General features: G+C 40.6%; 1 protein-coding gene and 1 long non-coding RNA gene across 2 annotated transcripts, besides 1 other annotated feature; one reads left to right on the top strand and one right to left on the bottom strand.

The window, feature by feature from the left end:
* Positions 1-16,281: 16,281 nt before the first annotated feature.
* LOC105373397 (uncharacterized) lies at positions 16,282-34,614 on the top strand. Its single transcript, XM_047446544.1, has 7 exons — positions 16,282-16,422; positions 17,005-17,106; positions 18,385-18,486; positions 22,412-22,595; positions 28,208-29,233; positions 32,667-32,721; positions 33,072-34,614. The coding sequence occupies exons 1-5, from the start codon at positions 16,282-16,284 to the stop codon at positions 29,098-29,100; spliced, it is 1,422 nt and encodes a 473-aa protein (XP_047302500.1). The 3' UTR covers positions 29,101-29,233; positions 32,667-32,721; positions 33,072-34,614.
* A 21,275-nt stretch (positions 34,615-55,889) lies between these two features.
* LOC107985841 (uncharacterized) lies at positions 55,890-60,618 on the bottom strand. The gene is made up of 3 exons (XR_001739260.1): positions 60,521-60,618; positions 57,014-57,155; positions 55,890-56,897 (listed from the first exon to the last, which is right to left on the bottom strand). It is a non-coding gene; the product is annotated as an uncharacterized LOC107985841 (long non-coding RNA).
* Positions 56,075-56,244: an enhancer, noted in NCBI's record as "experimental_58486 CRE fragment used in MPRA reporter constructs". NCBI's record gives its function as "activates a minimal promoter by MPRAs in K562 erythroleukemia cells, with activity observed for both the introgressed and non-introgressed 2:4183857 variant alleles {active_cell/tissue: K562}" and the evidence as "EXISTENCE:reporter gene assay evidence [ECO:0000049][PMID:34662402]".
* Positions 60,619-72,089: the final 11,471 nt, after the last annotated feature.

Below are 72,089 nucleotides of genomic sequence, written 5' to 3' on the forward strand. Positions count from 1 at the left end.
TCTTGAATTAATTTTTGTATAAGGTGTAAGGAAGGGATCCATTTTCAGCTTTCTACATATGGCTAGCCAGTTTTCCCAGCACCGTTTATTAAATAGGGAATCCTTCCCCCATTTCTTGTTTTTGTCAGGTTTGTCAAAGGTCAGATGGTTGTAGATGTGTGGTATTAATTCTGAGGGCTCTGTTCTGTTCCATTGGCCTATATCTCTGTTTTGGTACCAGTACCATGCTGTTTTGGTTACTGTAGCCTTGTAGTATAGTTTGAAGTCAGGTAGTGTGATGCCTCCAGCTTTGTTCTTTTGGCTAGGATTTTCTTGGAAATGCAGGATTTTTTTGGTTCCGTATGAACTTTAAGGTAGTTTTTTCCAATTCTGTGAACAAAGTCATTGGTAGCTTGATGGGGATGGCATTGAATCTATAAATTACCTTGGGCAGTATGGCCATTTTCACGATATTGATTCTTCCTATCCATGAGCATGGAGTGTTCTTCCATTTGTTTGTGTCCTCTTTTATTTCGTTGAGAAGTGGTTTGTAGTTCTCCTTGAAGAGGTCCTTCACATCCCTTGTAAGTTGGATTCCTAGGTATTTTATTCTCTTTGAAGCAATCGTGAATGGGAGTTCACTCATGATTTGGCTCTCTGTTTGTCTGTTATTGGTGTATAGGAATGCTTGTGATTTTTGCACATTGATTTTGTATCCTGAGACTTTGCTGAAGTTGCTTATCAGTTTAAGGAGATTTGGGGCTAAGACAGTGGGGTTTTCTAAATATACAATCATGTCATCCGCAAACAGGGCCAATCTGACTTCCTCTTTTCCTAATTGAATACCCTTTATTTCTTTCTTCTGCCTGATTGCCCTGGCCAGAACTTCCAACACTGTGTCGAATAGGAGTGGTGAGAGAAGGCATCCCTGGTCTTGTGCCAGTTTTCAAAGAGAATGCTTCCAGTTTTTGCCCATTCAGTATGATATTGGCTGTGTGTTTGTCATAAATAGCTCTTATTATTTTGAGATACATCCCATCAGTACCTAGTTTATTGAGAATTTTTAGCATGAAGGGCTGTTGAATTTTGTGGAAGTCCTTTTCTACATCTGTTGAGATAATCATGTGGTTTTTGTCTTTGGTTCTGTTTATAAGATGGATTACGTTTATTGATTTGCGTATGTTGAACCAGCCTTGCATCCCAGGGATGAAGCCAACTAGATTGTGGTGGATAAGCTTTTTGATGTGCTGCTGGATTCAGTTTGCCAGTATTTTATTGAGGATTTTTGCATCGATGTTCATCAGGGATATTGGTCTAAAATTCTCTTTTTTGGTTGTGTCTCTGCCAGGCTTTGGTATCAGGATGATGCTGGCCTCATAAAATGAGTTAGGGAGGATTCCCTCTTTTTCTGTTGATTGGAATAGTTTCAGAAGGAATGGTACCAGCTCCTGCTTGTACCTCTGGTAGAATTTGGCTGTGAATCCGTCTGGTCCTGGACTTTTTTTGGTTGGTAGGCTATTGATTATTGCCTCAATTTCAGAGCCTGTTATTGGTCTATTCAGGGATTCAACTTCTTCCTGGTTCAGTCTTGGGAGGGTGTATGTGTCCAGGAATTTATCCATTTCTTCTAGATTTTCTAGTTTATTTGTGCAGAGGTGTTTATAGTATTCTCTTATGGTAGTTTGTATTTCTGTGGGATCGGTGGTGATATCCCTTTTACCATTTTTTATTGCATCTATTTTATTCTTCTCTCTTTTCTTCTTTATTAGTCTTGCTAGCAGTCTATCAATTTTGTTGATCTCTTCAAAAAAGCAGCTCCTGGATTCGTTGATTTTTTTGAAGGGTTTTTTATATCTCTATGTCCTTCAATTCTGCTCTGATCTTAATTATTTCTTGCCTTTTGCTAGCTTTTGAATGTGTTTGCTCTTGCTTCTCTAGTTCTTTTAATTATGATGTTAGGGTGTCGATTTTAGATCTTTCCTGCTTTCTTTTGTGGGCATTTAGTGCTATACATTTCCCTCTACACACTGCTTTAAATGTGTCCCGGAGATTCTGGTATGTTGTGTCTTTGTTCTCATTGGTTTCAAAGAAGAGTAATGATTCACAAATTACAAAATATTTTGTAATTTTTCTATAAATATATATTCTTGTTTATATTGACTGTGATTTATTTCAAAATAAGTCCATTGTAAAAGCTATCATGATATGCACTGAGTTTACCATCTTGAAATACAATGGTATAAATAAAAGTTCATTATAGGTCTATATTCTAAATATTTTTGCAGATGTCATGAAATCTGGCACAGAGAAAGGAGTTAGAGGAGACACATTTGTGCCCCTGGAAGTGACTGTTCACAGAGCTACAGGATTTGGCTGTCTTGTGAGACCGCCTGGGCATGCAGGATTCTCGCCTTAGCAAGGTTCGTTGCTGGTGACGGTGGGAAGTACCAGATGGAAGAGCCAGGAGGGAGTTAGTTTGGCAATCTAAAGTTTCCCGTGTCACTTGAGAGGAAGAGAGAGAGTGACTGTTAGTGACGCCCCCAACAATGAATTTTCAGCTCTATGTTTCCTGGGATTTTATATCTGTTTTTATCAAAAACTGTGGACTCTCACAGGGGCCCAGCCCACACCCCCATGTGCTTTCTGATGGGCATCTGCACATATTCTAAATGCATGATGACAAAATCACAACCTGGACGGTGTGGAAACAAGCCACCCTGCTGGAGGCTTCTGTCACTTTCTGCAGGGTCCCAACATGACACGCAGACTAGGATCTACAGTCCCCAAATTGAGCAAAGATAAACTCACTTTAGCAAATCTCAATCTCTATCCACAAGGGCAAAAGGGCCCTTTTAGATTACACATTGCTGTGTTATAAAATACAAAACGGGAGGAAATCAACAGCAAGAAGGAGCGCAAATGAGCAGACGAGAAGGGCAGCATCGATGTGATTGAGTTTCCAGCCCAAGATGGCCACTGGTTTTAGTTTAAGTGCTGTGTAGCAATAGAGGAGGAAAACCACGGTCGCGTTTGTTAATGCCAGGTGGCAGTGTCAGATGGTCTCGAAAGAGGGACACAGAGCCGACACATTGCGGTTTTATAGACTTGTCTTTGTTCTCTAAAACTGGGCACAAGTTGGTTCTGATGAGCATTTTGGATGACCTGGTTCTTCCCAGAAGTCAGCTCCAGTGAACTCATCCTTTCCTGTCTTTCTCTTGGTTTGGCTTTTAAGCAAACCTGTCTTCCAGCTGCATCATGTTTCCAATGCTTAGGGCATCCTTTTGCTGCCCCCGTTTAAGTCTGCAACTCTAAAGCCACCTCGCTCCCTGCACAGAGAGCCCTACTTAGGCAATGCCACGTCCCCAGTGCCAGGACAGGAGCTGCATGTCCTGCTTGGAAAGGCCGGACCCTTAAGCCGTGAGTGCTTTGTCCTCCTCGAGGCACCCACCTTTCTGATTTTGTTGGCTAGTATCTCATTCTCATGTGAACACAGTGTACAGTAATGGGTGGTATACATTGGACACATTCTATTTGCCAGGAGTCTTGCAAATCTGATCTCATTTAGACTAGATTCAAATCCCTTTTCTGCCATTGCTAATGGTATGCACCTAGGGAAGTTAATAAGCCTGTCCTTCAGTACGGGCTTGGATTAAGGTGGGCTAACAGGAGACTCAAAATATGTAATGGCTCAAACCCAACAGAAGTGTCTTTCTTGCTCACCCGTCTGTCAGTCATCCAGGAGCCTAAGCTGATGAAAGTTCTGCCCATGTCAGCATGTGGCTTTCCGGTTTTGCTCTGGGGTCCTTTTCCTTCCACATTTCTAGGAGGATGCTTGAGTGTGATGGAGGAGATTGCTTGAGTGTGATGGAGGAGGATGCTTGAGTGTGATGGAGGAGGATGCTTGAGTGTGATGGAGGAGGATGCTTGAGTGTGATGGAGGAGGATGCTTGAGTGTGATGGAGGAGGATGCTTGACTGTGATGGAGGAGGATGCTTGAGTGTGATGGAGGAGGTTGCTTGAGTGTGATGGAGGAGGATGCTTGAGTGTGATGGAGGAGGATGCTTGAGTGTGATGGAGGAGGATGCTTGAGTGTGATGGAGGAGGATGCTTGAGTGTGATGGAGGAGGTTGCTGGGCTATTCTTACAGGCCAGGTCTGCAAGATACACGCCACTGCCATTCACACTCTGCTGGCTCTCAATCAGTCACGTGGCTCTTCTGGCATACAGGGAGTCTGGGGATAGATTCTACCCATATACCCAGAATAAAAAGATAGTGCAGTCCTGTGGAACAACTAGACATCTCTAACCATGCTATGGATTTGTTATGGAGAATAAATGAACCAAATAGTGCAATGCTTACAAAACTGTCTGGTGAACAGTAAGCATTCTATGAGCATTAGCTACCTGTGTTTATTATTATTAGAAATAACTCAATGTGTGAAGATTACAAGTCTGTTTTAGAAGATGAGGAAACAGAGGCTCTGGCTAAGGTTGAGTAGTGGCTAGGAGCTGAATTTGGGATTGAACCCAAGTTTGCTAAAGCCCATGATTTTTTTTTCACTGTTTTGGGATCGATACTATGTTTGCTGTGAAATCCACTGTTTTCGAGTCCTAGACCATAAAGGCAAAAAAAAAAAAAAAAAATTAGCTAAATTCTTCACTGATGTTGTGAAGAGCAAATCTCCTCAAAGCATTTTTATTTACTTTCCTAACAAAAGGAGAAGATACTCACTTTTGTAAAAACTAAAGCAGTTTAAAAATCGATTGTCTCTTAGAAAGCTTAAAATCACTTGCCATGTTTTTAACGTGCTTAGCACAGTCCCTTGCATGTAGTGAGTTCTCAAAGCCATTTGTCTCTATTCTTGCCATTTTGTAATTTACGATGTACTGACATAAAGCGTATAAAAAATAAATGTTAGGAAATTTTTCCCAAAGGCAGTGAACACTTTCAATGAACCATAACATATACCTTTTCCTTCTGCACACCGCCAGTCAGTGTGTGAGCTCCATCTCCACGCCCCCTTGCTATTTGCCTTATCACCTTAGTGAGCGCACTCATCCCATTTCCGGGTGGAATGCAAACAGTAGATACAATGTATGGCATTGAGTGAGTTCCTCCCAGTCTGCCTACTAGGCTTTTCTCCATATTCGAGTTTTTACCTAAGCCTTCTAAAGGAACAACTGTCTTCATTGCATTTTACATATGTGTTATCACATCAAGTTCTTGGGAGATATTTTTGATGACGAGGAAACGTGTGTTGCTGTGACTGAGGTTGACAACTGTGTAAAAGCACATTTCCTTTGTCTTTTAGACGCATCATGTTTTAAAAGCTGTCTGTTTCACAGCAGTGTTTTTTTCTTGTCATGGGGAGCACAGGGAAATGCTGGCATTGATTTTTAAGACATTCCAGAGTTCCTGGAAGGTCTGTTGTGTCTGAGGGTCCCGGCTGCCCAGCGAGCAAGGAGAAGCTGCTGCCCACTCGTGGGGCCCCAGGCTCCACCAACACCACTCAGAAGCTCTGGTTGGCACCTTCATTTGTAGCACGTTACCCTGGAGTTGGAGGAGGGCCCAGTGTCTGGGATGCCACACTGTGGCTGGGATTACTGGGGGTCACAGATTGACATCAGCAACTGGGTTTATCTCAGTAAATTACATTTATACACAACTATTTCTATTAGGTGTGATCATAAATTATGGGCCTGCCTAGAAATCATCCGTTTATTTTCTAGAGTTAGTTTTAAGAAAATATGAGTCATTGCTGCTGAAGGTGAGAGTTAACTGGGTAATTATTTTGGTTTTAATTTCTGCCAAAGGAACAAAACAGATGCAGATGAAGTCCCTGGAGAGTTACAAATTCCCATAATCCATTTATTTTACTAAACCTTCAAAAACATAAAGGGTCATTACAGAAAAAGTGGCCCACCCTCTTCCACTTCAGATGGAAACAAACACACAAAACAATGCTTCCGTAAGAACATTTTGTGTAGATGATAACAGTGCCCACATGTTGGTCAAGTGTGTGCATGTTTTTATTCAACATTTACATGAATCTTCTGAGATAGGCAAGGCAGGTCTCCATTGGAGAGTTTGAGGCTAAAAGAAATAAAGTGAGGAGATTGTGTGTCTTAGTCTGTGTGGGCTACTGTAACAAACTACTGTAAACGGAGTGACTTATAAAGAACAGAAATTCATTTCTCACAGTTCTGGAGGTTGGAAATCCAAGATTGGGGTGCCAGCATGGTCGGCTTCTGCGGAGGGCCTCCTTCCAGGTTGCAGACGGCTCCGACTGCTTGTGTCCACACATGGTGGACGTGTGAATAAGCTTCCTTGGGCCCCTTTTTCAAGAGCACTAATCCCCTCATGAGGGCCCCACCCTCATGGCCTCATCGCCACCCCAAGGCCCCACCTCCTAACACCATCACCTGGGAGGTGAGGATTTTGACACATGGATTTGGGAACACACTCAGCCCATGGTGTGGAGGCGACTGCTGAGAAACGTGGTACTGCTGGCCTCACTGTCTTCACATCCAGAAGTCTAAACTGCACTATTGTGCAAAAGAGATTCCAATATTGTCTGCCCTGAAGAGCCCTGTGAATGACACAGGTATCACTGAAAGTAGTATTAAAGGCCAGGCGCAGTGGCTCACACCTGTAATCACAGCACTTTGGGAGGCCAAGGCGGGTGGATCACCTGAGGTCAGGAGTTCAAGACCGGCCTGGCCAACATGGTGAAACCCCATCTCTACTAAAAATACAAAAAATTAGCCAGTCGTGTTGGTGGGCACCTGTAATCCCAGCTACTCGAGAGGCTGAGGCAGGAGAATCGCTTGAACGTGGGAGGCGGAGGTTGCAGTGAGCTGAGATTGCACCAGCCTGGGCAAAGTGAGACTCTGTCTCAAAAAAAAAAAAAAAAAAAAAAAAAAAAGAAAAAGAAAAAGAAAGAAAGTGGTATTAAAAAAAAAAGAAAGAACTCCATGAACTTTCAAGGCATTTTCTAGTTCTTGATGAATCACTGGATGATGTAGTTATAAATCATGTTTTCTGATTATTCCCATAAACATAGCATAGGTTCATCATTAAGTTGCTAGTAAAATCATGACAAATACTACACAAATTTAATCAGAAAAGAAATTGGCCTCATGCTTGAAGATGTAAAAACAAATAGAAGAGTTGGAGTCACACACACAGACACACACACACACGAAAGGATTTCCTCTATAGGTGGGGTAACTAAGCTGCCTTGTAGGGAAAATTATACCCACTTTACAGATGGGTAAATTGAGGCTCAATAGAGTTAGGCAGTTTGACTAAGGTCACACAGTTAGTATAATAAAAGAAGCTGGGATCCAAATCCAAGCTTGTCTGAACTTAGCGTTGTTCTCACTGTGCCACACCATCCTTCCTGGCTCCTGAACCTGCGAAGATGCCCTGTTGCCTCTGCCTCTTACCTGCAGCTACACTCTGCCTTGGAGGTCTCACTCTTGGATGGTCTGGAGCTACATTAAACAGTCAGAGGCTGATGTAGCCAGTTGTTTCTTCAGAAATGCAGTGATTTTCATGACTAGGGGCTAGCCAGGAGCAGGGAAATAAACCATCTTAAGACTGCTCAGAGGTACAAATTTTTGACTGGTATATCTCATAAGAAACAGCTTTTCTCAGTAGGGTGCTGTATAATAGTAGGTGTACTCAGTAGGATAATACATAACACATAACATATGTGTAGGCAATCTTCTCATTTTAGTTTCACTTCAACATAGCACCAAAATTCCTGGTTTATTTATTTTATATCTATATCCAAATCTATGTATGTATGTAAGCATGTGTTCATTCATCCTTCCATCCATGCATCTACTCATATATCATCTACCTATCAATCGATCGATTGGTTGATTTATGTATATCATCTATCTGTCATTGCTACCTGATGGGCTATATGCAGAGCAAGGGCATGTGGGCAGCATTGTCAGGAGAGAGGGGATAAGCCCGTTGTCATTGCCAACTGCCCCTTCCCTGCAGGTGTGTGTTACACTCCTCTTCTCTTTGCCCTGGCATTGTATGACCTGAGTTCAGCCTTGACTGGACTGAAAGTGCTCAAAGACCTGGCTTTTCCACTCAACACTGAAGTGCTTGGGCCTTACTTCCATGTCCACATGAACCACAAGGGAATGGAAAATGTATTCTAAAACACTATTGAGCTTTAAAATTACTTATTCAAAGAGCTGCTACAGTAACTCTGGCCTCTGATGACTATGGAAGAAGCCCAAATAGATCCTCAGTTCCAAAGAAATCCAACCTAGCATGTCAAGGCCAGACTCCTCTTACTGGATTTCAAGGCCTTGAGTCTTATGGTCTCAGCCTTCCTGTCCAGCCTGATTTCCCAGCATTTCTGGACAATCTCGTTCATTCAATAAGCATGCGTTGTACCTACACAGTAGCCTCGGTAGGTACGTCCCTCCCTAGAAGTTTATGGACCAATGTAGTTTTCAGAGCTTCCCTCATTAGAAAGATCAGCCACACACAACATCTCGTACCCAACTGAAGGGTGAGTAGTGATACTCAGAAGCCTCCCCTTAGACTCTCAGAGGAAGAGAGAGAATGCCTGCTATGTACATGACAAGTGCCTCACTAGACAATATGAAAGTCCTAAAAGATCTCAGAAAATGGAGCAACTGGTGCTGCCATGGGGCCCAGCCCTCACCAGGAGAATTGCTTTTGAGTTGGGTTCTAAGAGATAGAAATGGGTATGCCAGAGAGCGGGAGAGGGGCTTGCAGATGAGGAAAGAGTGGGAGTCCAGGCGTGAACATGTGGTCATTCTCTGCTTGGCAGGGTCAGGTAGTCCCGGGGGCTGGAATGTGGGTGTTCATGGGAAGGGGTGTGAGGAGGTAAGACCCATGGGTCCCATTTCTGTGGGGCCTTTGTCTCCTTCAGGTCTAAGGGTGTGGGCTTTGTTCTGCATGTGTCAGGGAATCTAGACATTTCTAGTGTGGAGATGCGCCATGAAAAAGTGTGTTTTGAAAGACATTTTGGACATTGGTTTGAAGACAGATTAAGAGAATAAATTTTGTCAGCAATTAAAATGGGAAGAAAAGGGCTGAAGTCACAACATGTGATGCATGTAAAGTTGGGAGAACCGTGAGACATTTCTGAAGATACAGTGAATGGGGTTCTTGATGGCTTGGATGGATGAAGCAGCTGAGGAGTGACCGAGCACCATGAGATGTTTTAGGTTGAGGGACAGTGGAACACAAAGCCACTGGAGAGAGGGGGATGAAGAGGAGGCATTTGGGAATGTGTGGCCAGGTGGTTTTGTCCAGTATGGGTTGAGTTTAAGGTATATGTGGGATGTTCACATAGAGATGTCATTGGCAGTTGGATGTGCATGGAACAGAAGGAATAGACAGGAGACAGTTGTGGAGATCATCAAAGCAAGAGTGGAGTGGAAGCCCTAGGAATACAAACCTCCGTTTCCAAACGCCCTTTCCTGTGAATGTCTCACTGCTGCCCTCACCTCATGCAGGTACTCCCCTCCCCTTGGTGGACCCCTCACCCTCTAGGGTGCTAGTGCTTCCCCCAGAGCTGCCCCGGGGCTGTGAGGCTTGCTTCCAGCCTCCACCCACCCAGGCACCTCCCTGGGCTCCCATCTGTGGCCACGGCCCCCAATTTTACCCAATGTTAATGCTGATACGTGAGGCCATGGTGGCTCTGGGTGTCCCTCCCTACCCTCTTCCAAAGCATAACGACTCAGAGCCAGGCTTAAAGTCAGAGCCTGACTTCTCCTCTTGCATCCCGTTTTACAATTTACAAGTTGGCGGACTCTGGGCTGATTATGCAGTCTTTTCCACTGGCAGTTTCCTATTCGGCAAAATGGGCTGTGGTGTGAACTAAGTGAAACATTGCATCCAACGTGAGTAAATGGCAAGCCGTCTGTCCATATTAGCTTTTCTTTTTATTTTCTCCAACTTAGACATTAGCATCTCTAGGGTTAAAAAAGACATGTCTCAAAGTCTCATGGTGTCTTTTACATTCAAATGTTTTGCTATGCTGCTCTTAAAAACAGTGAACATGTTTACTGAGTGCTTTCTATGCACTGGAGTCTGAATCGGGGATCTGAGGATACCCAGGAAGTCACATGAGGCATTGTCTCCTCCTTGAGAAGCATTCACTGCCACTGGGGATCTAGGATATGTTGACCTAAAACTGCAACGACATAACAACTAACAGCTAAAATACCTGTACCAGACCTGGGGTAAAGTGGCTTGTCATCAGGGCTGTGTATGTGACTTGTTTTCCTCGGGGGAGGGGAAGGTGGTGTTATTCTACCCATTGTCTGTTGTGATGGGCGCAGCACAGGGCTGGCTGTGGCAATCTCTCATCTCCAGGTTACCACTTGTTGCCAGCTCTGGGACAGCTGGAGGGTGCATAAGGACTTGAGATTGATTTCAAGGATGTTAGAGGTGGTGTGCTGGGAGAAGTCTTCCTTTGCATTCTTAAACCCTTTCAAGTCTTAGTTACATGTAAATAAAACTTGTCGTTTTAGACCTGCCCTGAGAGCCGCAGGTGGTCTCCAGGGATTCTGTTGCTTGTTCAGGGTCCAGCAAGACCCAAGCAGGCCAGGCGCTGAAGGGTGGCGGGTCAGAGGAAATGATGGGAGCGCAGGGAGCCAGGATGCTTGGGATTTATGAGAGCATTTGCTGCTCTGTACCCAGGGGTTATTAAAGTTGTGAGTCTAGTCAGCATCAGTACATTTTATTTAGAGGAGTCTGTATTTTTTTTCCAGATACATTAGTGTAATTACATCTTCACAAAAGCGGAGCTCACTTAAGAGAAGTAGCAGCCCATGCTGTAAAGAAGGGAGTTATTCTGATACTCAAGCTCTGTGTTATCTTGAACTGAACAAAAAAGAAATCAATACAATTTGTGCTTAGGCTTGTCGGAGGGGGGGGGGGGGTTCTCCTGTTGCCATGGCGACACGTTAAGCTATCGATTCATCCAGAGCGATTCCAAACTTGGAAGGGGCCTTGGTAAAGGTAGGAATAGTTTGTTCAGCAGAAATTAAACAGACCCCAGGACGTGGCCGACTCTGAGCATGGAATACGTTCTCTGTGCACACAGCATCCCCAGGCTAATGTTATTTGAGCTGTCCCTCAGACAGTCCAGTGGACGACCTGGGGCAAGTGCTGTTTCTGCTGTCAGATCAAGGGGAGCCTGTGACAGCCTGGGTCCTGTCAAGTCAAGGTGCAGGATACAGCTTGGGGTTGGCTTCCAAAAAGAGTCAGTGAGAGATGAGAGGTAAATACAGGAGCATAGTCACAGTCACAATGAGTTAGGAAGATGACAAGCAGCTGCTGTATCTCATTCTCAGCTTGCAGCCATCAGCTCACAGCAGATCATTCAACAAAAGCAAAAGATTTTCACAGGGATTTTTTTCATTTTTTTCTTTTATTTTTAGTTTTCATGTACCAATTGTACATATCTATGGGGTACAGAGTGATATTTCAATACATGTACACAATGTATCATGATCAAATCGGTAATTAGCATATCTGTCACCTCAAATATTTATCATTTCTTCATATTGGGAACATTCAGAGTCTTCTCTCCTAGGTTTTTGAATATATACAATAAATCTTTGTTAACTATAGTCACACTACAGTATTATATAGAACACTAGGACTTATTCCTCCTATTTAGCTGTAATTTTGTATCCAGCAACCAACTTCTCCCTACCCTCCTCTCCCCTTCCCTTCCCCACATCTAATAACCATAATTTCACTCTTTATTTCTATCAGATCAACTTTTTTCCAGCTCCTTCATATGAGTGAGAACGTGCGGTGTTTATCTCTCTGAATCTGATTTATTTCATTTCACATAATGTCCTCCATGTTCATCCATGTTGCCAAGAATGACAGGATTTCATTCTTTTTTATGGCTGAATAGTATTCCATTGTGTGTATGTACCGTATTTTCTGTATCCATTCATCTGCTGATGGACATCTAGGTTGATTCCATATCTTGGCTATTGTGAATAGTGCTGCAGTAAACAGGAGGTTGCAGATATCTCTTCAACATACTGATTTTCTTTCCTTTGAGTAAATTTTCAATAGCAGGATTGCTGGATCATATGGTAGTTCTATTTTTAGTTTTTAGAGAAACCTTCATACTGTTTTCTATAATAACTGTACTAGTTTACATTCCCACCAATAGGGTATAAGCATTTTTTTCTGCACTCCCCCATAAGCATTTGTTATTTTTTGTCTTTTTGATAATAACTATTCTAATGGGGGTGAGATAACATTGCATTCTGTTATTGACTTGCATTTCCATGATTACTAGTGATGGTGAGCATTTTTTCATGTAATTGAAAAATGAGACATGAGCAAATATATAAAGCCCAGGATTTCTGACTGGTGCATAGAAAATCTGAGATGCGTTCTGCCGGTTATATCTGAGGTCTATGCTCTGAGCATGCCTTCCTGGCCTTAGGATATTCTCAAAAGTATTTTGTTCGGGCTTATCTTTGCTTTCTAGTTTTGTACAAGATGGAGTGTAATCTTTTCTTGCTTCCCTATTGATACCATTACATTATTTTTTATGATGATTTCCATTTTTAAACTCCAAGAATGCCGCACACAGACAAAACAAAATGGGCCCAACCCTTTATTAACTACAAAACAGTAGAAAAGAAAACAGATCTGGTCTTTGGTTTACAATCAAAAGGTAGACTCTAGTTTTCTTCTGGTTAGAGCTGGTCAATACACTTAGGAGAATGCATTTTAAAAATAGCAATTAAATGGCTATTTTTTGATGAATTATTTTGAAATAAGTACTTTATTTCCTTGTTTTGGACACTGTAAAAAGTAAGAGTGTCTGAAAAGCCCTCAATTGTTCATATTTTCAAAAATATTTGAAGGCACTTGAATTCAAAAAGATTTGAGCATGCACACGTTCATCTGAGTCTGCATCGTGTGTGTGTGTGTGTGTGTGTGTGTGTGTGTGTATGTTTGCGTGTCACAAAGAATGAGAATACAAGAGCCCAGAAGAAAGGAAAGCCAAGGGCTTGCTTCATAGTTATTTTTCTTAGAAGAGGATGGCGGTGCTGATTTCACTATTGGCAAGTAGTTGTCAAAATGGCATGGCTTCAGAAGTGGGGCCATTGCTCTCAAAAGTACCTTTCCTCAGGTTTTCTAACATCTGTAACTCTTATCTCAAGCATTTTAGACAGCCTTAAAGATACTTCTTTGAGTTCATGTAATATTAGAAGTCATAGAAAATTACATAGTTTGTATGGTGACTACGTGGCTGATATCAATTATTTTAAAAGGAGATATGCTGGTGCAGGAAAACACCCTTTTACAACTCAACATGCTCTGGGCTGGCTTCCCCGTGGGGCTCTCAGGGACGGGACAGGATGATGGAGACAGGACTCGTCTAATACCCTAGAATAAAACTCTGTGTACCTACCTGATGATCACAGTTTTGTAATTCTACCTTGCTCTTTTAAATTGGCTGCAATTCTGTGGATGTTTCAGACCTGAAACTTGTTGTAGGTGTTTGTTATCACTAAGTAATGAGAACCCAATCATAGATTATTCTGTAGCTAGCAACTTCTCTGTTCAGACCACCCGCTTCAGACATTTCTCCCCAGTCACTATTCCACTTGCAGCTTCCGGGAGGAAGTTTGAGCGGGGTCACCTTGAAGCCAGAAGATGTAGCTCTCCTCTTAGGCTTCAGGGCAGGTTACAAACTGGTGTCCAGGAGAGCTTCTGCTTTTGTGTTATTTTGCCTGCTCACTGGCCTCCAGTGTGTTGAATTTGAGTTCACATTATTTCACGATGATTGCACAAAATTCCTGCAGATATAAGGAACCACACAATTCTTAATTCAATACTGCATTCAATACTGTCCATTTCATGTCACCCCAGTAGACACATAAGCGGAAGTGAATAAGAGGCCGTGCGTACTTCTCTGTGGTCCAGGACAACAAGGCAAAATAATAAATGCAAATAAATTACCCTGTGGCTGAGGATCATCGGTGTTCACTGGCAGCTGCTGGCAAATGGAATTCCGGCAGTTGCAGAGCTTCCTGGAAATGGGCATCATTGGCATCACTGAGGCCGCATGCTCCACAGAGGAAAATGCAATACTTTAGTGCGTACTCCCTTTTAAATAAATGTAAATGGAGCCTGTAATATTAATGTAACTGTTGTGGCCAAGGAATTGCTAGTTGATGAGCAAAATGCAGACAGCTATTCTTTATTTTTATTCATGAGAATAAATAAAAATCACTCTTTGAAGCCAAGTGGCTAACACAGTCTGGTTGCTAAAAGTAGAATGTTTTCTACCGTAGATCCAACAGTCTACTTCCTGGAAGTAAATATTTTATATTTGGTTTCTGTTTTTTTTTTTTTTTAATTCTGCCCCCACACTTATGAGTAGCTACACACTTCTTTAAACTTCACATGGCAAGCAGACACATAAAATGTCCAGATCAGAATGTCTTGCCATGAACTGCACACAGCATGAACGGGGCAGATGCGCATTCTGTGCACCGGGAGTCACAGAGGGCGTAAGGAAAGGGTTTGAGGAGTATGTCGGAAGAAGCCTCGGAGAGAGGAATCTGAAGGTCCACGTGGGATGCAAAAAATAGATTCTCATTACCTGAAGAGGGTCTATTTCACATTGTTTTGTTTTCTTCTCTGCATGCATTTGATTGTGTCTGGGTTCCTGTGGGACGTTATGCTTCTTCTTATCGTAGCGAAACACTGGAAGGAGATTCATTCTCTCCAGGCAAAGTAATCATCGTTACTCTCATTTTCTCTTGGTAGCACTGGCTTTACAGTTTTCAAAGGCTTTTCCCAAACATGACGTCACTTGAATTTCACTATTTTAAGAGGTGATAGAATGAGTAAATTTATCATTGTTTTAGTGACCAAGGGGCTGGAGCTCAGAGAGTTTACACAGATTTGCCCACCGTAATGCAGGTTAATACGTGGCGGATCCAGAAGCAGAACCCCAGAGTTCTGCTTCCCAGCCCCTTCACATCTTTGCTGCTGTATTACGCTGCTCCAAATATAAATGAAAATAGCAAGTTTTGGTCTACTTTGTATTGGTGTCAGTAGAATTTTGCATGTCTTGTAGGCAGTATTTATATCAAGGAGTGTATTGCATCAGAGTGAGAAACATAGAATTTGGAGTTGGATAGACCAGGTTGAAATCCTAGTGCATTGTGGTTCTGTGATTCTATTTTGGAGAAATGTCCTACCTTCCTTGAGACCCATTTCATAATCTGTAAGATGTGACTACTTACACCTTCTTCCTAGGGTTGTGGTGGGTACTCAGCCCTGCGCTTGGGACAGAGTAAATGCTCATTGTATAGTCAAATGTGTCTTTGAGCCTGAACCTTGGACTCTGGCCTTCCTGAGAGTATCTGGTCTGTTCACAGGGCTAGTGCCACCAGGCACCTGTATGAGTTATTTGTTCACAGTAGAGGAAATGCCTGTGGGCACCTAGGGGAAGAGTCAAGGAAGGAAAGGACGGCAGAGGCTGTCGAGGGCTTGGCCCATTCATGTTTAACTGTGGAGAGAAGTTTCATCATAAGAAGGGGAGATGCCAGCTCTCTCAGGAAGTCTAGAAAGGGAGGACGTGAGCCATGTGGCCTTGGGGCCTGCGGCAAAGGGCATAACGAGCCAGGCTAGAGGGACCCTCTCCTCAATTCTGGGCAGAAACTTTCTCTGTTTTTGTGCAATGTGGGATAAACCGTTTGCCACTGGTCTTTGGCCCTGAGCCTATAGCGTCGGAAACAGTGAGAAAGACCCCTCGGCACGGATATCTGGGTTCCCCTGGATGTCCCTGGAGCAGAAATCGGGGGTGGAGGTGAACTTCTTACAAGTGGCTTTGTGGAGAGCTGGAGTGCAGAATCTGAGAAGGCTGCTTGTCATAACTTTGAAACACCAGCTCCTGGAAGAACCCACATAGTTGGTGAGAATTTTGGGGGCTGGCGGAAAGGGTAAGAATTGTTGAGAGGATTTGTATTTTGCAGGTGGGTGCACAAGCCACTGTAAACTGAGTGATTCATGTTAATGTGACCCTGTGAGCACCTGCTGCCTGCGGGGGACTCAGGGGATTGTTGTTATCTGAATGTCCATGAGCATGGATCCCTGGTTTGCAATCTCGAAGCATTGGATTCATTTAGGCACCATAGTTAGAAGAGGAAGGGAGCTCATCCTCTGGGGAAGGCGAGGATATGGATGAGTGAAAATAGCAAATCCTATCAGGCCAAGGCCACTGCATTGAGGGGTGAATGGAGCACAGCGGAGGGAAGGGAGACTGGCCTTGGGGAGTCCAGGCAGCTGCAGGGCCTTGGGGAGCAGCCCCCGTGACCATGAGAGAGAAGTGGAGTGTGTGTGCCAAGCCAGCAACCCTGAGGCGGCCAGTGCTGGAGGTATCCAGCTGCTTTAGTGTGGAGCCTCAGGTCAATGGGAGTCATGACAGAAAGAAGCAGAAGTCTGTTTTGCACTAAAACCTCTCACATCTGGGTGTCCCTGTCCCCATCCTGGGCATTGAACCAGCTTTGCCTGAAGAGTTGTACCAACACAGGTGGACACTATAATGTTGATCCAAGTATCTTCACTCTTTCTGCATTGAGGGCTGATTCTCTGAAGGTCAGATTCTTGACAAATTAAGTTGTTCATGTCTCAGACGGAAGGCACAGAGCTTGGTTCTACTGTTTAAGTTACAGTTCAACAAACACAAAGAAAACAATTAGCATGTTTTTATTTACCTCCAACAGAAATCTCTGGTGTGATTCCTTGTGGCTAACTCTTAATTTCTCCCTTCTAAATGTTGCCCTAATTAAACCTTTCTCCAGAACTTTTGTACTTTTCAATGAAATTAGAATGAATGAATAAAAATGCAGATTCTAATTAGCGCTTCCTGCATATTAAAGAAATTACTCTTCCCCTTACTTAAAGAAGTGTTACTGGGAAGTAATAGATGATCTTTGAAATGCAATTTTTCTTTTCAGATAGTGGTGATAATTCTTAGCAAGGACAGTGCTGCTGCTGACAGCCATGCCCACCAGCCAGCATACTCTGCAACAGTCCGAGTGACAGACGGGCCGCTCAGAGTAGTAGCTCTATTTACTGAGGAAAGAAAAAAAAAATCTTGCAATAAACATTTTTTATAGGAAGCTATGCATGAATGCATTTGTTAAATTGTTTTAAATAACTCCAATGCCTAATAAAAATAGGATTTGAAGGACAGCTAAAGTTTCATTTTAAGATATGGCAACATCTGCATCTGCTGAATGATTTATATCTGTGACATTAACTAAGCATTATAGGAAAAAAACACTGTTTGACCTCAGGCAAGCTGGTGTGAGACATGAGCTTGTTCCAGGTTGAAATTTTCCTCTTAAATTTTTTATGAAATTCTCTCAGCAGGGTCACTGTTGGGTTCTGAAAAGATTTTTAACCTTAGGATTGCTACAGCTCAGCCATCAGAAAACCATTTATTTCATTAGCACTCCCTCCCTTTCATTTTAATGCCACGTAATAGGATAGAATAGGTTTAAGGCCCATCAACTGTAAAATTATCATTTTTCACCGAAGCAACATTATATTAAACACTTAATTATTCATTACTAATGCTTGTCATGGTGAAATATTGGCCTCGCTAATTTTGAAAGCACCAGGCCCAGCTTTTCTTCCTCGAAGGTTAATGCTGAGCCCCCATTTCATCAGATTTCCTAAATGGAGCACACCTCACGTGTCATGGTGTGGCTTTTTCGAACCCCAACCCTTTTAGCAAGTAAAGTCCCTGCTGTTCAGAATGTTCCATCTATTGGGATGAGAAGCTAGCTTTAATGGTTGTGGTGGAGAGAGCAGAATTTGGGGTGGCACAGTTTTGTGAAATGCTATCAACTGAACGATTTTATCAGGGATATATTTTTAAAGGTAACACACCTCTTGATTTAAATACATTATTTACTTTTTTATTTTAAAAATTTGTATAAATGTAAGGGGTACAAGGACCGTCTTGTTACATGGAGATATTGTGTAGTGGTGAAGTCTGGGCTTTTAATGGAACCATCACCCAAATAATGTACATTGTGCCCCAAATTAGGTACTTTCATGCAAACCAGATGACTGACTTAGAATTATGGCAGTGAAACGAGTCTGCATTCCTACAGCAGGGTTTGCCTGCCTGCATCTGGCCACGGTATTCAAGATTTCCATATTAGTCTTGCATATTCTACAACCCAGGACCCCTGCTGTGGAACATCTGTGCCGTGCAGGTTTATGGATGGTTAGAAAAAAAAAAACAACAAAACCCTCCCTGGCATCTGACTCTACATCGGGTATCGCCTTCTGAAGGCTCCATATGATATTAATTCTGTTAACAGAGAAAAGGCTTATTCATCAATCTTCCAGGCAATCTCTGGAAGATGTTATTCGGGCTGGAAACCATGCTCTCACCCCACGTGGTGCATGGGCTCCACCTGAGCGTACACAATGGCTCTTCTACGCCAGGGAAGATGAGGAAAAAGACCTTGATCTGCCACTGAAATTAAGGGGAAGGTCACTATCCCAGGAGGATACCAACAGCCACTTTGCCATTCAGCACGACTCCTGTCCTCCTGGTCCCCATTGGCCCAGGCTTGCATTCTTGAATTTTCTCAAGCAAGTCTCTGTCGCTGTTGACATCTTCCCACAAGCCTCCCTTCCACGTCCCTTACATCTCCATCTGAAAAACTCATTACCGGGATCAGAACCAGTAATACGATTTTTGAAAAGTTCTTTGGATTCCAAAATTATCAGCAGGAAAACCCTAAAACCTAAATAAAAGAAAAAAAAAAAAAGTAAAGATATACATTTGAATTATTTTAGGGAGTATTTTTCCAATTTCTGTTTAACTTAGGTTGCTTTTATTTAAGCCATAAATAATACTGATTTTGATGACTGTAGTTGGATTATCCTGAGGTTCTTCTTTTCAGATGTCTTGCTGGATTGTGGCTTCTCTACTTGGTAGTGTGGGCTGAATTGTACCTCCCCCAAAATTTATGAGATCCCCCTGGATCTCAGAATGTGTCCATATTTGGAGATAGCGCCTTTAAATGGGCAATTACCTTGAAATGAGTTCATTAGGGTCACCAGTGTCCTTTAAGAAGAAGAAATTAGGGCACAGATTGGCACATAGGGAAGCACATGTGAAGACGCAGGGCGGCAATTGCATCCTCAAGCCGAAGAGCAATGTCCAGAACAGATCCTCCCTCACGGAAAACCAAACCTGTTGACACCTTGATCTCGACTTCCATCTTCCAGAACCGTGAGACAGTAGGTTTCTGTTGTTCAAGCTGTCCAATCTGGGACCCTTAACTCATCCACTCTGCCACCCCTTGTTATCTAATATCTTCTATTCTTTTCCTTTTATAAAAAAATCAAATGCATACTTGATTAATTTTGACATACGCACACATACACACACATACAGAGGTTAAACTCTACTGATAAAGGTTAAACTATACCAAGGTTAAAGTTTACCTCTAAACTTTACGGGTTAAACTATACTGATCACATAAATGGGCACACACATTTATGTATCACATTTATACACATTTATGTGATAAATATAGTTTAACCTCTAAGGCTCCCTAATGCTCCTTCCAGTCCATTCCCACCCCTGCAGACAATGTGTCCTGGCTTCTATGATGATAGATTAGCTTTGACACTTTTTGAACTTCATGTAACAGAGAACTATGCAAAAATCACTATGATGTTGAGCTTTCTATTTTTCTCTTAATTGAAGTACATTTTGCTTCAGACGTCTTGAAACTCTGTTAGTAGGAACACTCACATTTGGCAACATTAACCCCTTCTTCATTATGCATTTTCTCTCCTTATCTCTGTCTCTTTGCCTTGACTTCGGCTCTGTGTCATATGAACAAGCCTGTGGGCTTTTTTTTTTTTTTTTTTGACAGAGTCTCAGCGTGTTGCCCAGGCTGGAGTGCTGTGGCTCGATCTCGGCTCACTGCAACCTTCACCTCCCGGGTTCAGGTAATTTTCCTGCCTCAGCCTCCTGAGTAGCTGGGATTACAGGCATGTGCCACCACGCCCGGCTAATTTTTGTATTATCAGTAGAGACAGGGTTTTGCCATGTTGGCCAGACTGGTATTGAACTCCTGACCTCAAGTGACCCACCTGCTTTGGCCTCCCAAAGTGCTGGGATTACAGGCGTGAGCCACCACGCCCAGCCTCTGTGAGCTTATTTATGCAAACAATTCACCTTGTAGGTCTTTCTTATCATATTTTAACTTGTCTTCATGTTTAATGTATATTGTTTATATCCACAAACAGTTAGCTTTTTTTTATCCTGACATTTATGCCTTTTAATTGGCATTTAGTCTATTGATATTTTAGGTAATTATTGATGTTGTTTGTTTAAGTCTACCATTTTGCTATTTGTTTTACTTATCCCAGCTGCTTTTTGTTTGTTACATTTTATTGTTCTGTTCTTTTTCACTCCCTTCTGTTATTTATTTATTTATTGTATTCCATTACAATTCCTCTACTCCTTTTAAGCTATAACTCCTTGTGTTGTATTTTTAGTGTCATTGTTAGAATTTTAATATTCATCCATAATTTTTTATAGTCTATCTAGCATCTATATATATCACTTAATGCAAAGTTTAAGAATCTTATAACTGTGTAATCCATTTACCTCACAGTTTCTTTGTGGTACAATGTATACATATTTTACACAATATTCCTAATGAACTCCACAGTGCAATTTTTATTTTTGCTTTAAACTGCCAAAAGTCATTAAGAAAAGAGTCTTTTAAAATAATTGAGAAGGGTAAATACATACTCTTTACCATAGATTTTTAGGTCTGTGTTCTATTTCTATGTCTGTGTTTGGTGCTCTTCATTCTCTCGTAATATTTCTAACTGGTGTCATTTTTCTTCATCCTGAAGAAATTCTTTTACTCGTTCTTTTAATGCAGATATGTTGGTGACAAATTTTCTTAATTTTCATTTATCTAAAAGATATTTCTCTTACCTTAATTTTTGGGGGATACTTTTTGCTGGTTAGAGAATTCTGGGTTCGCCATATTTTTTCTTTTATTCCTTGATTATTTCATCCCATTTCTTCTGGCTTCCATTGTGTTAGTGAGAAGTCAGCTCTAATTGATATCCTTGTTTTCCTATATATTATAAGTATATTTTTTCTCTTGCGACTTTTTAGTTTTATTTCTCTTTGTCTTTGGTTTTCAAGAGTTTGCTGAGTGAGGTGTGGTTGTCTCTGTATTTACTATGGTTGGGCTTTGCTGAGCTTCTTAGATATCTAGGTAGATGTTTTGCAACAAATTTGGGGAATTTAAGTCACTTATCCGCATATATTTTGTCCATTCCATTTTTTTTTTCTATCACTTGGGGACTGAATTCCATGTCTGTTAGACATTGGGCCATCGTAGTTGAGTCTATGGTGTGGATGGACCTCCTCAGCACAGCGAGACGGACTCTCTGCCCTGTGTGACTGAGGGAGCCTGGGGAGCATGTGGACCCCCTGCTCTCCTTCCAAGTTTTGCAATCCTGCACTTTCTGCTGCCCAGACACTGAAAGCTGTTGCTGCTTCTATTTTGGCCAGTTGCATAATCTTACATTTCTGTTCCCCTTCCTACCTTCTTTTAAAAATTATTATTCTAGATTGGTTTCAAATTGTGCCAGATTTGTTATAGTAACACAAATACTCCAGATAATTTTGTCACATGTTCCTATAATTCAAGTAGTTACGTTACAGAGTTGTGTATGTAAAAAATGCTGCTATTGGCCATGACAGTTCTTTGTAATTATGCAGATACACTAGGTACTTAGAAAATTATGCACTTTTATGGTCCCTAGTACAGTGCTTAATATGTTTTGTTTGTTTGTTTTATTGATGGAATGATCTGCATTAGTGGGGTGTAATCAGAAACCTAAACCACCACGTAAGCTTCCCCCATGTGGAAATAAAGTGTATGTGTGTCAGTGTGTGGGAGCATGCTGTGGGTTACACACCACAGGAGTGCCCAGCCTTATTCCTGGCTTGAGAGATTCTCAGTTCTCTTTTCTTTTGGTGATCTCTCTTCATTACTTAAGAAAAACTACTAACCGTCTAATTTTGGTATGGTGAAAATCTTCTTCCTTCCATTAATTTTTAGTGGCATAAGTAAGCCAAGAATGGAATCTTCAGAATAAGTAAAGCTGCACTAAAAGCTCAGGATGAAGTACTGGTTAAACCATTGCATCGCCAGATGCTTGGGGGATCTAGTTTCTCTTTGGGGTTTATGCAGCTGTTTATGCCACAGATTGGGACCTGCATTCTCTACATGGTACTGTCTTAGGTGCCATTCTCAGAAATCTCTTCCCTTAAGTCTCAACTCATGTGGTCAGACCCAGAGGGTCACAGGACACCCCTACTGGCTTGGAGGGTCACAGGACACCCCTACTGACCCAGATTCAGAGGACATCCCTACTTCCAGACCACCTAAGTTCTGCTTTCTGATTTCTGGACATGGGGTAAGAATGACGGACCCCAAAATGATTGACGCTGGGCCTGCATTTGAGGAGGGAGCAGGTATTTATTAATTTAAATATATTAATAATTTTGATGCTCTAAACACATCTAAGCTCACTGCACATGTAGCAGCTACCTTTGGAAACTTGAAAATGTTACATAAATGCAGAGTATTCTTGCATTGCATGTTGTAAAATCATAACTGGAAGCAGGCGTTTCTTAAGAGGAAGTCTAAGAGTATAGATGTCTCTGCTCTAGTTAACCTCATATTAGTATTTTGTAGATTATACAGGAGATTCTTAATTATTTGAAGCCTTACAAAATTGTGTAGTCTTCACGATTTAAGCCAACCATTGGAAAGTTTAAACAAAACAAAACAAGCTAATCTTTCACTATTATGGTATTGTGTTGCTAGGGTTACATTAAGGTTTTATAAATATGTGTAAGAAAAAAGAATTATAGTCATTTCTCAAAATAGTCACTATTTTCATATGGAAACAAACATTTTATTATTTAAAATGCAATCCTGTTCTTCTATTAACTGTTATAAATGAATTATTCCTATTTTGGCTCTCGTTTTTTTTGTGTTGTTTTTTGATCATAGGTAGCTTTATAATATTATCATAAAACATGATTTGGTGACAATTGTGTCTGAGGAGAGACAGAGCAACATGTTCCCCAGGAATAATGATGCCGCCAATTTGGAATATTTTGTTGACTTCAGTTATTCACACCGCAGAAGTCTTCCACAATTATTTATAACTGAGATCGGACTTAGGGCTGGTGCTGCGTGGATTTTGCACCATTTGTTGTAAACGACTATTTCAGTTTGTTATTGAATGTGAATTGCCCTTGTAATTTTTGAAGTCACACAAATGTCTATTTTCTCCTTTGCTTAGGACAGGAAAATTAAGTGATAAATATTAACCACACCTTAATAAAAGGCAAAATAACTATTCATTATGTCAACTATTTTATAAATAAATAGACTATTCCATGATCAGGAATGGAAGGGGAGGCTATAATTTTCACCATACGTTACGTAGTATTTAATGGTCCACGCTTAGTGACAGCATATTTGTGCTGTACTCTGCATGATCAGTGGCTGGGGCCTTTTTATTGCCTTGTCTCGGTGAATGGAGAGGGAAACAAAGACACAAGCAGACAAACTTCTCCACCAGAGAAGCAGCTTTGTCAATTACTTCCACTTCTTGATTCGAAATAAGATGTTAAACAAGTGTTTGTTATTTACTGGATGCGTAAGCTCCAGGCAAGATGAGGGAGAATGATGAATGAAACTCGTGGTCCCTGCCTTGAGGAATGGGGCTAGAGAGATGGGGTCTGTGCGTAAGAAATGTTGGAGAACGGGCAGGTGTAGGAGGATGTGGCTCATGATTGGGCCAGAGGGGCCTAGACAGTGGGTGCTGCTGAGGAAGGTGGGGACAGAGCAGACAGAGACACAGCTTTGGAGACAGAGCACGTGGAGCTTGACTTTGATGTGAGTGGGAATGTGGTAGGGAGTTGAGGTGGATTCTCTAAAAGGAGAGTGGATTTGTGTCCTGGGGCTGCAGTAGCAAAATACCACCAGCTGGGTGCCTTCAAACAGCAAGGATGCCTGGCCTCACAGGCACAGGGGACCAGGGGTTGGCAGAGCCGCGCCGTGTGCCAGCTTCTGGTGTTGCTCTGATCCTTGCATTCCTTGGCTTGTGGACGCCTCTCTCCCATCTCGGCCTCTGTGGTCACGTGGCCATCTCCTGTGTTTTTGTGTTTTCATGCTGTCCTCTTCCTTCTTATCAGACACCAGACATCGATTAGGGCCCACCCTACTTCCAAATAAGGTCATATTCTCAAATAAGGTGCTGGGGATTAGGACTTCAAGATATGTGGTGGACACAACCCAACCTGTAACAGGGGGAAAAGTGGAGGTGCTCAATGCAAATAGAGAATCTGGGGGACCAAATGTCAGGAAGAAGGAGGAAGAAGAGGTGAGAACAGGAGCTGATGCCACACGAGGGAGTCCTCAGACACTAGGCGAGGGCGTTTCAGTTTTACCCATTAGACCCGGAACCTGACAGTGAGAATGTAAGGCCTTAAAATGTGTAGGTTCCTGCTCCTGATTCTCAGAGCGGGGTCTGTTAATGTGCTTTTTTGAAGTGGCCAGAGAAGCTCTGCCCCTTTCTGGGTGTGGACAAGGGACACGACCACATGAAGACCACAGCGGCCACAGAAGCCGTCCCTGTAGGTTTACAGCTGTTCCCCTTTCTTCTAATTTTATAAGAGCTTTATTCGTGAATCAAAACACTTCTCCAGGTAGAAGTGCGTTGGAGGCCTTAGCCATTCATTTGGAAACAGAACCCAGCTTAGCAACTGTGCTGTTTTCTGGCCGAGTGTCACCTCCAAAAGAAAAATAAGGGAGAGAAGAAACCATAAGACCAAACACCCTTCCTCCCCAGGGCCTGTCACTAGTCAGGCTCATCTGGGATAATTCTCCCAAGAAGGGCTCCAACCTCACACTGTGGCCGCTCCATCAGCGGGGCACAGTCCTGTCCTCAGCGCCACATCCTGCAGGGCGTGGTGACCCACCTTAGGGAAGATGTTGGTGATGAACATATTGGATGGAGCAGTAGGAACTTCATTTCAGCCTGGAGTGCCCTGGCACACTAGTGAGAGGCGAAAGCTGCCTTCTGTGGTCACAGTTGCCGTTTTGGTGCGACCTGACTGACTACAGAAGCTGTGCACCCAGTGGAGCTGGGCTTCCTCCCCACCATCCAATCGTATGAAAGTGTGGCTCACACAAACCCAGAGCAGGTGCTTATTCCTATTTCGGACGGGCTCACTGCAGGACTGGGGTGCCGGGGCCCCACACCAACTCTTCCAAAGGCAGTAGAGCCAGCTGTGGAGGGGGCTCCAGTGTCTGATTTAATCCTCTACGATTTAGTTTCCATTTAGCTTTGAAATACTTATTAATTGTACAGTATACACACATATAGCACCATGTTCATCTGTAAAGGGTACAGGGATAATTGGGATTATATTGTCATCATTGGGAATGGGTTGTGTTCCTGAGGGGATGGAGTGACAGGGTGAGCTCTTCAGCACACAGGCAGAAACAGTGTCAGGGTTTGTCTCCCTGGGGCATGTTTCGAGGAGTATAAAGTGCCAAGTTTATCTGTACTATTTATTCCAATTAGGACTTTGGGCCCTTTAATCCCGTTCAGAGAGGTTTAGTCACAACAGGGAGGGACTCGGCTGGCCTGTCACTGATGTCTGGCTGAGTCTATAATGCAAACAGCAATATGACCTGGCTGGTTCCTGGTGGCACTATTAGGTACAGAAAATGGCAAATGAGATCAGTCGAGGGTTGGTGAAAGTGTTAGAACCTTGATGTGGCTGAGCCCACTGTTGTCCTGTGTGTGTGTTGAGGGGTGGGGTCCTGTGACTTCTCCATTGCCAGACACCTGCCACCATGGATGGCCCTGCACACCCATCGATACTGCTCAGCCCAGAACATTTTAGGCAAGAGCCAGGACAGTGCTTTGAACTTCTTCATCTTCCTCCTCCTCAGCAGCATTTGTCTGTATTTTGTCCCTTTTTAACAGGTCCCATTGTTTGGCCAGTGGGTGCTTTGGGAGACACATCTGAAGTGCCCATTCTCAGGAAGGCCTCTGGGATGGACCCTTCGTGAATGCATTTCTTTTTACAGGAGCCATCCTTTTAGACAGGATACAGGATTTGAGCTCCTCTAGGATTAGTTTTGGATGATGGGATTATTTAGATCTCTGTGGAGATTTCTCAGTAGGTTGTGTACGTAATGCAGGCTTGACCATGGCTTCTTTGGGACATCTCCCGACCCAAGGCTGACCTTAGTCCAGGGTTAGGGCTCTATTAGTTGATTTTGGAAAGCATTCCAGGAAGCATTCTAGGGGCTGGGGAAGTAAGGCAGGGAGCAAAGTCAACAAGAGGCACTTTATGGAGCAGGTGATTGATGTAGGAGACGGGGCCTGGGTTGCCTCGTGGTCCTCTGAAAGCATACATGGGAGATGCTTAGAGCCAGGCCCTGAGGGCAAGGGCTGGGGGCTTCATCGGATGACTGTCCTCTCCTTAGTTGAGGGCTGCTTTGGGATGCAGCGCCGCACACCCTGCTGCTTCTCACCTGTCACTCAGAGTCCAGTAAGAGAAAAGCAGGGACTCATGGCACCATCGGAACTGTCTCCAGCTGACACCCAGGAACACCTGGGGAAGAAGGCAGAGCCCCCAGCCTGTCTGCTAAACAACTTCACTTCCTCAGGGAATCCTCTGGACACCATCCTCTCGTGTGCCGCCTTTGCCTTTCAGGGCTGACTTTGAGGTATCTTCTTCATGGGACTTGACATGGTTGCTGCCTTTCCTTTATCTCTCTCTCTCTCTGTGTGTGTGTGTGTGTGTGCGCGCGTGCATGTGTGTGTAGGGGATGAGTGTGCTGTGCAGAAAATTAAATGTTGTCCGCTCTGAAGCCCACACCCTGGAGAGAACAGCACTCACATTTATCACCTTCCCGCTATGGACCAGGCGCTCGGTACTTTACTGACATGGTTAAGTACCAATCCTCACAATCACCTTATAAAGCAGATGTATGAGCCCACTGGGACTCAGAAAACTTAAGTGCCTTCCCCAAGGGTGCAAAGTGGGAAAGTGGTAGAGTCGGAGTTAGAACCCAGCTCCGTGTCACGCTGGGCCCATGCTCTTTCCGGCCTCCAAGGTTGCCAGCCCCTGGGGAGATGTGGGACTGGATTGCGGAAAAGGAAAGAGCTCTCAGCTCATTCTGACAGTAGCCAACAAAATCAACTTGATTTAAAATCTGTCCCTGGTTTCCACATTTTGTGGTAAATTGGATATCAAATGTACACATTATTGAATTTCATGTTCTGAATGTTTAATTCTTCTCCAAGTGTCACATAATTAGCCATTTGTTATATAATTGTTTTCATTACTTACATAAATTGTTTTCATTAGTGGCTCTAAATGGGTGAGTGACATTAATATGTAATAAATACAAATCATGCTGCAGCAAGGGAAGTCAGTAAGAAAAGAGGCAGCCCGGGGCTCGGGGTTAGGCTCCTAATATCATTCCCAGTCACTCCCCAGGGCACACAACTGGGGAATGCCCGGGAGGGGCATAGGGCCCCTCCTATTCCTTGCAAGAGGGGAGAAGATTTCCTACTGTAAGACATTCATCATCTCTGTCCCCAATAACTGCAGAGGTACTAATAGTTACCATTTTACACATCTTCAAGAAGTAAGGAACTTTATATACATTCTCCCATTTTCATTTAATCTATTTGATTCAACCATGAAGTGAACTGAGTCAGTCACCTGGTAATGTAAGGAACCCAGGTAGTACCTGGCAGAGCCTAGAATCAAATCCAGATCTGTCTGATTCCAAAGCCAATACCCAGTGCTCTCAGTGTTTATGTGGGAAACCAAGAGAATGGGTTTATTACTGAGATTTTCATCCTGAGCAGCTCTGAGATTTAGAAGATGATACCTGTAACTGCAGAGCCCCCTACTCTGATACTTAGATGACCTCTCTGATGATTTGTGCCACTACCTCCCATGATCTAACAATACAAGGAAGGGAAATGTTTGAAAACCTCCACTGTATTAAGAGTATTTATTATTCAAACTCTTCCAAGGACCCAAGGATGTCCTGTGGGCCCTGGGGACCAGGGAAGAAGAATGTTGTCCCTTCCAGGTCGCCTGCAGTCCTTGCAGCTTCCTCTGTGGGAACACAATTGAAAAGGCAGGGAAACCCTTGCTTCATCAGGGCAGTGTTTGGGTCCAGAGTGAAGCCACCCTCTTCCAGCTCTCAAGGCTCCATCGGGGACCCTCTTCCGGCTCTCAAGGCTGCATCGGGGACCCTCTTCCGGCTCTCAAGGCTGCATCGGGGACCCTCTTCCGGCTCTCAAGGCTGCATCGGGGACCCTCTTCCGGCTCTCAAGGCTCCATCGGGGACCCTCTTCCGGCTCTCAAGGCTCCATCGGGGACCCTCTTCCGGCTCTCAAGGCTCCATCGGGGACCCTCTTCCCGCTCTCAAGGCTCCATCGGGGACCCTCTTCCGGCTCTCAAGGCTCCATCGGGGACCCTCTTCCGGCTCTCAAGGCTCCATCGGGGAAGCTCTTCCCGCTCTCAAGGCTGCATCGGGGACCCTCTTCCCGCTCTAAAAGCTCCATCGGGGACCCTATTCCTGCTCTCAAGGCTGCATCGGGGACCCTCTTCCGGCTCTCAAGGCTCCATCGGGGACCCTCTTCCCGCTCTCAAGGCTGCATCGGGGACCCTCTTCCAGCTCTCAAGGCTCCACCGGGGACCCTCTTCCGGTTCTCAAGGCTCCATCGGGGACCCTCTTCCGGCTCTCAAGGCTGCATCAGGGAGAGCAGAACACACGTCCCAGGCTTCTGCTTGTTCCCGGCACGACCCCTGCCTCCCCCTCTCCCCTGTCAAATGCCACCATTATCTATTTGAGAACCATCAGGATCACTTCTCCTGTCCCTTGTCCTGTGTTATAAGCCACCTCAGAAAGCTGTTGTAGCTTTCCAGGGCATCTCTTTCCCCGTTAACTGTAATCCCCCTTTCTGACGCAGGACGCAGGCTGGTTCCATGGGCATCCTTCAAGGGCATGTGTAATGTGCAGTTTTAACTCAGAGCCCTGCACTCAGACCAAGGTCTGTTTTAATGTGCTGAAGTTGCCATCTTGAACTTCTTAATAATCTTTAACAAGGGATTTTCGTTTGTAGCTAGTTCTTTTCCGACCTTCAACTCTGACTTCTTCTCAATTCCTAAAACTCACACTGGGTGCCCCCTGGAATGTGTCATTTGCAAACTCTCTTACCCCTTCAACTCTCCCGCTTCTTTCTGTACAGTAGCCTTGTCCTGAAGGGCTCTGCTTCCCTGCAGCCTCCCTAAGTATTGGCTGTTTTCTCCCCATGCTCTTTCGCCATTGGCCTGGATGTTAATGGGGTTCATGTCATCCTGGCTCCCCACTGTACTTGCAGACCATTCTCTGTTCTTCCTTTCTAAAACTCCTAGGTATGAATCTCACATCATCCAGCCCATGCTCACTGTCATCTATAGATGCTGGGCTTACCACCCCCACCCTCATTCCTTAGGCTCCAGTACTCTGTTACTCTCTTCAACAGTGCTTGTTTGAATTGTTGCTGATTTCAAAATCTTTCCCAGAACTTCTTGCAATTCCTGGTCTTTTACCTCCTTGACTTCTTTGCCTCCTATTCGTCCTGCAACCCATCTCAAGTGCTTGTACACAAGGTCACACCCCTGACTCTGCCATTGCCAATAACTTCAATGCCTTCATGGCATTGGTGTCTACTGTGAGGCCAGCTGATGTTTTACCAGCTCAATCCTTCTGGTAACCTAACATCAGCAGTGCTTTCACTTACGTTCCTTGAACACTGTTTCTTATGTCTTATGTTATGTCATATATTTCATTACATATATATTACATTACATTATATATATATATTTCATTACATATATATATAACATTACGTTACATTAATGATATCAAGCATGCCATTGCATTAACCATAACTCTTTGCACATAACCATTTGCAAAGTCTCCTCTTCCGTCAGCTGTTCTCTGAATGCTTCTCTGCCTCCTCCGCCTGCCCGCAGGCAGCTTCCTTTTTGATCTGCTTTCCTCCATTCTTCTCAAGAATTGGCTGTTTTCTATTCCACACTCCTCTCTCGCCTACTTGGAATAATACCTACTTCCATGTCTGCTCATACCTGCACCACACAATGGAATGTGCCTCTGGAAAAGCCAGCCACCTGCTGCCCCCTGCCTGTCAGTGGCACGGTGGCCACTGACCTGTGGTGGGGCCACTGCACTGCTTGGTTGGATATTCTGAATTTCCTTAGTACATTTGCTTTCCTTCTATGTGATTTTTAAAATATCATTCTCTCTCTCAAACTATCTTTTCAGCTGATGACCATGCTTTCTATTTTAGTGAGAAACTAGTGGAAAATAGAGAACTTTCTCAGTCTTTTACCCTAACCCTAGCACAACGTGCCTGCTGGCATTGAGCCTATGCCCCATTCCCTGCCCTCCTTCCGTGACAGGGGGTGGGCTCTGCTGGCAGTGAAGACCACCCTCCTTGTGGGGCAAGCACCCAAGCTCTACCTGCCCTTTGAAGGACATTGCTTCAGCCATCTTTTTTCTTTGCCTCCCTCCCTCCCTCCTTCCCACCTTCCCTCCTTCCCTTCTCTTCTTCCTTCATTCCTTCCTCTCCCTTCCTCCCTCCCTTTCTTCTTCTTTTTTTCCCTCTCTCTTTCTCCCTTTCTCTCCTTTCTCTTTCTTTCCTTTCTCTCTCCCTCCTTCCTCCCCCCTCCCTTCCTCCCCCCTCCCTTCCTCCCCCCTCCCTTCCTCCCCCCTCCCTTCCTCCCCCCTCCCTTCCTCCCTCCCTCCCTTCCTCCCTCCCTCCGTTTCCTTTCTCTCCCTTTCCTTCTCTCTCTCTCTCTTTCTTTTCCGTATTTCTCTTCAGCATCAATTCTTCCCTCTTTATAGGACCTTCCCTTCAGCACACAGACATATTCCTTCTCTGACTCCATTTTCCCTCCTACCACTCCCATGTGTCTGTCCTTGTCTTTGTAGCAGTGCTTGTGGGCAGTTATGCACATGTGCGTTCTGCATCCTCTCCCTGAACTCCTTCTTGGACGCCTGAGCTGTGTAAGTCTTGGTTCCTGGTGACCTTCCTGTTGCCCACTTTTTGGTCTTTTCAGGTGACCCTGGCTCCAGCTTCCTCACTTCTGTCTCAGCCTCACTCCCTGTTCCTTCTCAGACTTCTCAGCTGCTTCTCATTTCCTTGGACTCTGAATGTTGAGTGACCCAGGACTCTACCCTAGGGAATCTCTGCCTTTTGTACCTCAGTATCACAGCTTTCTATACCATTGCCCCCTGACAACTCCCAAGTGTATTTCCCCAGCCCAGATATCTTCTCTGAGATCCCAAATCACACAGAAACTGCTTGCTGATCTCTCTGCTTGGCTACCTGAGAGCATCTCAAATCAGCTCCACCTGCATCTCAGTAAATAGCTTAATTCTTCCAGCTGCTCATGACAAAAATCCTGTAGTCATCTTTTTTTTCCACCTCTTTTTCTTTTACCCCATATTCAACGTGGCAGCAAACCCTAGTGGGTCTATCTTCCACACAGACACAGACTCAGACAGCCTACTCCCCACCTTAATTGCCACCACTGAGGTCCAATTTCCTGGATGGCAGTAGTGGCCTCAAAGTTGTTTTCCTTGGATTTTCTCATTTTTTCTTTCCTTACACTTTATTTTCAACTTGGCAGGCAGGGGGATCTTTTTATTTATTTATTTATTTATTTATTTTTTTGAGATAGAGTTTCACTTTGTCTCCCAGGATGGAGTAGAGTGGTGTGATCTCAGCTCACTGCAACCTTAGCCTCCCAGTTTCAAATGATTCTCCTGCCTCGGCCTTCCAGGTAGCTGGGATTACAGGCATGCAGCACCATGACTGGCTAATTTTTTTTTTTTTTTTTTAGTAGAGATAGGTTTCACCACGTTGGCCAGGCTTGTCACAAACTCCTGACCTCAAGTGATATGCCCGCCTTATCTTCCCAAGGTGCTGGGATTACAGGCGTGAGGCACCGCGCCCAGAAGGGATCCTTTCAAAACAAATTTTCACATCACTTTTCTGCTCATAACTCTGATAGCTTTCCATCTCACTCCAAGTCCAAGCTGACCTTATGAGAGTCACCTACGAGACCCTGCAAGGGTCCTTCCTTCCATCTTGGCTGACCTGCTTCAGGTCCAGGGGATGCCAGTGGCCTCCATCCTTTCCTGAACTCCCTCCAGCCTTTGCCCTGCCCTCTCCCTCCTGCCATGACTTTCTTCCTGCAGATACCTGCGGGTGTGCTACCTTGCTTCATTCAGGTCTCTGCTCAGATATATCTGTCACAGTTTCTATGGCTCTTAGCATCCTGTTTCTTCATTGCCCTCATCATTTGCTAAAGTAACAAATACCTTATGAATTTATCTTTGTTTCTCCCCTCACTAGAATGTGAACTTCATAAAGGCAGGAATTTTTATGTGTCTTCTTTATTTCTTTATTCCAGGACCTGGTCTATAGTGGGTGTTCGGAGACTGCAGAGCACCACCATAACCCAGAAGGTATATAGGCCTTGTAGCCTAGGGACCGGGGTTCAAATCACACTCCAGAGCTAAGCTTTGGGTGTAATGCTTGGGTACTCTGTCCCACTGTTTTATCTTCCATAAAAGGTTATTATTTATTTCTCAGGGGTCACAACAATAAGATTGTCACTGCTTGTAAACATTGCAGAGATGCACAATTGCAATGTTTTCTAAATAAAAGCAAAAAGGGGCCAGTGAGCATGCAAAATCAGTGCCAAATCCATGTGCTAAACTGTATGCGCTTAACTCCTGGAAAGCTGCTTTTGGCCCATTTGTTCTCACTTAAAATCTTTAAAATTTCCAATGAGCTTGACCCCTTGCTTTCCTAGGCTACAACAACTGGAAGCAGATTGGGAGTGAGGAGGAAGTGGGCAGAGGATGTCTGGTGGCCTTGGTGACCAGCAGCTGAGGACCCATTGATACCCAGGTGGAGAGGGAGGTGCCGATTCTCCTGAATCACGAGAGCAAAGAAATCACACGTTCTGAGGCCACGAGCTGTCTGCTTTCACCGCGCCTCCCCTCTCATCAGTGTGGAAGAAAATCACCATATGCGTGAATGTGACAGCTGAGGCTCATGAAGACCTGAGTCAGGAGAAACAGGATAATACATATTTCAAATGTTCTCTTTCCTAAGCCCATTCCATGTGTAAAATGTTTTAGAAAGATTTCCATCCCACATAATTAATTTTTCTTAAGGCCTTGGTTTTTAAAGAGGTAAGCTTGCCAAATTTGGGCATTTCACTGACGGGGAATATATCTAATTCCCCGAAACCTAGGTAAATTCTTTCCTAAATGGTATATGATCCATTAAGGAGTTTCCCAACCGAGTTTAGGGAATAGATACAAACTACAAAGCATACCATTAAAGAGCAATTAAAGCACTAGCTCTGCCACAACTATCAGGAATAACAGGATAACTGAAGCAGAGGACCTCACGTGGGCTGGGACAGGTGGAAAAGATTCCAAGACAGCGCTGCACAATCGCAAGCTCATTGCAGGCAGGGAGCTCCGCCTAGCCCTCTTTGCATCTCCTCTGAAATGCTTACCTTGCAGGAGGTACTCTGAAAATGCTTCCTGACTGATGTCTGTAGGGGTGAGATTTGGTGGGAGAATAATACAGCTAATTGTGTATGTGCGAAAGGGTTTGGTGTGAAACAGAGTGACTTGATCTAGATGAATGAAAAGCCGTGTGGGGGAATTGTGAGACATCCTTATTGCTATGTAGGCTGCAGCAGAGGATTGAAACAGCTGGTGGATAGGGCAGCGCTCCAGGATGTTGGCGTCCACGTGAGTTCCTGAGCTGAAGTCTGCAGAGCACCACCATGACCCGGAAGGCATACAGAACTTGGAGTGGAGGGATCAGGATTCAGAGCACGTTTCAGCGCTACACCGTAGGTGTATTGCCTGGCTTCTCTGTCCCACCATTTTATCTTCCATAAGCAGTTATTATTTACTTCTCGGGGACACAGCAATAAGATCACCACTCCTTGTCAACATCGCAGAGGTGTGCGAGAGTGTGTATGCACAGACATGTGCACCTACTGTGTACCATGCATGATCTTAAGCTGGTGAGTAAAGCATGTCATAATAGTGGCGTATTTTGAAAGGTTTTTCTGGCTGCAGAATGACAAGGCATGTAGGAAGGAATGAGGAAGAAAAAAATACTAAACTAAAAAGAAATTCCCTTCAACAGCACTTTGTGTTGCCAAATATTTGGTTATTTTACAGTTCTACCAAAATGAGCCGTAGAAACAAAGTTCTATTGAAATGACATCTAAATAATTTCTGAAGATTTATAGTTGCAGAAGAAGGTATGTAAATGTACACGTAAAAAATGTGTAATTATTAGTAAGAATCTGGCTTGGCCTAGCAATGTGGACTTATGGGATGCATTTCTACCCTTGCCTGGCAACCTGGACAATTAGGGAGACATAACTTAAAAATACTAGTATTCATCCACTGTATGTGTGGGGTCATTACTGATCCAGAGTTACCTCTTAGTGTACAGGGCAATTCACTTTCATAAATGCCACTTTTGGCTGGGCGCGGTGGCTCATGCCTGTAATCCCAGCACTTTGGGAGGCCCAGGCAGGTGGATCACCTGAGGTTGGGAGTTCGAGACCAGCCTGACCAACATGGAGAAACCCCGTCTCTACTAAATATGCAAACTTAGCCAGGCATACTTGAGAGGCTGAGGCAGGAGAATCGCTTGAACCTGAGAGGCGGAGGTTGCGGTGAGCCAAGATCGCGCCATTGCACTCCAGCCTAGGCAACAAGAGGGAAACTCTGTCTCAAAAAAATAAAATAAATAAATAAATAAATAAATAAATGCTTCTTTCAGTTCAGAGCTCACCTCTGTTTTATTACAAAAGATGTCCCAGTATTATTGGCAAAGGCAAGAGCACTGACTCAGATTATTTCTTTTCTTTAATTAATTTATTTTTAAAATTTATTTATTTTATTATGCTTTAAGGTCTGGGATACATGTGCAGAATGTATAGGTTTGCTGCATAGGTATACATGTGCCATGGTGGCTTGCTGCATCCATCAACCTGTCATCTACATTAGGTATTTCTCCTAATGCTATTTGCTATTCCTCTCCTTGCTCCCCAACCCCCGACAGGCCCCAGTGTGTGATGTTCCCCTCCCTGTGCCCATGTGTTCTCATTGTTCAACTCCCACTTATGAGTGAAAACATGTGTTGTTTAGTTTTCTGTTCCTGTGTTAGTGAGCTGAGAATGATGGTTTCCAGCTTCATCCATGTCCCTGCAAAGGACATGAACTCATTCTTTTTTCCTGGCTGCATAGTATTCCGTGGTGTATATATGCCACATTTTCTTTTTCCAGTCTATTATTGATGGGCGTTTGGGTTTGTTCCAAGTCTTTGCTATTGTGAATAGTGCTGCAGTAAACATATGTGTGCATGTGTCTTTATAGTAGCAGGATTTATAATCCTTTGGGTATATACCCAGTAATGGGATTGCTGGGTCAAATGGTATTTCTAGTTCTAGATCCTTGAGGAATAGCTGCACTGTCTTCCACAATGGTTGAGCTAATTTATACTCCCATCAACAGTGTAAAAGCATTCCTATTTCTCTACATCCTCTCCAGCATCTGTTGTTTCCTGACTTTTTAATGATCACCATTCTAACTGGTGTGAGATGGTATCTCATTGCACTTTTGATTTGCATTTCTCTAATGACCAGTGATGATGAGCTTTTTTTTTCATACGTTTGTTGGCTGCATAAATGCCATCTTTTGAAAAGTGTCTGTTCATAGCCTTTGCCCACTTTTTGATGGGGTTGTTTTTTTCTTGTAAATTAGTTTAAGTTCTTTGTAGATTCTGGATACTAGCCCTTTGTAAAATGGATAGATTGCAAAATTTTCTCTCATTCTGTAGGTTGCCTGTTCACTCTGATGATAGTTTCTTTTGCTGTGCAGAAGCTCTTTAGTTTAGTTAGATCCCATTTGCCAATTTTGGCTTTTGTTACAATTGCTTTTGGTGTTTTAGTCATGAAGTCTTTGCCCATGCTTATGTCCTGAATGGTATTGTCTAGGGTTTCTTCTAGGGTTTTTATGGTTTTAGGTCTTATGTTTAAATCTTTAAACCATCTTGAGTTAATTTTTGTATAAGCTGTAAGGAAGGGGTCCAGTTTCAGTTTTCTGAATATGGCTAGCCAATTTCACCAACACCATTTATTAAATAGGGAATCCTTTCCCCATTACTTGTTTTTGTCAGTTTTGTCAAATATCAGATGGTTGTAGATGTGTGGTGTTATTTCTGAGGCCTCTGTTCTGTTCCATTGATTTATATATCTGTTTGTTACCAGTACCATGCTGATTTGGTTACTGTAGCCTTGTAGTATAGTTTTAAATCAGGTAGCATGATGCCTCCAGCTTTGTTCTTTTTGCTTAGGATTGTCTTGGCTATACGGGCTCTTTTTTGGTTCCACATGAAATTTAAAGTAGTTTTTTATAATTCTGCGAAGAAAGTCAATGGTAGCTTTATGGGAATAGCATTGAATCTGTAAATTACTTTGGGCAGTATGGCCATTTTCACAATATTGATTCTTCTTGTCCATGAGCATGGAATGTTTTTCCATTTATTTTTGTCCTCTCTTATCTCATTGAGCAGTGGTTTGAAGTTCTGCTTGAAGATGTCCTTCACATCCCTTGTAAGTTGTATTCCTAGGTGCTTTATTCTCTTTGAAGCAAATGTGAATGGTAGTTCACTCATGATTTGGCTCTCTGTTTGTCTATGATTGGTGTATAGGAATGCTTGTGATTTTTGCACATTGACTTTGTATCCTGAGACTTTGCTGAAGTTGCTTATCAGCTTAAGGAGTTTTGGGGCTGAGACAATGGGGTTTTCTAAATATACAATCATGTCATCTGCAAACAGAGATAATTTGACTTCCTCTCTTTCCATTTGAATAACCTTTATTTCTTTTTCTTTCCTGATTGCCCTGGCCAGAATCTTATTATTTTGAGATATGTTCCATTGATATCTAGTTTACTGAGTGTTTTTAGCATGAAGGGGTGTTGAATTTTATCAAAGGCCTTTTCTGCATCTATTGAGATAATCTTGTGGTTTTTGTCATTGGTTCTGTTTATGTGACGGATTATGTTTATTGATTTGTGTATGTTGAACCAGCCTTGCATCCTAGGGATGAAGCCGACTTGATCGTGGTGGATAAGCTTTTTAATGTGCTGCTGGATTTGATTTGCCAGGATTTTATTGAGGATTTTCGCATCAATGTTCATCAGGGATATTGGCCTGAAATTTTCTTTTTTTGTTGTTTTTCTGCCAGGTTTTGGTATCAGGATGATCCTGGCCTCATAAAATGAGTTAGGGAGGAGTCCCTCTTTTTCTACTGTTTGAAATAGTTTCAGAAGGAATATTATTAGCTCCACTTTGTGCCTCTGGTAGAATTCGGCTGTGAATCTGTTTGGTCCTGGGCTTTTTTTGGTTGGTAGGCTATTAATTACTGCCTCAATTTCAGAACTTGTTATTGGTCTCTTCAGGGATTTGACTTCTCCCTGGTTTAGTCTTGGGAGGGTGTATGTGTCCAGGAATTTATCCATTTCTTCTAGATTTTCTAGTTCATTTGCACAGAGGTGTTTACAGTATTCTTTGATGGCAGTTTGTATTTCTGTGGGACCAGTGGTGATATTCCCATTATCATTTTTTTTATTGTGTCTATGTGATTCTTCTCTCTTTTCTTTTTTATTAGTCTGGCTAGCAGTTGATTTTGTTAATCTTTTCAAAAAACCAGCTCATGGATTCATTGATTTTTTGAAGAGTTTTTCTTGCCTCTATCTCCTTCAGTTCTGCTCTGATCTTAGTTATTTCTTGCCTTCTGCTAGCTTTTCAGTTTGCTTGCTCTTGCTTCTCTAGTTCTTTTAATTGTGATGTTAGGGTGTTGATTTTGGATCTTTCCTGCTTTCTCCTGTGGACATGTAGTGCTATAAATTTCCCTCTAAACACTGCTTTAGCTGTGTCCCAGAGATTCTGATATGTTGTGTCTTTGTTCTCACTGGTTTCAAATAACTTATTTTTTTGCCTTAATTTCATTATTTACCCAGTAGTCATTCAGGAGCATGTTATTCAGTTTCCATGTAGTTGTGTGGTTTTGAGTGAGTTTCTTAATCCTGAGTTCTAATTTGATTGCACTGTGGTCCGAGAGACCGTTATGATTTCTGTTCTTTTCCATTTGCTGAGGAGTATTTTACTTCCAATTATGTGGTCAATTTTAGAATAAGTGCCATGTGGTACTTTTTGTAGGTCTCTAAGAACATGCTTTATAAATCTGGGTGCTTCTGTATTGGGTGCATATATATATATATATATATATATATATATATATATATATATATGATAGTTAGCTCTTCTTGTTGCATTGATCCCTTTACCATCATGTAATGCCCTTCTTTGTCTTTTTTTTTTATCTTTGTTAGTTTAAAGTCTGTTTTATCAGAGACTGGGGTTGCAAACTCTGCTGTTTTTTGCTTTCCATTTGCTTGGTAAATCTTCCTCTATCCATTTATTTTGAGTCTTTGTGTTTCTTTGCACATGAGATGGGTCTCCCAAATACAGCACACTGATGGGTCTTGACTGTTTATTCAATTTGCCAGTCTTTGTCTTTTAATTGGGGCATTTAGCCCATTTACATTTAAGGTTAATATTGTTTTGAGTGAATTCAATCCTGTCATTATGATGCTAGCTGGTTATTTTGCCCATTAGTTGATGCCATTTCTTCAGCGTTAATGGTCTTTATATTTTGGTATGTTTTTGCAGTGGCTGGTACTGGATTTTCCTTTCCATATTTAGTGCTTCCTTCAGGAGCTCTTGTAAGGCAGGCCTGGTGGTGACAAAATCCCTCAGCATTTACTTGTCTGTAAAGGATTTTATTTCTCCTTCACTTATGAAGCTTAGTTTGGCTGGATGTGAAATTCTGGACTGAAAAATTCTTTTCTTTAAAAATGTTGAATGTTGGCCCCCACTCTCTTCTGCTTGTAGGGTTTCTGCAGAGAGATCTGCTGTTAGTCTGATTGGCTTCGCTTTGTGGGTAGCCGGACCTTTCTCTCTGGCTGCCGTTAACATTTTTTCCTTTATTTCCACCTTGGTGAACCTGACGATTAAGTGTCTTGGGGTTGCTCTTCTCGAGGAGTTTCTTTTTGTTGTTCTCTGTATTTCCTGAATTTGAATGTTGGCCTGTCTTCCTAGTTTGGGGAAGTTCTTCTGGATATTATCCTGAAGTGTGTTTTCCACCTTGGTTCCATTCTCCCCACCACTTTCAGGTACACCAATCAAACGTAGGTTTGGTCTTTTCACATAGTCCCATATTTCTTGTAGGCTTTGTTCATTCCTTTTCATTCTTTTTTCTCTACTCTTGTCTTCAGGTTTTATTTCATTAAGTTGATATTTAATCTCTGATATCCTTTCTTCCTCTCTATTGATTTGGCTATTGATACTTATGTATGCTTCACAAAGTTCTCTTGCTGTGTTTTTCAGCTCCATCAGGTTCTTCTGTGTTGATCTGGCTGGGAGCTGCAGACTGGATCTGTTCCTATTCGACCATCTTCCTTTACTTTGTTTTCTATGAGTTAGACTGTTTTAGATACTTCATGTAAGTGGAATAATACACTATGTTTCTTTCTATGACTGTTTTATTTCACTTAGCATAATGTCCTCAAGGAACATCTATGTTGTCATATATTGTAGGATTTTTTTAAAAGATGAATACTATTCTATTGAATATATATCACATTGTCTGTATCCACTCATCTGGCAATAAACATTTTACATTATTTTCACATCTTGGCAGTTGTAAATAATGCTGCAATCAACATGGGAATGCTAATATCTCTGAGATCTTGATTTCAATTCTTTTGGATAAATACCCAGAAATGGGTTTGTGGCATCATGTGGCAGTCTTATTTTTAAAATTTTAAGGAAGCTTCATATGGTTTTCCATTGCTGCTGCACCATTTTGTGTTGCCACCAATAGTATGAAAGAGTTCCAGTGTCTCCAGTCTTCATGAACACTTGTCTTTCGTTTTGTTGACAATAGCTATCCTAACAGGTATAAGGTGATATTGCATTGTGGTTTTGATTGCATTTCTCTGATTATTAGTGACATTGACCATACCTTCATATGGCTTTTGGGCAATGGTTTGTCTTCTTTGGAGAAATGTCTGTGCAAGTTCCTAGCCTCCTTTTAACCAGGTTATTAGATGTCTTGCTATTGATTGGTAGGAATTCCTTATACATAATGAATAATAACTGCCTTAGTTTGGTCCTTTTCTAGTTCCTTGCGATGTATAGTTAGGCTGTTTATTTAAGATCATTCTTCTTTTAAATGTAGGCATTTGTTGCCACAAACTTCCCTCTTAGTACGGTTTTTGCCGTGTCCCATAAATTTTGGTATGTTTTATTTTCATTTTCATTTGTCTCAAGATATTTTCTAATTTTTCTTTTAATTTATTCTCTAACCCATTTGTTTGTTCAAAACTGGGTTGTTTAACTTTTATATATTTGTGAAGTTTTCAGTTCTTTCTGCTGATAATTTCTAGTTTCATTCCAATGTGGCTTCAAGACGAACTGAGGGTGGATTCTGGTCAACAGCCAGGGACAAACTGAGGTCCTTTGTCCAACAGCCCTAGAGGAACCAAGGCCTTGGAACTGAGCATGCAAGCAGCTCTTTCCCTAATTGAGCATTCAGATGAAACCACAGCCCTGCTCAACACCTCACTGCAGCATCATGGAAGAGCATGAAGCAGAGGCCTTGTTATGCCACTTCCAGACTTCTGAGACACAGAAACCATGAGATTGTCAATGCGTGCTGTTTTAGGCCACTGCGTTTTGGAGTAATTTATTACACAGCAATAGATAACTAACATAAGTGACCTACCTAAGTCACATACCTTAAAATGTTATCTAAACTGAGATTAAATGAAGATAATGAAAGGATTCAAAATGACTGAATCTACCAATCTAATCTAAGAAATACCCTCAGCAAATTTAAACACAATTACATGCAACAAATGACAAAAGGTGTCCAATAGGCTTTTGATATTGACTTTCAATTCCATCCCAAACAAAGAATTTTTAAAAATTATTTGCATATAAGAGTCTTTGTTCTGGTCCTCTCTGAATTCCTCCTTTCCATGTTGCTCAGATTCTGTGTGGCTACCACCACCACGACAGGGTTTTCTTAAACCTGTTTCCTGTGTCTGAACCTATTTCTACTTTGGAAAGAAAAAAGTCTAATTTTATGTACTATGTCTTTGCCAGCAGAATTCCTAAGGAGGGCCATTTATTGTAAATGCTTTGAAATCTTATTGTCTGAATAACTGATGTGTTTGTGATTATTTCTAAAATGTCCCTTATCAAAAGTTGTATTTGAAGTTAAAATCTTAGATGTTGTTATTCTCTTTCTGCCCTAGGACATTCTTAAAATGGAGATGTGTTTTCTGTTATTTCTACTGAAATATTTTGAAATAAATAATGAGCTAGCAGTTTTATATCATGCCATCTGTGCAAGATAGAACTTTGTAGAATACTACTAGCTACAAAACACAAAAGCCTATAGAGCGTTTGTTATACACTGCAATAGAAATTGAATGCTGTTTTACAGAATTAAACAATATCACCCATTCTAATTTTCCTTAAATAACCAAAGAGATTGGTTTAAATTATTGTCTAACAGCTTTTTGATTAAAGGTGCATTTTAAAACTTCCAAAATGCATCTAATGAAACAACCTTTTGTGTAACTATTCTATTCTGGAAAAGAGTTTGTGTTTTGTAAACATGTAATTCACATAATATTTGCTGCAGATCATATTAGAGAGTATGCATTTTTTTTTTTTACTCAAATGTGAAATAGGAATTTCAGGTCAAAGAGTCACCATGCATATAAAGAGAAAGATGAATTTTAAAAATACATATGAGAACTTCGGTAAGTTATTCAATCTCTTTTGTCTTTAGTTGCTTCATCTGTAATCTAGGAATGAATGAATGAACAGCCGAGGGCATGAATAGCTGCTGAGTATCACATAAATAAATGCCAAAGGTTTTCATTAACATTGTTCTATTTCCTTTCTACAATGGTTTTATAAAACAAAATTATTTACATTTTATTGATGGTAAAGCTGATTCTCATCTTCCTTTTTTCTGTGAAGTGGTTAAGTAAAAATTAAGATAAAGTAAGTGAAAACGTACCAAGAGATACCAAGAAAAAGGCTCTTTATGAATGTCTGAAGAGTGATTATTTTACATCTCATGAGAAATAATTGTTAATTTTAAAATAAGGTTGTTTCTTTTGGCCAAGTCAATTAAAATACCTTTTTCTGATGAAATCTTCTGGTTATAATTACACATTTCTTTAAGTTCCTTCTTCTGAATCGAGCCAAAGCCAAGCAGATATTGATTCTTGTAAACATTTTACTGGCATACATAAACCATATTATTTACTGAGTGATTTTGGTTTACTTTATTTTTCCTTTACTGACACAACTTTTTTTGGCTTTCTGTCAGAGCCACAGACTGTTATTTTCTTGTTTGCTTTTGTTTTGTTTTGTTTTTCCTATGTTGACTTTGGTAAAGTTCCCACTAAATGGCTATTGTATTAAGCCTTCTACTTTGGGGCCATAGTAACTGTTTGCTGATTGTGGTATAGATTTATAATGTTGATTTATTCCAGAACATGGTATAAGAATACCACTTTAGCATGGCCTTTGGCTACCAGATATGTCACTGTGCAAATTCATTTTTTAGTTTATTCTTACAGCTTGTTGCAGTTACATCATCTTATGGAAGATGCTCAAAAAGAAGCATCCTTAGAAGATGGCCCTTGGTTTCTAGGTTAGCCTATTTGGAAACTTGGTTGATGGTATCCAGGGAATGTGGAAATTTTGAACTACCTCCATGTGACTGGGGATTTGGGACACTCATTTTCACCCATGAATGTCATGTCAATAGAACCCTGGGCCATTGGCTATAACTGAAGCCAATGTGGTTCCTTTTGTAAATTTTGATTCCTTTTCTTTTTCCCTTTAGGTCCCAGTTTATCTCAAGTAATATATTATCCTCCTGCCTCCTGAAATTTTACTGACTTTATCCTTAGGTGTAGGTTTATTTAATGCCTTTGGTCCTTCTACAAGAACGTCCTCACAGAATCTAGCAATTGAGCCAGCAGATGGAATTGGCATCTCTTAAATTATAATTCCTAGTAATCCCCTCCCTCCATTCTTCTCACCCTTCCTCCCTCCCTCCATTTCTCTTTCTCTAAAATGAATTATACAGTTAAAAGACTTAGTAAGTCTTGAGAAAAACTATAGTAGCATTGTTAAACACATCAATTTTTAAACCAGCTTGCCTGAGTTCAAAGCCAAGCCCTACCAATTATTAACCTTGGGCAAGTTACTTAACTTCTCCCTGCTTCCATTTCTTCACCTGCAAAGTGGGAATGTTAAGGATAGCCCTTAATCTCATAGTGCTATTGCTAAGATTAAGCAAATTAAAATATCTAAAGCCCTTAGAGCACTACATAACACATAGTAAGTGCTAGCAGAATGTTTGCTATTTTTATTACCAATTTTACAAAATATTCCAGTAAAGTGTCATTCACTACATTATGAAGCTTACTGGATAATATTTCTAGATCCTTCAGAGCAAAAACAGCATGCAGATGTTCACTGTAAGTTTGAAAACTGCAGAAAATTCACTTGGCTCTTTTTATTTGCTTCAAATTAGAAATGTATCAACCTGTATTGATTGGAAATCTAATAAGTATTTGAATTTTAAGTATGGACATCCATAGTTTCCATATTATTCAGAAGCACAAAGTGACTATCAAACTATTGTACATTCCTGGCAATAAGATGGACCAGGGATCGACTTTTAGTGACAACAATAAAGCCCTTGATACTGCTTTTGTTTTGCTGACTTAAAATTGAACCATGTTTTATTTAATAACAATTATGCTTTTTACTTGTAAAATGCATGTAAAGAAAGTTAAGAAATACCAAGGGCAATAATATCTGATTCTTTCCCCCCAAATAAAATGATCTTATGAGCTACATCACCCAATTTAACCTGTACACATGTACTTTTGTGTTGTTCCCCAATGTTTTCAGTAAAACCTCTGGTCTTAACAACCTGTTTCCAAGGTTCTACCATAATACTAGTTAGCCAACATAGTATTGGGTTAAGCAGTACCAGTCTTGAACTATTATACCCACTGAGAATAGTTAATGGCAGTTCACAGGAACATCCATGTTTATCTCCTGTGTGCGTGTGTGTGTGTGTGTGTGTGTGTGTGTGTGTGTAAGAGAAATGGACGAGGGAGTGCTGGGGAATAGTTAAGATACAGATAGAGAAAGGGAAATCTTTAAAACTTCAGACCTCAGTTGGTCTTGTGAGGTGTGAGCAGGAAAAAGTCCACCCAGTTCATCAGCCTTTGCTAGAATTTGCCAGGCAGCTCAGAATGCAAAGGGATGAAGACTGATGGCATGGAGGTCTGAGTGTTTCCATTAGTGAGTAGGACCATAGCAGCAAACACAGCAGTCCCAGAGGACCAATGAATAGTGGCAGGCATTTTGCAAGCATTATGAGAGAAAAGCAAATCCTTCTTAGGAATTCTATTAGCAAAGAGTTAGTACATAAAATGAGACTTTTTTCTTTCCAAAATAGAAATAGGTTCAGACATAGGAAACAGGTTTAAGAAAAGTGTGTCATGGTGGTGGTAGCCATGCAGAATCTGAGCAACATGGAAAGGAGGAATTCAGAAAGGACCAGAACAAAGACTCTTATATGCAAATAACTTTTAAAAATTCTTCATTTGGGATGGAATTGAAAGTGAATATCAAAATCCTACTGGACACCTTTTGTCATTTGTTGCATGTAATTATGTTTAAATTTGCGGAGGGTATTTCTTAGATTAGATTGGTAGATTCAGTCATTTTTAATCCTTTCGTTATCTTCATTTAATCTCAGTTTAGATAAGATTTCAAGGTATGTGACTTAGGTAGGTCACTTATGTTAGTTATCTATTGCTGTGTAATAAATTACTCCAAAACACATTGGCGTAAAATAGCACGTATTGACAATCTCATGGTTTCTGTGTCTCAGAAGTCTGGAAGTGGCATAACAAGGCCTCTGCTTCATGCTCTTCCATGATGCTGCAGTGAGGTGTTGAGCAGGGCTGTGGTTTCATCTGAATGCTCAATTAGGGAAAGAGCTGCTTGCATGCTCAGTTCCAAGGCCTTGGTTCCCCTAGAGCTGCTGGACCACGGGCCTCAGTTTGTCCCTGGCTGTTGACCAGAAGGCACCCTCAGTTCATTGTCATGCAGGATTCTTCAAAGTGGGAAGCCGCCTCTTCAAAGCTCAAAAGACAGCACATCAGCCAGCAAGATGGAAGTCACAATCTTTTGTAACCAAATTAAGGAACAGAGGTTCCCTCAAGTTTGTCACATTTTGTTGGTGAGAAGTAGTAAGCCCAGGGGGATTTTACAAAGTTGCGAGTATCAGGAGGTGTAGATCATGGGGGACATCTTAGGGATTGCCTGCTACCCTGTTTTTCACTTTTGCAGTTAGGGGATTATATGACAGAGTAGGTAAAACTAGGCAAGCTGCTTAAATGAAATAATGCAATGCAAAGTGTGTTATTTGGTGTCCTCTAGGAGCTTTAAAATAATAAGAACCCTTTCTTCTTCCCTTTGGTAATTCTCATTATGACAGCAGCTACCCTTGAAAGAGGACCACCTCTAACTTGGACACCAAGATCTTTCTGGCCTGGCCTCTGATTCTCCTTTGCACCCTTCACTTGTGAGCCACTCTGGACATTTGCCAGCTTCTCTATGTGGTGTGCACTTCCCCTCCCCTCCCATCAATGCCCCTTCATCTCCTGGCAAATCCTACTCACGTTTCAGCCATCACCTTACATTTCACTTTGTCTGGGACATCTTCTCTAATCTTCCTAATTCTGGGCTTGAGGTGTTTTCCTTATGGATTTTCATTGCATTTGATGCTTACCCTTATGCTGCAGCTTCTATTACTATTACTACAGTTACTACTGCTGCTGAAGCTTGTACTTCTACTACTACGGCTCTCACTACTATTACTAGTACTACTGTTACTGCTGCTGCTAGCAGCTTCGACTACTAGTAGTACTTTTATTATTACTGCTACTACTACTACTATTATAGCTGATGCTACAGCTTCTACTAGTATTGATGCTTTTGCTGCTACTGTAATCTTGCTGCTTTTACTATTATTACTACCATCTAATATTTATTGAACACTAAAAAACAGGTGATATTTTAGTGTTTATACATTAGCTTATTTAATCTTCTTTTCAAGTTGATGAGGTAGTTATTATCTTCTTTTTAGAAATGAATAAAGAAGGCACAGATAATGTTATTGTTATTGCGTTATTTTTAAAGATGAAGAAAGGAGGCTCAGAAAAGTTAAAAAGTTGTTCCAGAGCTAAAAAAAAAAAAAAAGGTGATATCATAAAAGTAAAAAGAAGAACAGAGGAAACCTTAGACTGGGAAGGGAAGTTGGAAAGGTGAAAAAGGGAGAGATTTGTTGAAGGATACACAATTACAGCCAGATGGGAGGACAAGTCTTAGTGTTCTGTAGCACTGCAGGATGACTACAGTTAACAATAATATACAGTTCCAAAAGCTAGAAGGAGGATATTGACCGTTCCCAACATGCTCAATGATGATGATGGATATGCTAATTACCCTCATCTGATCACTATATATTATATGTATCAAAATATCACTATGTACTCCATGAATATGTACAATTATAATATTTGTCAATTTCTTAAAAAAAGTTGTCCTTGGCCATATAGCTAGTGTTTGTTTGCCTTTTGCAAGCTTTTCTAGATTGCAAGTTTCAGGAGCTCAACTACCTTATTTAGGTTTTTTGTTTTGGTAGATTCAAAATTGAACACAGTGTTCAATACAGACCACAGTTGGGGATTATTGCTGAATAAATTAGAACAAAATATTGTAATATTTTGTGTGAAGATTTTAATTGCGGAGTGGCTTAGTTTTCTCATTGTATAAGGCAGTAATAACACCATCTTTGCAGGATTGCATAAACTATAAGTGAATGACTGTGTCCTGATACATAGTAAATGCTCAGTGAATGCTGCAATCATTATAATGCAAAGTGGAGAACTGAGCTATGGCAATACGTTCTGCAACTTAAAGTGGGGTGTCTGGAATTTCCTAAGGGTAGTAACATTGTTTAGCATGAGGATATTATTTTTTCCTTAGACGCAATTAGAAATTAGACTGATGTGAAAAAGGTCTCAGATGATACTGAGTCTAGTTGACTATGCCCTTAAATCTTGCTGTATTGCTGAACTGGAGAAAAGGAGATTTTATCGGTGTGGGGTGTGGTAGAAATTGCAGGGTTGTCGTGTGGATAATGAAATGCTGTGTGTGGTTGTGGTGGTGGTGGTGTATTGGTCTTTATCCCAGGCTCTTTGACTACCAGCATAAGAGACTCCTGGCAGCCTTCCGTGGATTAACAGTGTTTCAATTACCTTCTATGGTTAAGTAGAGTTTTATTTTGAATTCCCAAGCAGCGCTTGGTTGTGCTACTTGCCTTCTCTCCTCATTAAGTGTTGCTTATCTTGAACAAGTAATCGTAGGTTACCAGGAAATGTTTCTGGTTCTCAACTTGTGTCTCTGGCTTCATGGGAAGCTTAAAAATATCCTGTGTCCCAGAATTCAAGTTATGGGGAGTTGAAGCATGCTTCTAAGCAGTTACTCTTTAGACTTTACAAATCAGCTGTCTGATCCTGTAGCTGATGCTTTCCTTTGCTCACCTTGGAATCCGTGAAGTTGAACGTTTGTCAAATGCTACTTTGAAAATGCAGTGTTATTATTCTTCACAGCGATAATGACTTCAAAAGTTCCTCCAGGTTATCTCAGCATGGTCTCTCCTGCCCAGTCATCTTCAACTTTGTTTTGCCAGGGGTTCTTCTAACTGTCTTTCACAGACTTTGCCAAGTTCATTTGGTGGCTGTTGTTACACTTGCTGGCCTAGAGACCTTTGCTTTATAGTTTTGCCCTTTTAAAAATAATGGAGTCATGTTTTCCTCCCTTTAATCCCTCATGAATCTACTGAACTTTTCAAAATGTCATTGAGGGAGCCAGTGGTTAACTTTTTCCCTTCTCTAACATTCTGATGCATGTTATCAGGACCCAAAAGTTTGTCGTCTTCTCCACATTTATCATTTTAAACATTTCTATTATCCACATGTTGTATAATGGCACTTATGCCGTTTTCTGGCTCTAGTGTTCATTTCCAAAGATGGATAATAAACTTTCAACTTTAATGAGAGGCCAGTGACTCTGTGAGGAGCGGTGCAGCTGGCCCTTCTCTACTGTGGTTACATCAGTTCGGTGCTTTCTGGAGGCTTCTTTTTGCTCTCGTTCCGCTCACACTTTGGATTTAAAATTGTGAATAGAAGTGGGAGAACTTCAACTCTTTTTAATATTGTGCTGTCTATTAAATAATAGACTGAACCCACAATAAAGACTAAAAATTTCTGAATGTTACATTATTTAATGAAATCCTTTAAACAGTGTCGATGCTGCATAAAACGATCTCAACGCATGCAACTCTGCGTTGAAGCATTTTCACAGAACGGGTTCATGTTGAGCCCTGAATGAATTGCAACTTAGCTGTATCCATTTCATTCTCCTTTATTCTATTTGGTGTGTTATCAGTTTTCATCTAATGCGATCATTGATATGGTTTGTTAAGGTCTATCATATTGCTATTTACATTTTTCTGTGGAGGGTCTCATCTAATTTTTGTTTTCCAAATCGTTTTTTCCTCACAAGATTTTGGATGAATCAAATATGTTTTTCATTCTGTTTAAACATATTTTATTTTCTTTTTGTACTTTTTAAAGTGTTTGTTTCATGTATGACCCTATACATCTTTATTACTGTCTACTTAGAGTTGATATTATGCTACTTTATTTAAATAAAAAAACTTGTTCATTTTTGTTAAATTTATATCTAAGTAGTTTATTATTTTGAGTCTACTGTACATTAATATTAAAAATTTTATTTTCTTTATTTTGCTGGAATGAGAAATACAATTTCATTTTGTATATGACCTCTTAATTGAAGATACTTTAAGTTTTTCTACATAGACAATTACAATAGCAGTAAATAAAGAAAAATAAGCCAGCTTAGTGACTCAGTGTATTTTCTAATGAAGACTATAGTTCTTCAGACTGAATAGATCAGGCCAAACCTTAGTGGTCATTGTTAAGGTCACACAGCCATCGCCTGAAGGTGACCTGACAGTGGCTTCTGGTTTTACCCGAATTCCAATCCATGTTCCTTATGGATTTTTTTAGTGATGGCATAGGTAAGTGAGCTGGAAATCTGAGGCCACTATCTATGTCTCTCTTGAAGGATGAGTTTTGTTGTGAGCGCTCCTCAGTGATGGCCTGGGTACTTCTAGAGCCTATCTGAATGAATGATGTACAGAAACAGCTTTGCTGAGAGGAGGGAATTTTTTCTCCTTCATGTCCTCTGGCATCTCTTTAATCAGCCAGAACTGTAAGAAAGGTTCATCACATTTTCTTTCTTTACTGAGCCCATTAACCTACATGTTGCAAGCTGTCATGTCAAATGATTACTAGCAGATTATGGTAACAGCGACCCTGTCTTCCGGTAGTTTAGAGGAGCTTTGCTTTAGATTAAGCAGAGCAAATGGCTAATTGCTGCAACCTCTTCTTCTTGTGAGCAGATTTTATAAAGTCATCTGGGAAAGGCATGGCCTGACAATAAAGCTTGATCTCCATGGACTAGGGCCAGGAAAATGTAGAATATCTTTAGTGATATGGAGTGGCTTCTGAAATGTTGAACATTAATTCCTTTTAAATACCATACTGAGTAGAAAAAAAACTTTTTTTAAAGTTTTTCTATATAGACAATTACAATAGCAGTAAATAAAGACTGTTGGACTTCTCTCTTTCCATATGCTACTTCCTTTTCTTGAATTGCACTGGTCAGGCATCTCCAATGCAGCTTTTGTGTTGGTGTTCTGTATCTACATATAATCTGTGCAAACATTATTAACCCCATATACACTGTTATAAGTATTGCTTTAAGCAGTAATATGTCTTCTAAATAAATTATGGAAAAAAGAAAGCCTATTTGCAATCTTTTATATTTGCTGAAATATTTTCCAATTCTGGTGCTCTTTATTCCTTTATGTAGATCCATATTACCATCTTCCTGATGTCATTTATTTTAGGCCTGAAGAACTTCCTTTTAGGAATTTCCAAGTTCAGGTTTATTGGTGAATAATCTCAGTTTAAAAAAATCTGATGTGTTGTTTGCAACCTCATTTTCCAGGATATTTTCCATTAGCTATAGATTCATTTTTGTCCTTAAAACTATGTTCCATTGTCTTCTGCCCTACATCATTTATGATGAGAAGTCATCTGATACTCCTCTCATTCTTTTCTCTAAATGAAAAGTGTTGTTTCTCTGTAGGTAAACACAAGATTTTCTTTTTAACTTTGGCTTTAGCAAATTTATAGTTTAGCAATAATTATGATGGGGACAGTTGTGGTTTTCTTCTTACTTGCTTAGATTTCAATGAGTTTTTCGACTTATTGGATTATGGGTATCACTATATTGGGAGTTTTTTTTCAGCCATTGTTTCTTTGAATATTTTATTTTCTTACTCATTGTATCTTTCTTCTCTTTCTTGGGTGGCAACAGCACATATGTTAGGGTGCTTGACATTTTCCCACAGTTTACTAAGACTGTGCTTATTTTTTGTCATTGTTAATATAGCTCTGATTCTCTCTGTCCTTCAGAGTGTGTTATTACTGTTCAATCTTCAAGTTCACTTATTCTTTTTTCTGTCACTCAGTCTGTTGTTAAGCCACATGACTAAAAATCTCCTATCAGATATTGTGCTTTTCACTTTAGAGTTTCCATTTGGTTTCCTCATTCATTCATTCTCAAATATTTTCCTATAAATCCTTAAACATATTTATAATACCTGCTCTAGAGACTTTGCTCAACATCTGCATCCTTCTGGGTTTAATTTCTATTGACTTATTTTGCTTGATTTTTGGTCCTATTTTCTTGTTTCTTCCTATGCCTAGTGATTTTGGATTGTAATTTGAACACATGTGACACATTGTGGAGACTCTGGGTTTTTGTCCCCTTGAAGTGTGCTGAGCTTGTTTTAGGAGGCAGTGAGCTCCTCTGAACTCAGACTCCACCCTCTGGCTCTTCTGCAGTTGGCAGCAGCTGAAATTAACCCTCAGTTCTTCACTTTCTTGCTGCTTCATTTTGTTGGGCTCCATGGAGCATCTCCCACTGCACCTGTGTATTTAGCAGTCCACCAATGAGTTGGGCAGAATTTATGTGCATGTTTTAGTGCTTCCTCTTCAGTGGCTCCCTCTCTTTCAGGATTTTACCCTAACTTTCTTGATGCTCTTTCCAGAGCCACATGTGGATGGGAGAATGCCCTTTAGCAAAAAGCTGCAAACTCATAAACCTTTCCATTGCTTTCCCATATTTCAGGCATGGGTTACTATCTTTTACATGCCATCTTTGGATGTCTTGAAAAAATCCTCCAGTTATTGCCTGCCTTTTAAATATTTTGTCTAGGTTTGATGATTGTCTCTGTAGCCAACCCACTCGTCTTGACTACTTGCATCTGGGCCCTTCTGAAAGATTATGAAGATTAAGTTCTTCATATTCCGCTATTCTAAAGGTACAAAGGTCAGCATCATCATAAACATTGCCATCATTTACTGTTTAATTAAACTTGAGGAAATTGTGCAATGTGCCTATGTTTAATATACAGATGAGTTGCAGCAATAATAATATTCTGTACATCACTCACTGATGCAGGCTGTGTAGTGGACCTGCAAAGATGCCCACATCTAAGTCCCAGAACCCATGAATATGTTATCTTACATGGTAAAAGAGCTTTTCCAGATGGGACTCAGTTTAGGATCTTGAGATAAGGGATGCTGCTGCACTTTCTGGAGGGGACCAATGTAGTCTGAGGGTCCCTCTAAGAGGATGCAGAAGGTCAGTATGAGGAGAAGGCTAGGTGACAGCAGAAGCAGAGAGAGGCCGAGTCAGAAAGAGAAGGTGCTCCTTCTGGCTTTGGCAATGGAGGAAGAGACCATGAGCCAGGCAGTGCGGGTAGCCTCTGGAAGCTGGAAAAGACACAGAAGTGGATTCCCTCCTGGAGCCTCTGGAAAGAATGCAGCTGTGCTGATACTTTGCTTTTAGTGTAGGAAACCCACTTCAGACTTCTGATCTCCCAAACTGTAAGATAATACATTGTATTGTTTGAAGCTAATAATTTTGTGGTATTTGGTTATGGCAGTGATAGAAAACTGATACAGTCACCAAAATTATTTTATCAGTGGCATTTTATAACCTTCATTTCTAAAAATGGCATATATCTAATCATTTGTACATATCCCTAAAGCAACTTATCACCTATGTATTTTTATTATTTCTAATTTTGTATTCAGATCAGTTTCTTATTAAAGATTATCCCATTGTGAATTTCTAGAGTGATTGAAGATGAGGTCAGCTGTCTTGAGAAGCTTTACTGGAGGACAGAGGAAGCTTCCTTAGATGTTATCTTTGGCTTTCTTGGAAAACCCTCAGAGCACTCGCCTGCCTGCTCTAGAGTTGCTGGTAGTGCATTTTCAATTATCTCTTAAGGGGCTTATAATTCAATCTTATTTGACAACCTAAGTGGAAGCTTATACATCACTTAATATTTATATCTTATGTTTTTTCTCCTTATGTTTCCCCTTATACTATAAACTGTTTGTAACAAAGCCAGCATTATAATTTTATTTTTATTTTTAGTGCCTAATTCGCAGAGAGGACTATTTGCACTCCACAAGTTTCCTGTGTGCAGGTGGCATCATGTGACTCTCCCGGCTGCTGGGACATGAGAGCACAGAATGTGTCCCCTTCAGGCCACAGTGGGGTGTCTGTGCACCTGGCACACATGTGGTGGCTTAGAGACCATGAATGGCCATGTTGGCAATGGAGGGAGCCTGGATTCCTCACACTGTTTGGAGCAGAGCCTGTGAGGAACATCTATACCAGACTTCGTATAGCAAGAGAAAACTTTAATTTTGTTATTCATTTTGACATTTTCAGACAGCTGTTAGAGCAGCTGTTTTATCTTTCTCATGGATACATTTATCAATAGGAATATGCAATCATCAGATTAGATCAGAAAGACTAGTTTTTGAGAGTTGCTGCAATAGCTTAGCCCTGAATTGTGGAGCATCTCCTGTATGCTGGGCACTCTAGCATACACCCTTTAAGTCCCCCTGCCATTCCTACGTTTGCACAGGAGTCCAGGCCTCAATAAGATGAAGGAATTCACCCAAAGCTAACAACCAGAAATGGATGGAATTGGAACGGAATCTAAAGCCATGATTTTTCCCCGGCAACACACTACGTTTAAGGGTTTAAAATCACGGACTACTGTAATAATTCGTTCAACTCCTCTTTTTACAGAGGGCCATGGAAAGTAAAAGGAAGCAACGTTAGTTTCTTGATTTTTTAAAAATTTTGTGCACAGTGCAGTTAACGGGGGGCCATTTGACAAAGTCTGGAGACACTTTTTCTTGTCAAAAGTGGGAGGTACTCCTGGCATTTGGGAGGTGGAGACCAGGGATGCTGCTGAACCCTACAGTGCACAAGATGGCCCCTTTGACAGGGAAGTCCCGTGTCTCCATATCTAGCCCCAAATGTCAACAGTACTGAGGTCGAGAAACTCTGTTAAAGGTCATTCAACCACTGCATGGCACAGAGGGAATTCAAATCCATGGAATTACTACTATATAATGTGTCTCTCCAAAAAGGCTCATTATCACTGACCAAGAAACTTGGGCTCACTGTTTTAACTGATTAGTTGGGAAACTCAAGAGATGCATGATGGAAAAATTTAAATACTTTGATCTTTATGAGGCTGTGAGCTCTTAGCGTTCAAGAATGAAAGACATTTCTTATTGGCTTTTCAATGTCTAGCAACTGGCACATTACATAGTATGTTCTTACTGACAATTTGTTAAATTAATGCATGAGTCATAAAGCAATTTTTGGTGCCCCCAAAGTTGATACTAATGACAGCCACTTTTTAACTAACTTAAGAAAAATATTTTATCAAGTATATATTTTTCTGATTGACATGAAAGATAAGCCTGTGAAACTCCTCTCAGTCCTCCAGTGGGATGCCCCGTGCCTTTAAATGAATTTTACTGTTGGTCTTTGAGTGCAGTAGGCCCCATTTCCCCTTAAAATTGTGGGCTGCATTTCCTCTTATGCTGTATATTTATAGCTGCTGCCTCCTAATTTCTTCTGAGTCTTGTTATTCTTGGCAGCTGTTGTCAAAGAGTATTCACCTCTCCCCTGGGTGTTTTTCTAAAACAAAAATAAAATAAATAAGGGTTTCTCTGTGCCTTGGTCTTTTGGATCATCTTCCCTGCTGCTCCCCAGCAAGGTCTAATTTGCTAGTCTGGATTTGCTTCCGTTGGTAAAAAGAGTCTCTTTTGCAGAGGTGCTTCCTTAATTGGCATTTTTTTTTGTTGGGGCTTGGGAAGCTGGTTCTTCCCACTCACCCCCAGTTCACTAGTGTCCCCACGTGATCTGCGGCTGACAAGAGGCAGAGACAGGCCCATCCAACTCCTTTCTTGTCAAGAAAACTTCACTCCTCTGTAGTTGGATTTTACCCTTAACTCAGAGCCCTTGGAGTTCAAGGGCCTCTGAAAACCAGTTTTCACAGCCCAGGATCCCACACATGTCATCTGAGCTGCACCCAGTGTATTAGAAAAATAGACGACATGTGGAAAGGAGAAAGATTTTATATTCAAGAGCTCCCCCACCTCCAGAAAGAAGCTTCCTGATTAGGAAAAACACCCTTAAGGGTGGGAAGTGACACACTGATTTGACGTGGGCAACCATGAATGAGTCACAACAGTGACTTCCCTGTTGGGCTTTGAGCTGCTCACCTGTTGATATCCGTTTCTCTGTTAACTCTAATCATAACAGGTGAAGCTGACCTGCTTAAAGGATGGAATTTGTAGATTCTCGTGGTTTTCTGTAGAGTCAACTTCTTTGTCCTTTAGATTATCACTGTTGCCTAAAATGTTGCTGTTCGTATGAGAAATGGTCACATGTACCATTAATAACAACATGCCACATTCTCAGAGCTACAGTGGCAGGCTTTATTTTATTGTACTTCGTTTATCTGAGTGTAGCCACTCTCTCAGATACATCTGAAATCCCCGTGGAGGGAGAGGGAGAGGTGATCTCTTGTTTTGGAATGGTGATAGAGGAGAATGGAATGTCATGCCTGGGCCCAAACTCAGTAAGAAAGTTTCTCTGAACTCTGAACTTATTCCTGTTAGTTACGGCACTCAGCCTACCCTGAATTTCCTGCTCTCCCTCCCGGTAGCATCTACCCACTGGCACACACCCCTCCCGACTGGCCTGTTAAGCTCTTCCTTTGAGGAGTGCGGCGGCGGCGGCGTCAATGGCTTCCTTACCCACATGCCCACCTGCAGGCCCAGGCTGCGTTCCTCCTGTTCTGAGGTCTGCTTTTCAGGGAACAGGCGCTTTGCTGCCGCCGCCCCTGCTTCGGTTCTCACTGGAGCAGCGACATCAAGGCCAGCCCATTTTTAAAGCAACAGTTCACAATTTAACATAACTCCAGGTGTACATCTAGCTGTCCATTCTGGTCCCATAATTATGTTCACTTCCTAAGAATTCAAGAGAAGAAAACGCTGAGAATACCCTGTAAAGGAGTTTGAGGAAAGGCACGGGAACTGTTTACCCCACAAAAGTGGAGGAGGTTCCTCCATACGACGATAAATTAGTCGGACATTGGTTGGACTAGAAATGACCTACTCCTGAATGTTTTTGCATGACCCAGCATGTCAGAGGTGGGTAGAATTTAGAACAGGCTATAGCCAGAGTGCTGATTAGAAGTGAAGGGTGTGAACTGGGAGAGCGAGGATGGAGCAGACGATGCTGATGACAGAGACCGCGGAGGCAGAGGAGAGGGCCGAGGCTGAGGATGCTGCAGCAGGGGACAGGTGGAAGATGTTGCTTGGGCGTCGCACGCTTGTAACTCGGATGACTGAATGCTTCATAGATCTCATTGCGCAGAGTGGGCGCTCGGTCATAGTTGCTGAATGAGAATGAGGACTTTTTTTTTATACACTACTGCTTTTGTTTCTGAAGCTTCTAAAGGATGTTTTTGACTTTATTTTTAAACAATGTGATACATTTCCTATATTCTTTTCAATGTCTGTTCATCTCCCAATTCATTTGTCAAAGAGTATAAGTGGTGTCATCTTCTCTGGGATATTTTTAAAACCGTTCTTCAGCAGACAAGCTAAATGCTGGACTACAGAAGCAAATGTGCAGGCTGTGGCTTCAGTTTTAATGCACGCTTTTACCTGTAGTGTTACTGATGCCAAAATCAACCTATTTGAGGGTAGTCATCTCAGGCCTACTTTGAAGTCATCAGATTTAAAGTGAGGTATCATCTTTTGTGATTGCATCACCAGACTTATTTCCTGGAAACCTGATGGAAAGATGTAAAGAGAATGTGTATTAAAATTTGAATAAATGAAAGGAGCTAGTTCACATGTTGGAAAACCACAGAGGAGAATGTCAAACAGAAGAGAAGAGACTGCTCACCTGTTGATATCCATTTCTCTGTTAACTCTAATCATAACAGGTGAAGCTGACCTGTTTAAACGGTGGAATTTGTAGATTCTCATGGTTTTCTGTAGAATCAACTTCTTTGTCCTTTAGATCATCGCTGTTTCCTAAAAAGCCACTGTTCATGTGAGAGAAATTGTCATATGTACCATTAACAATAACATGTCGCATTCCCAGAGGTACAATGGAAACAGTGATTGATTTAGTAAACCCGTATTGAGATCTTAGGCATTCTAGAAGAAACAGTGAGATTGTTTTGGATAAAAGGAGTTGGAAGGCAAGGTAGGGGAAAATGAAATGTTTGCTGAAATCTTGGACATATGAAAGAGGAAGTTAGTGTAAGTATAAACAATTTAAAAAATAACACTTGGCATATAACAAAAATAAGATAGAGACAGAGCAGAATTGAAAATATGAAAGTAATTACTCAAAGTGACTTGAGAAAAAGTCTCAAGCTGTGTTTTCATAGGGAGAAGGGAAACTCAATTTGTAACCTAATCTGAGTGTCTTTCCTATGTCCGTAGAAATATAAAAGGGACACTCCTATTTGGAAGGTGAATTTTCTAGGAATTAATAATAATTCGTCCATTCATTTGTCCATTCAGGCCCCTCTGACCCTGCTCTAATTTTTGCACACAGCACTTTTCATCTGGTAACATGATGTGTGACTTTGCTATTATGGCTATTGTCAGTCTTTCCCCAAGTAGTGACCTGAGTTTCTTTCCTTCTCTGGTTTTATTAAGGCAGTATCTGGCACGTAGAAGGAATTCAGAAATACTGAATGAAGGAGCACCTGTTACGTACCTAGCATTGAGCAAGGAGCTAGCAATACAGAATAGAGGTATGACCTTCAGGTTCCCTACAGTAGTAGGGGCATCAAATAAACATATAAATCTAAATAATGTATGTATAACTATACATATATATAGTTTTGCATATATATAGTACTACTATATTTATATGTACATAATATATAGTATATATAATACTATATGTATAGTACTATCAAGTACAAGGGTATGGACAGATTCACTGGGGTCAGTAATACTATAAAGTACAAGGGTATGGACAGATACACTGGGGTCAGACTGATGCAGTTGCAAGTCTGAATCCCAGCTCTGACACTTAGTGTCTGATACTAGCTGGGTAAACATAGTTACATTGCTTAAGCAGCTTAAAACTCAGGCACCATATCTGTCAGATGAGTTAGTAATCTCAACTTTGTGGGGCTTGTGTGAGAAACAAGGAATAAGCAATATAAAATTAAGACAAGGAATAAAAGCATTAATTACGACTCTAAGAAAGTTAAAAGCCCCAAGGTAGAGAGTGCTATCAGCTGACTGACGAAGGGACCTGTTGGCCAAGTCTTGTGCCCCCATACCTAATGCCCACTTTTGGCCATGTGTGCTTCCTTTCTCTGGCCTTAGGGCTTCTCTAAATGGCTCCTATTAGAGGAAGCAACATTTTATTGATTGATTATAAAGAGAAGTGGAAATAGGATCTATTTGTATCTGCTATGATATGAATGTTTGTGTCTCCCTAGACTCATAAGTTGAAACCTAATTTCCAATGCATTAGTATTAAGAAGTAGAACCTTTAGGTTGGGGCCTTCCTGACTGGGATTAGTGCCCTTATATAAGAGGCCCTGGGGAGCCTGTTTGTCCTCCTACCATGAGAAGACATAGTGAGAGGGTGTTATCTGTTAACCAGAAACTGGATCCTCACCAGACATTTACTTTGCTGGTGGCTTGATCCTGAACTTCTCAGCCTTCTCAGATCCTGAACTTCTCAGCCTTATAAACAACAAATTTCTGTTGTTTATAAGTCACCTTGTCTAAGGTATTTTGTTATGGTAGCCCTAATGGACTTAGACAACATCTTTAAGGATGTGCATTTGGTAGAAGAGTGAATTTCAAAGTATAGTACCTAGGGGCTGGGTGTGGTGGCTTGTGCCTGTAATCCCAGAACTCTGGGAGGCTGAGACAGGCAGATCACCAGAGGTCAGGAGTTTAAGACCAGCCTGGCCAGCATGGTGAAACCCTATCTCTACTAAAAATGCAAAAATTAGCGGGACATAGTGGTGAGTGCCTGTAATCCCAGCTACTCAGGAGGCTGAGGCAGGAGAATCACTTGAACCTGGGAGGTGGAGGCTGCAGTGAGCCAAGATCCTGCCACTGCATGCTGGCCTGGGCGATAGAGTGAGACTCTGTTTCAAAAACAACAACAGTAACAACAAAGTATAGTATGTAGGACAACGGCATCTGCATGACCTTAAAATTGGCTAGAAACTTGCATTCTCAAGTTCTACCCCAGACCCACTCAACCAGAACCCTGGACGTGGGTCGCTGTGTTTGAACAGCCCTCCAGTGGATGCTGATGCTTGCTCAAGTGTGAGATCCACTGCCCTGGAGCACTTGGGGAATCTCGCATACCTCTCAAGTGTTCCAACCATTGACCATCGTCAGCCATTGGAAGATGCAACTGGAGTGTATGATACCTTTATACAGTTACTATGTCAGTGTTATTTCCAGCAAACTTCCACACAGTGCCTAGAAACAATGCTTTATGCCCAGTTGACAGAATTATTATCAGTTTAATCTCTAAAGTCTTTCACTTTTGTTTTATGTTTTAAAATGATTCATTGCATTTTTAGATCTTGGTATTATGCAAACACTGGTTTAAATGATCTGAGAGAGAAAGTTCACAATGATATTTGCTGCCAGTATAGCATATTAGGTGGTCAAAGTGTTCGGTAAATATTAGCTCTGGTTTCACCACATGCCTGTCAGGTTGGTGCTGTTTCTAAACCAGTGAACTGGAGTTTAAGGCTGTTCCATCTTTATGGGAAGTTGATATTTCAACAAATAAATGACAAGAATGAGGGGGATGAGGTTTGAGTCTAGTGGGGTTCTGCTGCTGATTGGTCATTAATTATATTTATGTTATTGTATCTTTACCCAGAGGCTGCCATGAAGAACACATTGATTTTTAAATTCAAGATAAAAATAAATGACTTATGGCCAAGGCAGTTTTCACTTTGATTTTTTAAACTGCAAATGCAGTTTAGGAGAAATTTGATCTATCTGCTTCTGATTCACTCACACTGGAATCATTCAGGTGTTGTTTGGTGAGTTCTATTTGATGTCCTTAAAATGTGAGGTGAGCTCCTGTGTGAACCCTTTTCTCACTTTTTCTTTACTTAAATATTCCATGACACCTTTTCCCAAAGGCAAATAAACTCCACACTGACTCAGGGCGTCTGTAGGGAGCTACGGAGCTGCGCCTTCTGATTAGCCTGTAACTTAGCTCACCTCTCCCTGCCCTCCCTGGGAGCTGGGAAGGTGACACATGTGGCTGCTCTGGCAGGCGTGAGGCTGTGCTCAGCAGCTCAGCAGCAGGCACTCCCACAGCACACTAATTCATGATTTCCAATTAGAAATGCCTAGTGTCTATTTCAGACATTCAGGCTTGAGGTTTACTTACTTTTCCTCCTGTTAAAGGGAACTTCTTGTGTTCTCTTCTGCCTCCTTTCTCCTTTCCCTTCACTTGATTCTCCTTTTATTTTCCTCCCTTGCCGAGTGGGAGCCCTGACACGGGTGCCTGTATGTCTGAGGGCTGCATCTGTGAGGTCACCAGGAACCTCGTCACGGGGAGGAGGGGAGGCTCGGTGACAGTGACTGTTACAGAAGCAGAGTGTGCCATAGTTAAATGTAAAACATAGAAATCAAGAGCTATATGTTGCCAGAAGGCTTATTTTGCCCAGCTTTAAATTTTTAAGAATATACCTCTTTCATGATTGCAAGATTGAAAACAAATGGACAGGCCCTGCATCAATGGGCACTTTCTCACTTTCCTTATAGGAGTGTAACTTGGTAAATGCTTGTAAAGCAGCTTAGAGGAGTGTTTCAAGAGCAGTAATTTGACTTCTGGGAATACATCCTGAGGGGATAATTGTAAATTCCTCCAATTTTCTAGCTGTGCACGCCTAGGACTGCTAAAGAGTCAGGCTGCAAAGCCAGCCTGCCATTCAAATCACAGTGCAAACATATGTGGCATGTGTAACCTGGGAAAGTTTCCTACTGAGCTCTTGCCTTAGTCACCGCATCTGTAAAACGGGAATGACAGTAAAGGTGACCTGATGGAACGGATGAGAGCACACAAAGCTTGTAGCACACAGCCGTGCATATAACAGGTGCTCAATAAAAGTTAGGTAATCCTCCTGGCCTTCTCCCCTAGCTTTAGTTTCCTTATTTATAAAATATAGATAATAACAGCTTTTAACTAAAAGGATCACTGTGGAGATGAATTAAGATTATGTGTGCAAAGCATGTAGTGAACACAAAATAAATGCGAGTGGCTGTTACGTTTGGCAAAACATTTTATCAACAAAGCACTTTTTGCTGTACAATTTATAATGGCAAAAAAGGTAAAAAAAAAACTAGAGAAATTTGATCATTTTATTTGATTTATATTTGGGAAATCAATTGATGTTTACCGTGAATTTTTAATGATATTAGGAAATGCTATTGTAAAAATATTAAATTTGAAAAGCCAGAGAAACCTCAAGGTATCATCTGAAGAAACTGACCCATAGGAGACAAAAACTGGAATAATATACTAATATATAGTTAATGCTTACCTTTTCGATGGTGGAATTGAGGGTTTTTTATTCTTTGTATTTTTATATTAATATTTTTTATAATGAACAAGTATTTTTATAATGAGGTAAGGGAAATTCCTTTTCAAAAGATGTTTAAGTATTCTTTAGGCCTGGATTTTATAAAATATGTTTCTTCTATAGAGATAATTCAATGGCCCTGCAATAAATTGGAAGAACTGGGCCATAATCAGTAATTTTCTGACAGTCTACTATCAATTCCAGTCATAAATGAGAGAATAAGTGGGAGTATTAGGCTCTTTCATATCCATGGCACTTGTCCATTCACACCATAATTAAAATGTAATAATTTATTAAGCACAGAGACTGGCACATACATGCTCAATAAATATTTATTAAATAAATGAATAATTGAATTAAAAATGAGGTTTGTCATATAAATAAGGTTTAATCCCCATAATGTCATATGAAATTGTAAGAGAAAAGGTGTCTACAAGTCAGAGCATTTGGCCGGAACCCAGAAAGCCTGGATTCTGCCAGCAGCTGAGATAATGTGGTTCATTGCTTAATTACCTCATCTGTACAGTGAGTTATTTGCACTGAATGTTTTGTTACATCTTTTCCATATATATGATTCTGAGCAATATGAATAAATAATGATGATTTGCACTCATTGAGTGCAAGTTTAAAGGTAGTTAGTGCATTTGACGTGGACTCTCACTGCATCCTGTTGCTGCCAGATGAAGATCAAAACCCTTTCCAAGCCCTGAGCCAGGGCGAACTGGGTCTCTGCCTCCTTGTCCATCTTCCATTCCTACCACTCTCTACCCATTCTCTCCTCTGTTGTGCATATTCCCCTATCCAGTTCCTTGGCAAGGTCCTACTCCCTCCAGCTTGGATGGATGCATTAACTCATTTTGTTCCCTGTGCCTGGCTGCCCTCCCTTCCCCTCACTGAATCCCTGGTTGTTCCATCTTCAGCGAGCACAGTTCAGTCACCCTACTCATCCATCAGAGCTCAGCTCAAGGGTGCCCTTCTCTGGGACACCTTCCCTTACTTCCCGGCCTCAGCCTGCTTCCTCTCCTATGCACTCCTGGAGACCTGGGTTCCCTTTCTTTTGGAATATTCAACTTGTTTTGTAATTATGCCTCCACTACCGTGATTATTTGATGAATGACTGTGTTCCCCGCCATTTTTTGTTTCTTCCATGAGAGTGAATATAACTGTGCTTAGTGCTTAGAAAACTGCAGATACTCACTAAATATTTGTTGAATAAATACATTGAGAATCCATGCATGCATTCATCTATAGAAGAAAAGAAGAGAACGTTTTTCACCTACTTAAGACTTTCTTTACATTGGGTTCCACACACATATGCACTCTGTGAGATAATGAAGTAGTCCACATGTAATTATTTACATTTTGAAGTTTGATGAAGAAGCCAACATAAAGCACAGAGCGGGTGAATAACTTCTTCGAGGTGTACTTTCCTGACAGAGCTCACCCTAGGACCTAGAACTGGGCCACACATTCTCAGCCTTGGATGGAGGAACCACTCTGACCCACGTGGCCTCTCCTCAGAGAAGAAAGCACACCAGCGTGAAGGCAGGTGCAAGCCACCCCATGCTTGGTGTAGACTGCATGCATTAAAAAGTCATGTGGTTAAGGGTGCATTCAGTTATTTTCCATACGTGGCTTAGTTGCTAAGTTTTCTGGCATTCTTCCACTTTTGGTCTCTTTCTACAAGGATACCAGCAAAAGTTACAGTAAGATGCAACCTTGGGCCCAAGACTAAAGACACCCTCAGGCTCCCAATCACTCCATGGGCTCCAGCTCACCTAAGTCTACGCTGGACTTTCTGTCAAAAATCCCACCCAGTAATGATGCTCTAGTTTGCACTGTCTCTCAGGGATATTTCCTTTCCTTGGGATCGTAGGTAGAGGGCTCTTACATTGTCCTTTTCAGGCACGGTTTGGGTATTTCTGAGTTTGAGGGCAAACATCATTTTCATATTGTCATAAAAGTGCTCCATTTTCAACGCGAGCCATTTTCATAATAATATTCACTTCCATTTGTATGAGACTGTACAGTTGCCTGTGGATATTCACATATCTTGTGTGTTCTTCCAAGGAAGCTTCCTTTATAGGAAGCTATTATGCCCTATGTTCCCAGGGTTGCACCTCTAACTCCTTGCAGGGTGATTGACAGCCAATGGGTAGTTGCTGAATGAATGAAGGGCTGACTTTAGTGAATGAAAAAGTCCAGTAGGGCACAGTGGTTGGTGTTGCACTTGATTTACAAGTGGAGACACTGAGGCTCTAAAATATCAAATTACTTTCTTGAGGACACATTCCAGGGGATGGAAAGACTTCTGGTTCCTTGTTCAATGCTTTTTGAATAAGTGTATTATAGACTGGTGCCACTGTGAGATTCACACATGAATGACTTCTCTGGTAATGATGATTTTTTTTTACTATTATACTTTAAGTTTTAGGGTACGTGTGCACAATGTGCAGGTTTGTTACATATATATACATGTGCCATGTTGGTGTGCTGCACCCATTAACTCGTCATTTAGCATTAGGTATATCTCCTAATGCTATCCCTCCCCCCTCCCCCCACCCCACAACAGTCCCCGGTGTGTGATGTTCCCCTTCCTGTGTCCATGTGTTCTCATTGTTCAACTCCCACCTATGAGTGAGAAGATGCGGTGTTTAGTTTTTGTCCTTGCGATAGTTTGCTGAGAATGATGGTTTCCAGCTTCATCCATGTCCCTACAAAGGACATGAACTCATCATTTTTTTTGGCTGCATAGTATTCCATGGTGTATATGTGCCACATGATTTTTTACTCATTTTTAACAGTTTTATTTAGGTATAATTTACATACCACAATTTTACCCACTATAAGTGTACAATTCAGTAATTTTTAGTAAATCCCTCTTATGATCAATCCCAAGCCCCGCCCCAGGCAATCTTTCATCTTCTCTCTGTGTCTGTAGACTTGCTTTTCAAAAAAAATTCATGTAAATGAAATCATACAATATGTAGTATTTAATGTCTGTCTGGTATCCTTCACAGAGCATTATATTTTTGAGGCTCATCTGTATTGCAGCTGTTCATTGTTTTTAATTGCTGAATACTTGTCATGCTACATTTATTCATCACTTACAAGTTGATGGATATTTGGTTTGATTCCAGTATTTGGCTATATGGTCCAGCTGCTGTGAGCATTGGCATACATGTATTTGTGTGGACATTTTCCTTTTGCTTGGGTAAATACCTAGGAGTGAAATTGTCGTGTCTTATGATACATTTATGTTGACTTTTCAAAGAAATTGGTAAACTGTCTTCCAAATTCACTGGACCATTTTGTATTCCATCTTTTTGACTATAGCCATTTTAATGGGCATGTAGTGGTTATTATGGTTTTAATTTTCCTATTGACTGAAAAATAATGTTGATCATCTTATGTGCTTATTGGCCATTTAAAAAATCCTTTTGGCTATAATGTTTACTTAAATATTTTTCGCATTGTTAAACTGTGTGGTTTATACTCTAGATACAAATCCTTATCAGATACAACTTGAGAATATTGTCTCTTAGTCTGTGGCATGCCTTTTAATTTTTAAATTTGCATCTTATGAAGAGCCAAATTTTAAATATTGATAAAATCCAATTTATCGATTATTTTAATGGCTTGTACTTTTGATGTCATAGCTAAGAAATCTTCATATATTTACATTTGGATATCCCATTATCCCAGCACCATTACTGCTTATTGAAAAGACTATCCTTTTTTCATCAAATTGCTTTGGCACTTTGGTTGAAAATCTATTAACCATAAATATAAGGGTTTTGTTATTGGACTTTCTGTTCAGTTTCATTGATCTATTTGTCTATTCTTATGCCAATATAGAATATAGTATATCTTTATAGTAATTTATTAAATACATTAATGTAAGTTTTCCTCATTTATTTTTCAAAATTGTTCTGGCAAATCTAGGTTCTTTGTATTTTCATATCCATTTTAAGACTAGCTTGCCAATTTATACAACAGATTCTTTGTTTTCTTTTGTTCTTTTTCTTTTTTTACTGGACATATAGTTCACTTAGGACAGAATTGTCATTTTAACAATTTTGAATCTTCTAATCCATGTACATGGAATGTGTCTCCATTGGTTTATAATGTCTTTAATTTTCCTCAGCAACATTTTATAGTTTTTTATCGTATAGGGTTTGTACTTCATTTGTTAAATTTATTCTGAAGTATTTAATTTTTATGCTCTTATGAATGGAATTATTTCCTTAATTTTATTTCTGAATGTTCATTGTTGATGTGTAGAAATTGGATTTGTATATTGATCTTGTGTTCTACAATATTGGTAAAATTGTTTATTCTTTCTAGTAGGTTTTTTGAGGATTTCTTATGATTTTCTACATATAAGATTATGTCATCAGCACCTAAGGACAGCTTTTACTTTTTCTTTTTCAATCTGCAGATCTTTAAATTTTGTTGCCTTATTGCACTGTCCAGAACCTCCAGTACAATGTTGAACAGCAGTGATGAGAGCAGAGATTTTTATCTTCTTTCTGATCTTAAAGCATTCTGTCTTTTATCATTAAGTAATATGTTAGCTGTAGGTTCTTTGCAGATTTTTTTATAAGGTTGAGGAAGTTCCCTTTTTATCCCCACTTAGCCAGTGGGGTTTTATTATGAATAGGCATTGGATTTTATCAAAATGCCTTTCTGCATCTATTGAAATCATTACGAATTTTTTTCCCCTGTTCTATCAGGTTGGTGCAAAAGTAATTGCAGTTTTTGCCTTAAAATTAATGCCATTACTGGCATTACAAAACTAATGGCATTACCAAAGTAATTACTTTTGCCATTAATGGCAAAACCGCAATTATTTTGCACCAACCTAAATATTAATATTGTGATTACACTAACTGTTTTTCTATGCCAACTTGACCTTGAATTCCTGAGACTAATACCACTTGGTCATGGTGTGTAATTCTTCTGGTAATATTGTTTTCATTATTAATATTCTATTAAATATTTTTTCAACTATCTTTATGAATAACTTTCTCGGCAGTTTTATATTCTTGTAATATTTTTATCTGATTTTGCTTTTGGGGACATAATAATCTCAGAGAATGACTTTGGCATTCTTCTTTATTTTCACAAAAAGTTTATAATAGAATTAGTGTTAGTGCATCTTTAACATCTTACAGAATTTACTCATGAAGCTATCTAGGCCTGTGTGTTCTTTTGGAAAGATTTTTAATTACTAGTTTAATTTCTTTTCATGTTATAGGTCAATGCAAAACTTTTCCTTTATTTTTTAGTCTATTTTGATATTTGTGGCTTTCTGGAAATTTGTGTTTTACCTAGGTAGCGTAATTTTTAGATGATGTTATAAAAATGTATAATTTTCACAAGATTCCCTTATAATCTTTTAAATTTTATAGCATTATTAAAAATGTTCACACTTTTATATTGACTTTAATAATGTATGAATCCAGTCCTTTTGTTTTTTTCTTCTTGGTTAGTCTAGCTAAAGTTTTATCAATGTTTTGATTTTTTCTGATAACTAACTTTCCTTTCCATTAATTATACTTGTTTTTTTCTCTTTACTATTGTGTTTTTCACTCTGATATGGTTTTATTTCTTATATTTTTGATTTAGGTTTAATTTTCTCTTATTTTGCCAGTTTCTCAAGGTCAAAGCTTAGATTATTGGTTTGAGACCTCATTTTCTTTTTTTTTTTTTTTTTTTTTTTTTTTGAGACGGAGTCTCGCTCTGTCGCCCAGGCTGGAGTGCAGTGGCGCAATCTCGGCTCACTGCAAGCTCCGCCTCCCGGGTTCACGCCATTCTCCTGCCTCAGCCTCCCAAGTAGCTGGGACTACAGGCGCCCGCCACTACGCCCGGCTAATTTTTTGTATTTTTAGTAGAGACGGGGTTTCACCGTTTTAGCCAGGATGGTCTCGATCTCCTGACCTCGTGATCCGCCCGCCTCGGCCTCCCAAAGTGCTGGGATTACAGGCGTGAGCCACCGCGCCCGGCCGAGACCTCATTTTCTAAATAAGTGTTTAAAGGCATGAATTTCTCTTTATTGCTTTTGAATCATAAATTTTGATACTTTGTTTTTTTATTCAGTTTAAAATATTTTTTTTTTTTTTTTTTTTTTTTGAGACGGAGTCTCGCTCTGTCGCCCACGCCGGACTGCGGACTGCAGTGGCGCAATCTCGGCTCACTGCAAGCTCCGCCTCCCGGGTTCGCGCCATTCTCCTGCCTCAGCCTCCCGAGTAGCTGGGACTACAGGCGCCCGCCACCGCGCCCGGCTAATTTTTTGTATTTTTAGTAGAGACGGGGTTTCACCTTGTTAGCCAGGATGGTCTCAGTCTCCTGACCTCATGATCCACCCGCCTCGGCCTCCCAAAGTGCTGGGATTACAGGCGTGAGCCACCGCGCCCGGCCTAAAATATTTTTAAAAGCCTTTTAAAAATACATTTTTAAATTTTCAAGTATTTGTGATGCCCCTAATTTCTTTCTATTATAGACTTCTAATTTAACTTTGCTATAATCTGATGTCAGATTAAATTTTTAAATCCTTTTCAATTTGCAACTTTTTATTAGATTATCATATGGCCTGTCTTGGAGAATAATCTTTATGTTCTTGAAAAATATGTATGTATTCTGTATGGGTAGAGTGTTCTATCATGGTCAGTTTGGTCATGTTGGTTGCTCGTGTAAGTTATCTATATCTTTGATGTTTTCTGTATATCTGTTTCATCAATTATTTAGAAGTAGGTATGGACTCCAACTACAAATGTTGAATCACTTAGTTTTTTATTCAATTGTCTATTTTGGTTTAATGTATTTAGCGGTTTTGTTGTTAGGGGCAGGTATTTGTAATCTTAAAATATTTTGAAGTACTGAGTCTTTTTATTAAGATATCCCCTTCCTTTTTCTAGAGATGTTTCTTGTTTTAAATTATATTTTATCTAAATCAATGCATGTCTTATGGTTAAGTTTTACATGGAATATCTTTTTCCATTCGTTTACTTTCAATATGTTTTTGTATTTGAATCATAAATTTGTCTCTTGTAGATAGCGTGTAGTTGAATCTTGCCTTTTAAACCAATATGCCAATCTCTGCCTTTTGGTTAGGATATTTAATCCATTGACATTTAATGTAACTATGATATAGTTATAGTTACATCTGCCATATGTTGTTTGTATTCTGTATGTTTTATATCTTATTTTTTGCCTCTGATCTTTATTGTCTTACTTTGTGTTAAACAACATATTTTTAGTATATCATTTTAATTTTTTGCTATATTTTTAGGTACTTTTCTAATTATTGCTCTATGTATTACAATATTCATCATGTAGTAGAACAATTTACTTCAGATTAATATCACCTTAAACTTTTGCTCTAATATATCCCCATTCCCTGCCCCCTCCTTTTCGTTATGACTGTGATTTACATATTTTTATAAACCTCCTAGTACACAGTTATAATTATTACTTTAGTTGATCATATCTTTTTAAAAAAGTTAAGAGAAAGACTTTATGAAGTCTTTGATATGAAGGTTCCTATTAAACATTTGCAGTTCTCTTCATTTCTTCCTATGGATCCAAGTTACCATCTGATGCCATCTCCTTTCAGTTTAATGGCCTTCCTTTAGTCTTTGTCATAAGACATATCTGCTATCAACATGTTCTCTCAATCTTTGTCTGGGAATGTCTTTATTTCACTTTTATTTTTAAAGGACAGTTTCACTGGATATAGAATTCTTGTCTGATTTTTTTTTAGTACTTTGAAAAGTTCATTCCATTGCATTCTGGCCTCCATTGTTTCAGCTGGACAACTAGACATTAATTGTATCAATACTTCTATATATGTGATGATATGTGGTGAGTTATGAACCTCTTGGATCTGTTTATTAGTGGGTTTTTTTTTAAAAAATCAAATTTGGGAAGCCATTGGCCACTCTTCCATTATTTTTCTTCCCCTTTCTCACTCTTCTCTGTGTCTGGAACTCCTATCACATGTATGCTGATATGCTTGTTGCTGTTCTACAGCTGTCTTTCTTTAATCCATTTTTATTCATTTTCTTTAATTTTTTGCTCTCTTGTTTACACTGAATTATTTCTGTTAATCCTTCTTTACATTCACTGATTCTTTCCTTTACCATTCCACATTCAGTGGTTAAACTCATCCAGTAAAGTTTTCATTTCAGTTATGGTATTTTATAACTCCAAGATTTATACTATTTTTTTAATAGTTTCTATATCTTTATTGAGAATACCTATTTGTAGAGTCATTTTAATCATGTTTTAATTTAATTCTTTGAATATACATAGTTTCTGGAATTTTTAAGCATCATGTTAGTTGCTTTGCAGTTAATATTTGTCTGCTAAATTTTGTATCTGGGCCAACTCACAGTCAATTTCTAGTGACTATTTTCTTTCCCTAAATGTGAGTCAGACTTCCTGATTTTTGCCTGTCTCATAATATTTTTATGAAGATCTTGACATTTTAGACATTTTAGACAAGATGTTAGTGAATTTTTTTCTTGAGGGTTACTACTGCTATTGCTATTTTTGTTTTTAATTGTAACTTGCCTGGACTTAATCTCCAGTATTTGTTTCCTCTATAATGTGGAGCTGATGATGTCTTTGCTGGTTTTTGTTTAAATGATCATTTTTGAGTCTAGCTTCCTAAAGCTTTCTCCGGAATCTGCATTACTTGTTTTTTTAGCTGGCAGTTGTTTAAAGTTTATGCCCAAACTCTATGCCAGTGAAATTTCTACCCTGCTGATGGATCTGAGCATATTCAATGTTAAGGGAGTTTTAAAGTATGCTAGATGTCTTCTTTCTGCTCTGTCCTTCCTGTGCTGTCCTGGAAGCACTGCCACATTCACAGAGCTGGCAGGGGAGATGAAAGCAGCCCCAGGTGAGAACACTATGCACTCCCAGTGCTGTTATCTAAAATTCAGTGGTTGTTCATAAGTAAATATTTCTCCATTTTGGTCAGTTATCAGAGACTTTAAAGTAGTTGTTTTGATATTTTTTCCATTCACTATTTGTTTTTTGGGGGAGAAAATTTTCTGATCCTTTCACTCCATCTTTAAAAAAGTATATTGGTATGGGTGTTTTAGTTAGAATAGTATAGTTAGGAAAAAGTCCAGTGAAAAAGTTACTATATAGAAAAGAAAAACATGATATAATAATTTTACAGTCCATTTTATCTGGCATCTTCTAATTCTGTCATTCACTATATAACATTTTTTTCTTGACAAAGGGGACACTTCTATGTTTAGCTGCCTCGAGCCCTGTGAATGTCGTGAATCCTAGAATGTACATGCTGAGGGAATGGTTGAACTCATGTGCTGATGAGCTATAGGAGTTTCTTACATCCATCAGCACATACTAATCCTAGCTTCTTTCAGCGGTGAAAAAATAATCACCAGGGATTTTTGATAAAAGAAACCTTGATTTACTTTCTTCTCCAATCTTGATTTGAACTTTGATCTCCAAATTGAAACTGCAAGTGCCTTTTCCTTTAGTTTTAATCCTAATTTACACAGATATATTGAGAGGCTTATGAGAAGTCATCTTGAAGTGCTTAGAAAATGTACAAAGCTGAGCATTCTAAGGTACACCTTTTTTTCCTCCCTTTCTTTTCTTTCTTTGCCTTTCTCCTCTCAGCCAGTGATAGGTATTCATGTTGAGCCACAGGGAGAAGCGTATTGGTTTGGGACCACAGGCATGCACATAAAATGAATGGCATTTTGCAAATGAAGTGAACTCATTAAACAGTCATCTTCAAGACATTCATTTTCTATGGTAATCTAATTTTCTGATGAAAGGGGGTCATTTAAATTGGACTGATCAGTCTTCTTTCAACTCCTTGTCAGAATCTATCCTGTGGACCCAATTTCCTGGTTCAGCAGGGAGTGTTTATGTATGGCCCACTCCACACAGTGGCCTGGACAAAGGACAATGATGACAGACTTGCAGGTGGTTCTAATCACTTCAATGAGAACAGTCCGTGGCAGCTGGGCAGTTCTCAAGCCCACATAAGCTTGGCTAAGATCTGGCCAGTGGATTCTAGTTTAATTGATAGCAACAATTTTGAGGTCTCATCTAGGTACCCTATAGGCAAAGGGAAGTTTGTGCCAACTGCTGAGGTTTAACATCTGAACTGGCATTTACACCTGGGATAAACCATAGGCCTGAACGTGTGTGCGAATCAAATAAACTTTCCTTCCTTCCTTCCTTCCTTCCTTCCTTCCTTCCTTCCTTCCTTCCTTCCTTCCTTCCTTCCTTCCTTCCTTCTTTTTTGTCTGCCTGCCTGCTTTTTTCTCCCTTTATCTTTCACTGGAATTTGCTTTTCATTATGAACAGTTTAGCTATGGA

Source organism: Homo sapiens, chromosome 2 (genome assembly GCF_000001405.40).
Source record: "Homo sapiens chromosome 2, GRCh38.p14 Primary Assembly".
Taxonomy (NCBI): domain Eukaryota; kingdom Metazoa; phylum Chordata; class Mammalia; order Primates; family Hominidae; genus Homo; species Homo sapiens.

Excerpts from the sequence above, each read along its gene's own strand:
- LOC105373397 (XM_047446544.1), top strand. The coding sequence starts at position 16,282 with ATGGAGCACAGCGGAGGGAAGGGAGACTGGCCTTGGGGAGTCCAGGCA. Across the intron at positions 17,107-18,384 it reads TGACAGACGGGCCGCTCAGA|AGAAAAGGCTTATTCATCAA; the intron begins GTAGTAGCTCTA and ends TTCTGTTAACAG. Across the intron at positions 22,596-28,207 it reads TGCATTTGAGGAGGGAGCAG|GACCCAAGGATGTCCTGTGG; the intron begins GTATTTATTAAT and ends AACTCTTCCAAG.